This window comes from Onychomys torridus, chromosome 9 (assembly GCF_903995425.1).
Source record: "Onychomys torridus chromosome 9, mOncTor1.1, whole genome shotgun sequence".
In the NCBI taxonomy this organism is placed as follows: Eukaryota; Metazoa; Chordata; class Mammalia; order Rodentia; family Cricetidae; genus Onychomys; species Onychomys torridus.
Genome location: NC_050451.1, coordinates 33,296,840 through 33,367,990, shown reverse-complemented (window position 1 = coordinate 33,367,990; position 71,151 = coordinate 33,296,840). Strand labels below are relative to the sequence as shown.

At 44.0% G+C, this 71,151-nt stretch overlaps 2 protein-coding genes across 3 annotated transcripts in view; both read left to right on the top strand.

The window, feature by feature from the left end:
* Positions 1–16,150: 16,150 nt before the first annotated feature.
* Samd8 (sterile alpha motif domain containing 8) lies at positions 16,151–35,214 on the top strand. The gene is made up of 5 exons (XM_036199351.1): positions 16,151–16,739; positions 19,019–19,114; positions 22,195–22,312; positions 31,543–31,693; positions 32,014–35,214. Exons 1-5 carry the CDS (start codon positions 16,162–16,164, stop codon positions 32,316–32,318), a joined length of 1,248 nt encoding a protein of 415 aa, XP_036055244.1. The 5' UTR covers positions 16,151–16,161; the 3' UTR covers positions 32,319–35,214.
* Positions 35,215–64,130: 28,916 nt separating this feature from the next.
* Vdac2 (voltage dependent anion channel 2) overlaps positions 64,131–71,151 on the top strand; it is a 14,352-nt gene continuing 7,331 nt past the window's right edge. Inside the window, exons 1-5 of one of the 2 annotated variants that reach the window (XM_036199081.1) lie at positions 64,131–64,307; positions 64,443–64,533; positions 64,716–64,774; positions 65,767–65,835; positions 66,602–66,651. In XM_036199081.1, coding sequence (XP_036054974.1) covers positions 64,741–64,774; positions 65,767–65,835; positions 66,602–66,651 — 153 coding nt within the window. In that variant the 5' untranslated portion in view covers positions 64,131–64,307; positions 64,443–64,533; positions 64,716–64,740. Of the gene's footprint in view, positions 64,308–64,363; positions 64,534–64,715; positions 64,775–65,766; positions 65,836–66,601; positions 66,652–71,151 lie in introns of those variants that run through there. The other variant, XM_036199080.1, reaches the window with a different exon arrangement.

Genomic DNA, 71,151 nt, shown 5'->3' with positions numbered 1-71,151 from the left:
CTTTGCTGACCTCAAACTCACAGAAATCCACCTGCCTCTGCTTCCTGAGTGTTGGGATTAAAGATGTGCACCACCAGGGCCTTGTGTGTTTCTCTGTTTAATCCCAGTACTCCTTCCTGCTTTTTGGTTGTCACTGGTTCACACTGGTTCCTGCCTTCCTGTCTATGCTTACCAAGTTTCCTTGTTGTTCATTTAGTGCTCCTTTTCCACAGGCTCTGCTCAGATGACACTAGTGACCTCTTTTATCTTACCAGCTGGAAAGAACCTAGGTTTTCCCCAACTCCCTAATGTTTCCAGTTTTTAACAAATTACCTAAGTCACGACTTTCTTGGTATTGCTTTGCAAATTGAGATAATTTTGTAAGAATTCTTTTCACATTTATTTATTTATTTCTCTTCAGTAACCCTTTCTGAACTGTAAAATCAAGGGCAGGGTCATTTTGATTCATAAGACTCACAATATACTTGGTACATACTGTATGCAGAGTAATATTTTATAGATGAATAAATCATTTGGCATGTGAGGGTATTTACATCTCTGGTTCCTTAGTTTCTAGCACGTATGTGAAGCAAGCCCTTGGTAAGTGCAGAATTGTACAAGACCTGTGACTCTACAGTCTTTATTCTACTGATAACTAGAAAATGTTTGGAGCTGTCTTTTACAGTAGGACTGAAGCCCTCAATTCACAAGGCTGAAATGAACAGTATAGTGGGTAACAACATGCATTTTGAACTGATATTGCTGGGCCTGAAACCTTTATATGTATTGTTTACTGGTTTAAAAGGGCCTTGGGTAAGTTGCTGACCCATTTCTATCAGTTCTCTCATCTATAAAATGAGACATTAGTAACATCTGTGCTATATGACTGCTGTGAGGATTATCTGAACACGAGAGTAATGCACTTAGAACCAACCATCTCTGACACAACGTGCCGTGCTCAGATGCTCTGTAATCCACGCTTGGTTCCCTGCCCTCTTCTAATGGCTTTGATAAGAAAGGTCACAGTTCTCAGCCTATCATTGAGTTTTTAAAAGGTTAACAAGGGGTGGGGATTTAGCTCAGTGGTAGAGCACTTGCCTAGCAAGCGCAAGGCCCTGGGTTCGATCCTCAGCTCAAAAAGAAAAAAAAAAAAAAAAGAAAAGAAAAGGTTGAACAAATAAGACTTCAAACTTTTTAACTCAAAAAGGGTTGTGTGGTGGCACCAAGGCTCAGTATGGACTGTTGTCACTTTCATCACATGAAAAGGGAGTCATTTCCTCTTCCTCCATTCGCTGTTGTGTTGACTCTTTGGCTGGACCCAACTGTTACAAGGAGTGATTAATAATAGTAAGCATGAGTTCTTGACAAAGAAGGGAAGCCTGAAAACAGCATGTTTTATACATTTTAGGCAAATAGTGATAGGAATGACAGAACAGTGGATACCTGTACTGGGTAGTAGTGATTTTGGTTTCACTAAGAGATGGTGAGTGTGGTATACAAGCTAGTGGGGGATAAGGATGGTTTTGTATGTTTGAATTCTTTACAGTCTTTACCATTTTGGGTCATCAAGGCTGTCTTCCAGCTTTAGTACATGAAGGCTAGTCCTCTCACAAGACTGTTTGTTGCTGGTTGCATGTGGAAAAAGACAAGTCGGAAAGGAAAGTGAAAAGGTCAGGCTGGTGAAATGGCCTTCTGCTGTTGTAATTCAAGGGATTTCCACTGGAATAGTAACCAACATACCAATTGGGCGTGTTTTGGGACAGCACCTCCTGAACTCTTCAGTTCCATTGGTATAAAATGGGCAAGCTAAGCTGTATTGCTTATGGGCGTGTATTTATGTGCTTATAAAGTGGTAAAAGAAAGGCTATGACAAAGGATGGGTTTGTGGTTACTCTAGGAGACATGGAGGAAAGTTCGGCTTCTGTATTATGAAAGTTTCAGCTTTCATTGTGACTTTTGCAAATAAGCAATAATATATTCTCCATCTCTCTGTGAAATCTTTGCTATTAGGCTTCGAAACCAGGTTATGCATGCATTGATAACGTGGCCTTGAGGCATGCAACTGTTTCTTTTCACTAACACTTTGTAATCCCCATCAGGTCTGTTCTTCCCGTTACTGTTTTTCCCCTGTAACAGACTCATCTTTGTAATGTTTCCTTTTCTTTATCAATTTACTAGCCAAGCTCGTCCACAACATTTCCTTTCTGTATTACAAATTACCTAAAAATCTACCTGCATCTTATTTTGAGTACACTTCTCTTACAGTTCTGAAGATACTAATTTTACCTTTTGGGCTTCTTTAAAGTTAAAATGATTGGTCTGATTGAATCTTCTGATTTGAATTTGTTATCCCTCTATGTAGAGAGTGTTTTATGATCTTACAGATAGTAGAAAATGGTTCATTTATACACCGGTTGTAAGTAAGTAAATGTTAAAATAGAGCCATTAATGTCTGTAACCTTACCTCTCAGGAGATAAATGCAGGAGGATCAGGAGTTAAGTGTTATCCTGAGCTATGTGAAACCCTGCCTCAAAAAGAAAGAAAGAAAAAAAACCATGTTTTTAAAGAAGTATTTTATTATTTTTAATTGTATGTGTGCACATGCATGCATACACATGTGTACAGTGACTCTGGAGCCAGAGGCTTTAGATCACCTGGAGGTGGAGTTACAGGACTTATGAGCTGCCCAGTATGGGTACTGGGAACTGAACTTGGGTCCTTTGGAAGAATAGCAAGTGCTCTTAACTACTGAGCTGTCTCTCCAATCCCAAAGCCAAATGTTATCAACACTCCATCTGAGTAGTTACATGAATCTTTACCTTATCATCCAAGGGTGTGTGTGTGTGTGTGTGTGTGTGTGTGTGTGTGTGTGTGTCCTACCACTGACCACCACAGCACAGTTGACAACTAGGCAGATCCAGAATGTAGGCCATTCTATAGAATTGTGCCAAACTGAATGCTGTCTGTCCCCTGCCCCTCAAAAAAAAAAAAAAAAAAAAAAAAAAGTGAGTTATTCTGTATTAAAGATACATATAACCCAGTATAATTCATAGCTTTAACCTCTACCCTGAGAGGAGAATAGATAGGAAAGACAATTGGACATAAAATAATTTTTTAGGTGCAATGATGGATACTATACAGCTATAAGAGTTGTCTTCTTTTAACCCATTTGGAGTCTTGCTATGTAGTACAGGCTTGTCTCAAACTCATTCTCCGGCTTCTACCTCCCAAGTATTGGCTTACAGCCATATGCCAGCCACCATGCCCAGAGGAAGTTGTCATTATTGTAATATGCATGCTGAAATATTTATATTTAACATCATAATATCTTCATATTAAATGGTTTGCCCCCATCCCACCTTACTCACTGTGTAAAACTCATGTGGAAAAACTGTTTGATTCTTGGATTTGAATTCTTGCCCTGCCAATTTCAAGTAGGGACCTCAGTTACTTGACTTACATACTTTCTGACATTGTTGCCTCATCTATAAATTGAAGTTAATCTGTCTTGTAAAACTGTTGAGTATTAGAAAAACTCAGATAGCCTCAGAATACTGTCTGCAAATTAATAAATGTAGCTGCAGCTGCTGTTATCACTGTTTTTATATTTATTTGTAATCTGTTACTTGGGAAATGAAAGAGTACAAATTGTAAAACAGAGGTCCCTGCAGAGAGCCCTCTGAGCAAGTAGGCAAAGATGAAGTGGGATCAGTGTTATTGTGAAATGAGGCCCCTGTGCACACTGTCTAATCTGCAGTGGTGTTTGTGGAGGTTACTCCTGTTCCTTCCCTTCGCTCCCCGTTTAACACATGAGGGTGTTGAGGTCCCCAGAGTTTGTCGCAGGTACACTGAAGTCAAACTCCCAAGAACCACTGCAGTGAATCTGGTCTCCTTGTTCTACATCAGGCTACTTCCCCTGGTGTAAAAGACAGACTGAAAAGAAAGCCACTAAATGTTAGCAAGAATTTACAGATTCTTTAGAGAGCTGTTATATCAGTGGTTCTCAACCTGTGGGTGATGACCCTATAGGGTTGCATATTTATATTACAATTCATAGCAGTAGCAAATTTTCAGTTGTGAAGTAGCAATGAGATCATTTTTATGGTTGGGGTTACCACAAAATGAACAACTGTATTAGAGGGTTGCAGCGTTAGGAAGGCTGAGAGCCACTGTTTTACACTGATGCTAAGTGCTGGGTTGGAAAAGTTGCTTTAGCAGATTGTTGAAACAAAACATGCCATGCATGAGTGCAGAAGTACATACATTTGATGAGGAGGGAAGCAGACATCCCTTAGTTTCTCCCAACTACTGAAGGGAAACAACATAAACTTTGCTTTACTTAGTTTTTGACCAGCATCATACATGGACCTGGTCTAAGAATTCAGAGGTCCAAAGGGCTTGTGTGGAATTGATGAGATGGCAAGTGTGGGTAAAGGTGCTTGCCTCTGAGCCTGATGATCTGCCTTCCCCCCCCGGGGTTCTGCAGCTTGTCCTCTGGCCTCTGCATGAATGCACTTGTGTGCAGGGGAAGGGAGGGTGCTTGCTGTCTTCTCACTCTCCTGCTTTCTCTCTCATACACATGAGTACATTAATAAAAACATCAGAGGCTGTTTATGGTCGGTCCCAGCACTGTTGCATGGGATGGAAATGACTTTAAATTTTGAGCTAGGCTGCTAGGAATGTCTTCTAGAACGTGATTTGGGCTGGCCTGAAGAGGAGCGCTATCTTTGTCATAGAAAGTTGGTATTAGAACAGCATGGAATTGTTTTGTTTAAAAACAACAACACAAACAAACACCATCCCAACAGTGGAAAACGGTTCAATTAGAGAACAGGAAAAGGCTCAGTTACTTTTCTATTGTTGTGATAAGACCCATGACCGAGGCAACTTGTAGAAGGAAGAGTTTATTAGGAGTTACAGTTGGAGAGGGTGAGTCCATGATCATTGCTAGGAGCATGGTGGCAGGCGAGTTTGCATCCCATCCTCAAGTAGGAAGGAGAGAGAGAGAGCTAACTAGGAGTGGTGAGGACTTTTAGAACTTCACAGCCCACCCCAGGTGACACTCCTCCTCCAACAAGGCTACACCTAATCCTTCCCAATTGGGGAGCCAAGTATTTGAGTATATGAGCCTGTGGGGGCCATCCTCATTCAATCAAAGGTTTTGGGGGGGGTGTTTTCTTTCTCTCTCTCTTTCTCTCTCTTTCCAAAATGGGGACCAGGCTGGCCTCAGACTCAGAGAGAGATCTGCCTGCCTCTCCCTACTGTGCTGGGATTAAAGGTGTGAGCTACCACTTCCCAGCACACACCACACTCTTAAATTTCCTGATTGATCAGAAGCAGGTTGATTGATCTCTGTGAGTTTGAGGCCAGCCTGGTCTACAGAGTGAGTTCCAAGACAACCAGGGTTGTTATACAGAGAAACCTTATCTCTAAACAAACAAAAAACAAAACAAAACAAAACAAAGTGTATCTGTTTAGTTGTATAAAATAGTGGATACCTATGATTCTAGCATTTGGGTGGCAGGAAGATCAGGTATTCAAGGCCATCCTTGGCTACATATTGGGTTAAAAGAGATCCTATCTCTAAAACAGATTATATCAGTTTTGAGTTCTGTGGATAATTTAGATAACAGTGATGTTTATAGATGTTCATAAAACCCTACCCTCAGTTTAGAATTAAATGAAATTACCTTTAAAAAAATAAACAAGACTTCAAGTTAGGTTTATTCTAACCCTTTTTCTTCTTTTTCTTCATTTCACAAATAAAGATGTCATCCTAGAGAGGGTGGGGAAATGGCTCTGCAGGTCAGGGTGCTCATTGCACAAGTGTGGAGGACCTGAGTTCAGATCCTCATCACCTATGTAAAAAGCCACACGTGGCAGAGGGCACCTGGAACCCTGGCATCACACTGTTGGCACTGGAGATCCGATGGCTTACTGGGGCTTGCTGGCCACCAGCTTAGTTCTTTGAGAGGTCCAGCAGCAGGTTCCATGAGAAACCCTGTCTCAGAGGAGTAAGATGGGAAATGATAGAGCAGGACACCCAGTGTCATTTTCTGGCCTCTATACACACAGGCGCACTCACCCCCCCATACAATAAATAAATATGTTGAACTCAAGCTGAAGTTCATGGTGGTACTCACTCATGGTCCTTAAGTTAGAGATCATCCCGGGCTCTACCTAGTGAGGCTTTGTCTAACAACTCAGGGTGGTGGGGATTGAACTGTTGTTAGGCCACTGAAATCTCTATTGGCAGGAACTAAACTAATCTGGTTAAAAAAAAAAAAACAAAAAAACAAAAAAACCTTAAAAGAGCTGCTGTGCTCAGAATGTTTTAAATTGCATAACCAGTGTGCATAGGCAAGATAAAGTGTTGTTTCATGCTATGCAGAAGAGTCAGCTGCTTTCATTTATCTTTTATCTATAATTGGGAATGAAGTTGAACTCAGACCTACTGCTAGTCAAAGGCGGAGTGCAGAAGTGGACTGTGTGTGGTCTTGATAAGACAGTATTAACCTTTGATGCTCCAGAGCTTTCTTAATTGTGTGTGACTTCAGCATGTACTTTGAGTTTTCATCTCAAAATGAAGTGCTTCATGTACACGGACCAATTAACATTCCAGAGCTAGGGACCGATCTTGGGGTAGTCCTTGGCTAGCACACACTTTGGGGAAAGGAACAAGCACCAAGCTTTACGTGCAGTGCTTTTAAGTGTGGATCAAGGTGGGCAAGGTGTTCTGCCTGTGATGCCAGCACCGTGGGATCACAGTGAGTTTGCATAGCAGAAGTCAGGCCACCCAGGGTCACATAGTGAGGCCCAGTAGCAAAAACCAAAAAAGTGAATCAAGATTTAATGAGGTAACTGAGTTAGTGTTTAGATAACATCTTGAATTCTTTGTTATGTTTACTTTATTAATAGAAATCTGACCTGTGATGATGTGGTAATAGTAATAACATTGTGAACAGCTGTTAACAATGAGGAATTGGACATAACAGTGTCTACTGAGAAAGGCAATGTGGTATCACCATGTCTCAACACTGAACAGCACTCTTACGTTATGCAAAGATTTTCTTTAAAGAAAAGAAATTGTTTTGTTTTTCGAGACAGGGTTTCTCTGTTTAGTTTTGGTGCCTGTTCTGGATCTCACTCTGTAGCCCAGGCTGGCCTCAAACTCACAGAGATCCTCCTGGCTCTGCCTCCCGAGTGCTGGGATTAAAAGCGTTCGCCGCCGCCACTGCCACCACCACCCAGCCTTAAGAAAATTTATATGTGAGAAATATAACTAATAGTTTCATAGGTTATGATGTTTATAGTTTTAAAATGTTCTTTGTGGGCTGAAGAGATGGCTCAGAGGTTAAGAGCACTGACTGCTCTTCCAGAGATCCTGAGTTCAATTCCCAGCAACCACATGTTGGCTCACAACCATCTGTAATGAGATCTGGTGCCCTCTTCTGGCCTGCAGTCATACATGCTGTATATATAGAAAATAAGTAAATCTTTTTTAAAAATGCTCTTTGAGTATGTATCACTTAGGTATACATATATGCATGCATATATATATACATCTGTTTTTGAAATGAGATCTTTCACTGGACATGGGAACTTGGAGCTTACTAATTTGGGTAGGCTGGCCGGCCAATGAGTTCTAGGGATCCACTGGGATTACAGACAAATTACTATACTCCTTTTCCCACCCTCCTACCCTAACCTTTTCAAGTGGTTCTTACATGGATGCTGGGGATCCAATTCAAGAGCTCATGGTTGCCTAGCAAGCACTTTACCAGCTGAGCCAGCCCTATAGTTGATTGTGTATGTTGAACTTATATGTAACAGTCTTGCTAACCTGACATTAATACTAGAAACTGGGCAGGGGGTATTTGTTTTGGTTTTTTTGTTGTTTGTTTGTTTGTTTTTTGCCAGAGCTGAGGACTTTTGTTTTGTTTTTTTGAGACAAGGTCCTACTGTGTAGCCTTGGCTAGCCCAAAATTTGCTATGTAGATCAGGCTAGCCTGGAACTCAATTCCGGTGCTGGGATTACAACACATACACTCTACCATGCCTAGCCAATTCTAGAAACCCTCTGATTGATGGTTTACATTGTTTTTAATTTTTTTATATGTATGTATGTATGTGTATATACATGTGTATGTGCTGGGGGTGAGTTTTCAGGGCCTCCTCTATACTAAGCATGCACAATTAGAGGAAGGCTTTACTCATGGAATCAAATACTAGTAGGTTCTTCAAAGATGCCTTTTATCAAGTTGTGAGGTTTCTTTCTATTTTAGTTTGAGTTTTTATAATCAGCAATGAATGATGAGGGGTTTTTGTTTTGCTTTGTTTGTTTGCTTTTGGTTTTTGGTTTTCAAGACAGGGTTTCTCTATGTAACAGTCCTGGCTGTCTGGAACTCACTTTGTAGATGAAATTGGCCTCAAACTCACAGAGATCCACCTGCCTCTGCCTCCCGATTTCTGGGGCTGAAGGCATGCACCACCAGGCTTGGCTCCTCTTGATTATTTTGTCTTTAAATTTGTTTGGAATCTTCGTATCTTTGCCCATCACAGATAGCAGTTCATGGTTTTCTTTTTTTGTCATCTCCTCGATTTTGTTGTCAGGAATGAATTCAGAAATATCCTTTCCTTGAAGGATGTGTAGAGTATCGGTATTGGTTTGTTGTTGTTGTTTGTTTTTAAAGCAGGGTTTCTCTGGATAGCCCTGGCCATCCTGGAGCTTGCTCTGTAAATCTGTAAAGGCCTTGACTTGCCTGCCTCTGCCTCTTGAGTCCACTAGTGCCTGGCTGGTTCTATTTCTTAATGCTGCAATTGACCAGTGAAGCCTCGGGGCCTGAAGTCTCTGTAGGAATGTATTACATACTCAATTTCTTTTAAGGTTTTGGGTTGTTTTTGGCAGGGAGTGGGGATCGTCATGGCACTCAGGTGGATGGAGGTCAGCAGACAGCAGTCTGTTCTCTGTTCCAGGCATCAAACTCAGGTTTGTCTGGTTGGCAGCAGGTGTCCTCCCAGAGCCATCTTGCTGTCTTTTGGTTAATGATGACTGTTCTCATCTCTATTATTTCCTTTTACTTTGGGCTTTCTAATCCTTCCCCACCTCCTTGGAGCAGAGTTGGGTTTGTTAGATATCTGAATGAGGTTTCTAGATGTTAATTAAGCAGGAAGACTGGGAGGAGGAGGAGGAGGAGCTCAAGAAGAAAAGAGGATGTAGGCTAGCTTCTCGGAGAAGCTGCATTGTCCTTACAGCACTCAGGACGTGATGGGATTTTAGTGACTGTGAAGCAGTTAGTTAGCGAAGAGGGTTGCAAAAACTAAAGGAGTCACAGTATGGTTCCTGAAGGACAGCAGACAGGATGCTAATTGATGAGGAAAAGTCTAGATCATAGGATGGATGCCTTTACTGTAAACAGAGTTAACAGTCTTGTTTGAGATTCTCACAAATGTCTAGGGGAAAGGAACGAGGCTCTCCCAGAGGTCAGACACATTCAGGTTTTATACCTGGTCATTTGTGACTTTAAGATGAACTATCTGTATGGGAAAGGAATATTATGTCTATGTTGGTAGTTTTACAGCCAATGGTAATTTTATTAGATTCTTGCTTCTCAGTGAGTAGGAGGCTTCAATCAGACTTCAAAGTGAGGGACTTTTTTCTTCCCCATATAATTTCCCCTGTCTTTCTAGTCTGCCTCACATTCCCCTTCCCCCTTTTTTAGACAGGCTCTCACTGTGTAGCTATGGCTGGCTTGGAACTCAATATGTATGGCTGGCCTGATGTTACAGATCCACCTGCGCCTGTCTGCTAATCATTGGGGTTAAAGCCATGCCCTGCTGATCCTTTTGATGTTTTGTTTTCTGTAGTTTCTTCCATGCTTATAGATTGAAAGCAGTTGTCATTTGAAGGGAATCATCAGTGCTTCAGGGAAATTATGGATGAGAAAATAATGTCAAGAGGGTCAGAGAAGATCAGGCAGTGGTGGCACACACATTCAATCTCAGCGCTTGGGAGGCAGAGGCTGGTGGATCTCTGTGAGTTCCAGGCCAGTCTGGTCTACAGATTGAGTTTTAGGACAGCCAAGACTATTAACACAGAGAGAGCCTGTCTTGAAACACCCCCACCTCAAAAAAAAAAAAAAAAGTCAGAGAAAAAGGAGGCTCAGTTTCAGTCTGTCACTTACAGCAGGCCAAGGAGTTCCCCAAATCTTTGAGGGCTTCAACTCAGGCCAAACTTGGATTAGTGGTGTCTGTGCAGAAAAGGACCTCAGGGTGAGCCCCTTCAAAGCAGAGCTGGGGCCTTAAAGGTTTGTTTTACTACATTTTATGTGTGTACACATATGCATCTGTCTGGGGTGTGTACACATGAGTTCAGGTGCTGGTGGAGAGCATCAGATCCCCTGCAGCTGGAGCTGGAGCAGTTGTGAGCCCCTGACATGGAATCTCGGTCCTTTAGAGCATATGTACCCTTAGCCTCTGAGCCCTCTCTCTGGCCTCCACATTTGGGAATTAAAGTTTTAAAACTTGTATTTTATGTATATGGGTGTTATACTTACAAACTTGTCTGTGTAGCATGTGTGTGCCTGGTGCCCTTGGAAGCCAGAAAAGGATGTCAGAGTCTTCTGGGACTGGATTTACAGATGCTCATGAGCTGCTATCTGAGTGCTGAGTCCTCTGGAGGAGCTGCAAGTGTTGTCCAGCCTCAGAGCTGGGGGTTTATTAAAAGGTTTTCCACATAGATTTTAAACAAGGTGGTTTAGAGAAAGGGGGAGGGTGGCTTGGGAAGAAAGTAGGACACACCTGAGACCTGGGTTCCGGCTTCTCTCAGGGAGTTGCCTAATTTTCTCTTTATCTAGGTCCTGAGACACAGCCTCATGATACAGCGGAGGTTCTCCCTGAACTCCCCATGAGTCCCAGACTGGCCCCAAATTCTAAATATTCCTGACTCCTCGTCCTCAGTGCCGAGTGATAGGCATGTTCCAGCACGCCTGTTTCTGTTTAACATGTTGAGATGTATACAGCTGTCACAGTTATGTAAATTTCCTTCTTACCTTCTATTCTGTTATCTCTGTCAGTCTGGTCAATTTCTATTGATTTTTCCCCCGTGGATTATAATGTCTTGCTTTTGGATTCTAGATACCTTTATATTCTTACATATCCGATAAAGATTCCTGAACTTGCAAGGTGCATTTTAAGATTTGTGAGGCTAGACCAGAGAAAGGTGTAGCCTAGGGTAATTTTTCTCATTAGCAGCAAAATGACATTTGGGAGACAGACAATTCTTTTGTTTGTAGACCATGATTTTCTGCTGATTTTTGTTTTGAGACAAGATCTCTCTGTGTAACTTTGACTGTTCTGGAATTTGTTGGGATATTCTATGTTGTGTGGGTCGGTTGAAGAAAGAGGTCACTCCAACATAAAATTTTAAGGCCTGTGTGGCAGCAGGAAGATCCAGCCTCTGATGAACTACACACCCAACAGCCATACAAAGGCCTATTTATTCATTGTTACACAGTTGTTTTTTGGGTAAAGTATTTCCTCATATCAAGGTGCTATCGAATCTGTATGTCTCTCTAAAGGAAAGCATCACATGCCACATGACTTTAGTCCTTTACTGTGTGTCATTTGCGTGTGCCAAAGGTGTCTTGTGACCAAAGTCATTCAAAGACTGCAACGCCCCTTCAGAAAAACAATTCTACAAATCATGGAAATCTTTCCACAAAGATTTTTCAAGGTCAGAGTACTTTTAGAAAACAACTATTCACTCTAATGTTTACCCTGGATACAGTGAAAACTGTTCATTCTAATATCTACCCCAGATACAGGACTGCTAAATTCCTACAACAGGAACTTGCTGTAATAGACCAAATTGGCCTTGAACTCACAGAGATCCACTTGCCTTTGTCTTCTGAGTGCTAGGATTAAAGATCTGCCACCACCATTCCTGGCAGATTTTTTTTTTTTTTTTTTTTTTTTTTTTTTTTTGAGGGAGGGTGTCTTACAGTTATCATTGCAGTGATGAAACATCATGACCAAAGCAACTTGGTGGTTGGGAGAGGGAGACTGGCTTACGTTTCCATATTACTGTTCATCACTGAAGGAAGTCAGGACAGGACTCAAACAGGGCAGGAACCTGGAGGCAGGAGCTGATGCAGAGGCCATGGAGGAGTGCTGCTGCTTTCTGGCTTGCTCCTCATGTCTAGATCAGTCTGCTTTTTTATAGAACCCAGGACCATCAATCAGCCCAAGGATGACCCCCACTCACAGTGGGCTGGGCCCTCCCTCATTAATCACTAATTAAGAAAATGCTGTACAGTCTTGCCTACAGCTCAGTCTTATAGAGGCATTTTCTCGGTTGGGGTTCTTTCCTCTCAGATGACTCTAAGGGTGCTGAGTTATAGGTATGTACCACCACTGCTGGCAGCATTCTAGCATTTTTACCAGCACCCTGGTGTCTATTTTCTACATGCTGGTAACCCCTCACCTAGTGGAGACAATGAAGAATAATATACATCCTCATACTGCTGACTGCCCTGGAAAGTGGGGGAATTAACCTTGGCTGAGAACTGTGGGTTTTGATTTGATTTTGCCCTACTGCTATTGTGTGTTATAAAGTCCCGTGAATTGTGAACTGTTGGTCAGTCTGATTGGAATTGGCTTTTTGTCCATGTGTGAGGTTGAGGATCCTGAATGGTCTCTTATCCGTCTTGACACGGACATGTTCTGATGAGTATTCAAGGGAGAACCTCTGGATCTCTCAGTTCTCCATCGGAGTGCCCACAAATACATGGTGAGCTCAGCTCACCTGGGGTTCTTGTCTTAGGCCTTTCCTGACTACTATGAGCCCACCTTATTTGTTTACTGTCTCTCGGGGATTTGGCTGAGATGTCCATCATTTTGAATCTTTTTCATGTATTTTATTTATCATTTGATTACTTCAAATCAGAGAGTAAAATTTGTTCTGTTTTTATATCTTGGCCAGAAGCAGCAGTCCTACAGATAATTGATGTGAATCAATTATTAATTAAAATGGAAAGCATCCTTGAACATTTACTGACCAAAATTAATTTTATTGATTTGTATAAAACCAGTGTCTGACGTATTCTTTGTTCAAAGTTTTCTGTTCCCTGGAATTCCTGTAGTACAACATGACTATTAAATGGACCCTGAAGCTTACTGTCATTCTTAATATTCCTCTTTAGTACAAGTTCTCACAGTTGGAGCTAAGTACTGGTTTCTGTGGCCCTGTAACTATTATGTAGTAGCACACAATTAAAGGACATGCACTAACCTGATGAGGCCGAGTGGTGAAATGTGTCATGCTTTTAAGGCATTCCCACAGCAAGCTCAAAGGCTTCTAGGAGGCTTCTATGTTGGTATTATCTACTGGTTAAAGCATGGGCATCAAAGCTTGATTGAAGTTGAAAGAACTGGTGAGTTAATATGGGGAGAAATGTGAAAGAAGAGAAGAATCATTTTGTTCAGAGTGTGAGATGAAACTGTCTAAAGAATAATGCTCCAAGGATGGGAGTGACTTGGAACCCGCTGGTGGTAAGCCACTGGAGAAGGGAAAGTAGAAGAGTGGAGAAAAGGAGAATTTTACTTGTGGATGAGGTTTGCTACTTGGTAGCTGCTGCTGCTGCTGCATTTATAGTGTTGTTGTGTATCCAGGTTTGATGATTTAGTCGGTACTGGGAAAGGAAGATGCAGATGTAGCAGAAGGGGTGAAACCATTTGGCAACGAGTGGAAACTCAAGCATTACAAAACCATAGTGTACTGGAGTTTTACATGTGCTATATGCAACTTTGCAGCAGACTTAAAATACAAACTCCTTGTTGATGGCTAAGATGTTAATTTTCTAAGATTGAGAGTGGAAACTCAAGCATTACAAAACCATAGTGTACTGGAGTTTTACATGTGCTATATGCAACTTTGCAGCAGACTTAAAATACAAACTCCTTGTTGATGGCTAAGATGTTAATTTTCTAAGATTGGGGGAAAAAAGTGGGTTGATAATGAAATATACTTTAATCTTTCCAAAAACGAGGATTGCTTTTTTAGTATCAAGACAAAATACTTAATGATGGACATTTTCATCTTTTGGTGAATTTCATCAAGTGTATCTTATTTCCTGAATACTTTTGCTGAAATGAGTGAGCTTATTAGTTCGTATATCTGCTTTTGTTCAGTGATATTAAGTATTTGTGACAAGTGTTTTGTGTGGGAAAGGAAGACTGTAACATCACCTGCCTTTTCCTTTCCTCAGCCTAAGGAAGCTGAGATGTTTTTCCTGACTCCAGAATGTGTGCTGTAAAGCCATGAAAGATGCTTCAGTCAGGAGATCAGGGCATCGTCTGGGTGGGAGGAGAGAGATGATACTGTCTGATTGTGGAGAGCCTTTGTCCTGGAGGATATTCAGTTGTATTAACGTTTTTTTCTTTTCTTTTGGGGGGTGGTTAAAGACAGGGTTTCTCTGTGTAACAGCCCTGGATGTCTTGGAACTCACTCTGTAGACCAGGCTGGCCCTGAACACACAGAAATCCACCTGCCTCTGCCTTCTGAGTGCTGAGACTAAAGGCGTGCGCCACCACTGCCTGGCTTGTTTTAACTTTTTTTTGTTTTGTTTTGTTTTGTTTCCCGAGACAGGGTTTCTCTGTGTGGTTTTGGTGCCTGTCCTGGATCTCACTCTGTAAACCAGGCTGGCCTTGAATTCACAGATATCTGCCTGGCTTTGCCTACAGATTAAAGGTGTGCTGGGATTAAAGGTTTGGGCCACCACTGCCGACTTTTGTTTTACTTTTTAAAGCAAGTTCTTTTTCAAACTGTATAGTATAGCTTAGAACTTTCACAAAAGAAGCATATCTACCCAGAACATTTTACTGCAGCTGGCTTTTTGTTTTTATTTTTGTTTTTGTTTTTGTTTTTGTTTTTCTTTAAAAACTGGATATTGCCAGGTGGTGGTGGTGCACGCCTTTAATCCCAGCACTTGAGAGGCAGAGCCAGGTGGATGTCTGTGAGTTCGAGGCCAGCCTGGGCTACCAAGTGAGTTCCAGGAAAAAAGCGCAGAACTACACAGAGAAACCTTGTCTCAAAAAAAACCCCAAAAAACCCTGGATATTTATTGTATCATTGTGGATTAAAAGAATACCTGTCCAGTTTTTAAACATTATTCAGAAGGATATATAGTGAATTATTAGAAATCCAGAAAACTTTTAATAGTCAAAGAAGTAGACACATGAGAAGTAGTTTTTGTTATCCTTTTTTCTTTACCAGCCTTTGTTTTCTATGTATCTGATACACTTTAAAAACTTGAAATAGACCTGGGTTTTACAAGAGAAAAAGAACAAATATAGCTGAGTAGGATCAAAGTAGCAAAAATTATCAGTACTTTTAAAAATAGTGCACTTAAATAGCCTTTTATAAATATAATCTGAATTTTGCTTCATATTTATGAGTATATTGAAGTAGCAGTTTTCTTTTAAAACTTTGACCACTAACTCCCAGCAGTGCCTTTTCACTTCTGCAGTGGGACTCTTAATGGCTAGTTGGAACTTAGCTGAAGTTCATAGCTATTTTGAAATCTTTTTATCTGTTGGCTAAATCATCTCATATATAATAAATAGAGATGTACAAATCTAAAGTCTCCTGGAATTTTTCTATCTGTAATTTTGTTCTTTTCCACCTCAAGGGGGAACTTTTTCCCCCATGAACATGACAGATTCAGAGATTTAACTTTTCTCATATGTCTTTTATAGATTTCATTTTATAAAAAGCATTAAAATGGGATTTTCCCCCCTCCAGTGTTCTCAATAGTAATCTTTTGATGTAATCGTTGTTAACATGCTGTGAAAACACCATTTGTAAAACGCCTTTTTCTAAAGTGTTAAAACTGGGGTATAGCTCAGGATAGATCACTTATCCTGCGTGAGTCGTGGGTTCAACAACTGTCCTCCATAAAACTGAAACACCTGCTGTTAGCCTCTTAAAATTATTAGAATGTTAATCTATTGAAAATACTCATTACTGAATAACTTTTGTTTCTTTGACTATGGAAGCCAGTGGGGGCAATATAGGTACTTTATTGTTTCTGGTATGAATATTTGCATTTGGTCTTTAATGAAGATGTTGGACTACATTCTAGTTTTGTTTTGTTTTCCTTTAACAGTCAGTGGAGGAAGAAATGGCAGGCCCTAGTCAACTCTGTATTCGCCGCTGGACTACTAAGCATGTAGCAGTGTGGCTGAAGGATGAAGGTTTCTTTGAATATGTGGACATTTTGTGCAACAAGCACCGACTGGATGGAATCACATTACTCACACTGACTGAATATGATCTTCGATCTCCTCCTCTGGAAATCAAAGTCCTAGGAGACATTAAAAGGTTAATGCTCTCGGTCAGGAAATTGCAGAAAATCCATATTGATGTTTTGGAGGAGATGGGCTACAACAGCGACAGCCCCATGAGTCCCATGACTCCATTCATCAGTGCTCTTCAGAATGCAGACTGGCTCTGTAACGGAGAGCCCACACACAACTGTGATGGACCCATCACTGACTTGAGTTCTGAGCAGTACCAGTACATGAATGGCAAGAACAAACATTCTGTTCGAAGATTGGACCCAGAGTACTGGAAGACCATACTGAGTTGTGTATATGTTTTTATAGTATTCGGGTTTACATCTTTCATTATGGTTATTGTTCACGAGCGAGTGCCTGACATGCAGACCTATCCACCACTCCCAGATATATTCTTAGACAGGTAGGTTTTTGTTTCTAGATGCCAGGTTTGTAGAAGGTTTCTCGAGTCACAGCAGTGGTAATGTGGATGGTAGCGTTGTGATTATAGCTGACATGTATACTCCATTTGCCTTGTCTGGTGCCATCAAATGACTGCTGGTACATACCTTACTCTGGAAATTGAGGTAGGTGGACCACAGGTTCCAAATTCTGGGAAATTTATAAGTGGTACTACGTTAGGAGGATGTTTGTAGTAGACTTAGCTGCCTTTCTTTAAAAAAAAAAAAAAAAAAAAAAAAAAAAAATGTATTTTAAGTGATGAAAAGGGTTCTGCTTTCCTAAAATAATACCATTAGATGAATCAAATTTATTTCCAGTAGTACAAATTAATTCAGGGATTGATTTTGTTTTTATTATATACTGAGTAAAGCTATTATATATTAAATAAAAAAAGAATATCAGGGGATAGAGAGATGGCTCAGCAGTTAAGAATACTGGCTGTTCTTTCAGATGACCTGGGTTTGATTCCCAGCTCCCACATGGCATCTCATAGCTGTCAGTAAGCCCAGTTCTAGGGGATCCAACATCTTCACACAGACATACATGCAGGTAAAACATCAATTTAAACTTTTTTAAAGATTTGAAAAATAAACATTAAAAAAAAAAGAGCCAGGCAGTGTTGTATGTTTTTAAGAGTATTGTGGCACATGCCTTTGGCCCTAGTAAGTCCTACATTCCCTGGTAATATATCATAGATTTATCTTTAGATAATTATTTTGACATGTATATAATTTTACTGTTACTAAAGTTGAAAAGGCAAATGTACATAATAATAATAAAATATTCTTGTTTATTTTTACATAAAAAATTAAATCTTGCCTAAATATTTGATACTTGAGAATACAGCATCTTCTGTATTTTTCAGAGTTAATCAATATTTTTTTATTTTTTTTAATAGTCCTCAATTCTGAGAATACCACTTCACATAAATTCATAATACAAAATGGCAGCTGTTCAGGGCCATTTAGAAGTTGTTGGAAATGTTATTCTAATCCTCAGCCAAAATTCATGTAACAATTTTTTTTGTTTGTTTCTTTTGAGACAGGACTTCTCTGTGTAGCTCTAGCTGTCCTGGAACTCACTCTGTAGCCCAGGCTGGCCTTGAATTCAGAGATCCACCTGCCTCTGCTTCCTGAGTGCTGGGATTAAAGGCTTGTGCCACGGCCCAGCCACAGCAATTTTTTAAGTCAGCCATCATCACAGAAGACAACCCAAGGGTATGATAACTTGTTGCTCATATGCTGAGGAGAGTAGCACATAGGAAAATTGATGATTACATCTGTTTTTATAATTAAAGCATTTTCCCCTCAGAGCAAGCTTTGTGTAGTAAAGACACTGTGCTTCATAACATAGAGCAGTCCTTGAATCTGAGCTGAGGTATTACAGGGAGCATTCCTTGGCATTGTAAGGAGTGATGGCATTCGGTGTGAAGTGTGTGTTTTGTGTTGTGAACCAAGAGAACCAAGACTGCAGTAAAGCTGTGCAGTAGAGTGTGGGTGAGGTGGGCACTGCAGAAAACACCTCAGACTCAGTCATTACATGTTGGGTGATGAATTGGGTTTTGTTTGTTCCAAGTTCACAAACTTTTTACTGTAGTCATTTTTTTCTTAGTTATTTACTTAATTTTGTGCAGACTCCCTTCTTTATTCAAGTCCTATAACTCACAGTTTAAGAGATTGGATGGATGTTGGGCTGGAGAGGTAGCTCAGAGTGTGTACTACTCTTGAAGAAGACCTATACCCATGCCAGGCACCGAACAGTTGCTGTAAACTCCAAGGGCACACACACAAAATAAAATCTAATTTAAGAAAAAAACACTGAGAGCTGGGCGGTGGTGCTGCACGCCTTTAATCCCAGCACTCGGGAGGCTATGGCAGGAGGATCTCTGTGAGTTCAAGGTCAGCCTGGTCTATAAAGCAAGATCCAGGACAGACACCAAAACTAGACAGAAACCTTGTCTCGAAAAATCAAAAAAAGAAAAAAAGAAAAAGACATTGAATGCTATAGTCTGTGAGAGACAGATTGTCATTTCTTTACAGAGAATCATTACTGGAATTCAGGACAGCTAGTAGATTCTGATGAGAGGGGTTGTTTATCAAGCTGATTTTTAACCCCCAGGCTTTCTAGATATCCTCTCCTTAGGGAGATAAAGTTTTAGAGTATTTCTGAGTCAAGCATTGTATTGAAAAGGGATGTATCTGCTCGTCTCCAGTTCCAAAAAGAACAGTTTTTCTGTTGCAGTGTTCCCAGGATCCCGTGGGCCTTCTCCATGACTGAAGTGTGTGGCATGATCCTGTGCTACATTTGGATCCTCGTTCTTCTTCTTCACAAGCACAGGTAGTCCTGATTCCTAAAGACTGAAAATATCTGACTCTCATGTCGGGTTGTCAAGCCTGGTCTTTCCCTCTGTGTTGCCCTGGAAGATTTCCTTCTGCTCAATGTGATATAGCTTTCTACAAAGGAAAATTGGGGGCTTAGTTAAGGAAGGCCGTAAGACCAATAGATTTAGTAATATTGTGACTGTATTTTATAGGGGAAAGGTAGTCAGTCAGCCTTGGTCCAGTCCTTGCTAGTTTAGCCCTCTCCTCCCCCTTCTTCTCTTGCCACCTCCTTCCCTTCTCCCTCCCCCTCTTTTTACCTCCTCTTCCTTCTCTTTCTTTTCTTCCTCTCCCTCTCATATTTCTCCTTTCTCCTTCTGCAGAAACAAACTAGAAATGTCATTTCTATAGAAACAGAAATGCTTCCAAGGATCGTGTTGGTTAAGTGTTTGATTGGAGGAAAAAAGCCCATTAAACAGGGTTGTCCTACATGCTCTGAACATCTGAGATAGTGAAGCTGCTAAATAGGAGAGTGCTTCTTTACACTTTCATAGAGAAATACCAAGGGAAAACCTTTTTAAAAAATTATAAATGAAAAAAAAAAGAGAGGAAAAAAAATGGAAGAAAAAAATTATAGATGTGGTGGCAGCAGTGGCGCACACCTTTAGTCCCAGCACTCAGGAGGCAGAGGAGGTGGATCTCTGTGAGGTCCGTCTGGTCTACAGAGCGGGTTCCAGGACAGCCAGAGCTGTTTGTTACACAAAGAAATCCTGTCTTGAAAAACCAAAATAGACAAACAAATAGAATAAATAAATACAGCAAGGAAGGCATAAGTATGGGAAGACCCCTTTTCTACATTAGTGAGTCTTGCTAGAAGTAAAAAACAAAAAAAGTAGGAAAGAAAATAAGGCTTAGTGATGAAGAAAACATTAAAAACTGTCTGTGGTTAGCTACTGCCCATTGTTTTTAGAACCCTGAAGAGCAATGACTGGGTGTCTTACAGTTGGGGACTTCTTTCCTCACAAGGAAGTCTGTGGTCACCGCATGCATCCTGAGCTGCAGTTATTTTAGTGCTCTGAAGGTGAGAAGAAAGGTTGATGGTGCTATCTTTGCCACGTTTCTCAGTGTGTCCTGTGTAGACTCCTATTTTAAGAGGAAATGGTTTAAAAGTGTGTGTGTCACTGCTCTCTGGTTAACTTTGGCTCACAAGACCCTGTGGACTTAAATCTATCCACTCTTGAAAATAAGAACAAACTTAACCTTAGAGGAAACCTTGGTAGACTCCGTGAAGTGTAGTTGTGACCAGGTGACTCCAAGTAGTGGGGTTTACTTACAGTAGATAAACCCAGGAGGCGGTGTTTACTTAGTCCAAGAAACTATTTCTCAAATGTCATCTTTGTGTCCCTGATTGAAATCCTCTGAAAGGCTGTTGAAATGCAGGTTCCTAAGCTCCATCCAGATGTGCACACTAAAGATGAAAACATACCTTGCCTTGTGTTCAGTGCTGCTCTTGAGAGAAAGTCCCCAACTCTTAGTCTGTTTAGATTTAGGGCATTTAAAGGAATAAAGTATAAATGATATCGCAGTTTATAATTACTCAAGCTCTGCTTATTCAGAGTTTCTGTTTAGATATACTTGAATATTATTTTCATAGCTTAAGTTTAAGCTAGGGACAGCGTAGACTAACTTCAGAGAGCCACTCTTAGGAGCTGTCTTCATGCTGTTGGTGAGCAACCTCAAGTGATGGAGTAACTCCTATAACAACTTCTGGGCTGGCAAGGTGACTCGTGACAGAAGCACTTGCTGCTCGCTCTCTCTCCAGAGCCCTGGAGTTCAGTTCTCAGTGCTGAATGGTGGGCTCTCCACTCCTGTAACTCCAGTCCAGGCCATCCTACACCCCCGGCCTCCAAAGATACCTGCACTTCCGTGCACACATCCACAGGCAAACACGCATACCTACATGTAATTGAAACACTCAAAATAAATAAAGTTGTTTTATTTTTAAAGATTTATTTATTTATTTACAGTAGTCTGTCTGCATGTATCCCTGCGGACCAGAAGAGGGCACCAGATCTCATTTCAAGTGGTTATCAGCCACCATGTGGTTGCTGGGAATTGAACTCAGGACCTTTGGAAGAGCAGCCAGTGCTCTTAACCACTGAGCCATCTCTACAGCCCAGTTTTTTTTTTTTTTTAAATAAATTATAAGTAGTAGTACTAATATTAAGCTTCCCAGTATTACTTCCTTCTTGAAAACTCCACTTTTAGATGGGTGGTAGTAGCACAAACCTTTAATCTCAGCACTTAGGAGGCAGGGGCAGGTGGATCTCAGGCCAGCCTGGTCTACAGAGCTAGTTCCAGGACAGCCAAGGCTACACAGAGAAACCCGTCTTGAAAAACAAACAAAAAGATATCCCTCCACTTTTGTAGGGTCATATTTTATCACCAAAAGAATGCCTTTTCAGATCCACACTGGTTGCATGCGGCTATTGTAATTTCAATTAATTAACATTAGAGTCAGATCTTACTTACATGAGCCTCATTGTAGGTGCTCAAGAGCCAATTGTATTTAGCTGGCTACTGGCAGACAGAACATCCCCATCACTGCAGAACTCTAGTGGGTTATGTTAGTCATGTTAGATGGTCTCCTAAGATTCCTCTCCTCCAAATTAAAATGTAATGACACATATATAGTGAAACCCACTATTTTGTATGCAGGTGTAATAAAACCACAGACACACATTCCAAGTGCTTTATAGAAGTAATTTAAATATAGTAAGTTTTTCTACCTTTAAGTTTACAGGTCTACAATTAGTAAACAACTCATGAGCAAACACTGCCACAGTCTATTTTATAACACCAAATGAGCGTTCCCTCTTGTCTTTTCATGATTAATTCCAGTCCCAGCCCGGCCCCAGGCAAACACTGCCCCATTTGTCTCTGTGGTTTTCCTTTTAGTACAGAACTTGTAAGCGGGGGTGGGGGAGTGGGGTGGGGGGGGGGTGTTCTGTCCTCTGTAAAGACCAGTGGTTTTTCCCTTGCTCTCTCTCCAGGAGAGTTGGCGCAGTCTCTGATTTCTGCTCTGATCACTGTCCACAGGTCGATCCTTCTGCGCAGGCTCTGCAGTCTGATGGGCACCGTCTTCCTGCTTCGCTGCTTCACCATGTTTGTGACCTCCCTCTCGGTGCCGGGACAGCACCTGCAGTGTACTGGAAAGGTAGCCGCTGCCACCGCCCACGTGTTCTTGATAGTGCCTCTGCACTAATACACAGTATGTGCAGGAAGGCAGAGATTGGGCCTCTGGATTAAAATGTGCTTTTTTGTATTGGCAGTATCAGCAGTCAACTGAACAGAAATAACTGGGTTAAGTAACCTTAAGCTAGACTTATCTCCCTGTGATTCCATCATGGATGTTAGTTCCGTGTTATGAGACCATGGGAAAAAATTATTTTGACTTTTTTTATCTTTTTTCTGCTACATTTCCCTTTCTCACTACACTCAGCATCCTTTTTTATAGTGTTTTTATTAGTATATATTAATCAAGTACTATAAAGGGTTTCATATCACCCCTCATACCCATTCACACTGCATTTGATCACGTCCACCCTTGATACACTTAGAGCTTCCTGTGGTGTGCTCTGGTCCCTTACTGCTTTCATCAGTCCTTTTCTTGAAACAGTTTAAGCACTTTCCATTTAAAACTAACTCAGTACTTTGTCAACCTTCTAGGATATATGAAATATTGATGGATTTTTTCCTTTGGTTGTGGTGTGTGCTTTATAACCTCTGCTTTGTTGTATTGTAGATATATCCTTTTCTGGTTAAATGGAGAGGACAAATTATGCTGATAAGGAACAAAAGAGTGGGTTATAATTGTTGCCATTTTACTCTAAGGTCTAGGGTAACATCTTCTAAATTTAAGCTCAGTGATAGAGTGTCTGCCTAGTGTATGGGTCCTGGGGTTCAGTCCACAGTACTCACTAAATAATAATAAAATAATTTTAAAAGTCGAGGATCTCAACTGGGTGTGGTTACACAGGCCTTTAATCCCAGCACTTGGGAGGCAGAGGCAGGTGGATCTCTGAGTTTGAAGCCAGCCTGGTCTACAAACTGAGTTCCAGGACAGCCAAGGCTGTGTAGAAAGACCTTGTCTAAAAAATCAAAAACAAAAGTTGTAGGTGCAATATGTCCTTGATACACAAAATGGTGAATGGTTAAATTTGGGCAAAAAAAATTATTAACCTACTTTTCAGACAGGAGACTTGGTGGCTACATTAACACCTTTGTTGGTTTTTTTGATTGTTTGTTTGTTTGATTTTTGGTTTTTTGAGACAGGGTTTCTCTGTGTGGTTTTGGTGCCTGTCCTGGATCTCACTCTGTAGCCCAGGCTGGCCTCGAACTCACAGAGATCCGCCTGTCTCTGCCTCCCGAGTGCTGGGATTAAAGGCATGCGCCACCCTTTGTTGTCCCTTTGTTGTTATTTTAATGTTGTTTGTTTGTAAAACAAAATTAGATGTCCTTGCCTCTGTAGTGGAAATAGCTGACAGCCAGTTAGAGAAGGAAGATTAAGCAGATGAGGAGCTAAAAATACTGCCCTTGAGGTGAAGGGCAGCAAAGTTCTCCACATATTAGGCATGTGAGACTGAGCACTGAGAAGGGCCCAGTGCAATTTCAGACTTCTCAAAAGCAAAAATTTTTTTAAGGTTAAAAACTGTTGGGGAGTTTTGTGTTTTTCAATATAGAAAAACGTTTCTTTTTCCTTTTTTTTTTTTAAATTTTTTTTCATTTTCCTTGTTTTGAGACTGGGTTTCTCTGTGTAACCCTGGCTGTCCTGGAACTCACTCTGTAGCCCAGGCTGGCCTCAAACTCAGAGAGAGATCTGCCTGCCTCTGCCTCCCGAGTGCTGGGATTAAAAGCATGTGCCACCATCACCTGGCAGAAAAACATCTTGTTATTACAAAATTGTACGTGTTTCTTGTAAGAACTCAAATGATATATAACTGTATGTAAAAAGCAGCAGCTCACGTAGAACCCTTTTTATCCCCACCTGGAAGTAAAACTGTTAACAGTTGTGTCTGCTTGAACAGCTCTGGTTTGGAGTTTCTTCTTTCTCTCCCCCAGTCCTCCCTCCCTTGGAGGCAGAGTCTCCCTAAGCAGCTCTGGATGGCCAAGAACTCACTATATAAATCAGACTGGCCTGGAACTCACAGACATCCTCCTGGCTGTGCCTCACAGCTGCTAGGATTAAAGTTGTTAGGTACCTCCAGCAGCAGAAATCATTTTTAAGTAGAGTTTTGATTTACTCTGATAAATTGATGGACGTTCTTCACCTGAAGGACATACTGCAGAGGCGGGTCTGTAACTAGGTTTAAGGTACTGGTACATTATTTACTTCTTTCTCTTGTATATCTGTGTGAGGCCTGAGATTGGTGTCAGATTCTCTTCTTGAACCTGGAACCACCAGTTCAGCTAGCATGCCAGCTGCTCTGGGGATTTCCTCTCTCCAGCTTTCATGCTGGGATTACAAGTGGGCTGTTATATCCAACTAGCCTTTGGCATTTTTTCTTGGCATGGGTTCTAGGGACCTGAACTCAAGGCACGTTTGCATAGAAGCACTTGATCCATCTCCCTAGTCTCACTAATTAATTTTTCTAAAAGAGTACATAGCCAGGTGGTGGTGGCTCACACCTTTAATCCTAGCACTTGGGAGGCAGAAGCAGGTGGATCTCTGAGTTGGAGGCCAGCCTGGGCTACAGAGTGAGTTTCAGGACAGGCAGAGCGGTTACACAGAGAAACCCTGTCTCAGAAAACAAAAAACCAAAACAAACAAACAAAAATCATGGTTATAGTCACTTGTTTAAAAAGTTCATCCTTTTAATTGCTGTGTGATATTCCATTGCAAGATTCCCATCCCCCAGATCATAAAGGATGTAAATTTTCTTGTTTCCAAGGTATTTTGAACAGTAAATATTTTATTCATTTATTTTGGTTTTTTGAGACAGGGTATCTCTGTATGGCCCTGGCCATTCTGGAGCACTGTCTGTAGACCAGGCTAGCCTTGAACTCAGAACTCAGAGATTAACCCTCCTTTGCCTCCTGGGTGCAAGGAATAAAGGTATGTGCCACCACCACCCAGCTCATAGTAAATATTCCTAAACATTAGAGCTTTTCTTCTTGTTTTGTGGAGGAACCTTGAACCCAAGGCCTTGCACATGCTAGGCAAACACTGTTTACTTCTGAGCTGTCATCACTTGTACTTACCTCTGGATTTTTGGAAATAGAATTATATTATTAAGGACAAGTGCATTAAATTGTGATATATATTTCTAAAATGCTCACTTGAAAAAATCCAGGATGATATTTTAGAGGTACACTTTGTAACTTTGTTCTTTTTAAGTAACCTTTCTTTCTGAAGAGTAGCAATGAACATTATCCACATTTGCTTTTTGTCTCCAGACATCACTCAAAAATATCTATCAAAAACATTTTAAATTTAGGGAGTGTGTGTGTGTGCTCGCGTGCGCGCGCGCGCGCAGGCATACATATGCCACAGCATGAATGTGCAGTTCAGAAGACAGCTCTTAGGAGAACCAGTTCTCTCTTGCCACTTTTGTAAGACCTAGAGATTGAACTTCAGTTATTGGGCCTGCACAGGAGTGCCTCTACCCACTGAACCATCTTGCCAGACTCACTCAGGCCTTTAGTTAACAAAGCAGAAAAACAATGAAAAAATCATCAGGAGCCAGGCGTGGCAATTCATGCCTATAATCCCAGCACTCAGAAGGCTGTGGCAACAGATTGGCAAATCTGAGGACAGCTGGACCACATCATGCAGCAATTTTCAACCTATAGGTCATGACCCCTTTGGGGTCATATATCAGATATCCTGCATATCAGTTATTTCCATTACAATTCATAAAAGTAGCAAAACTACAGTTATGAAGTAGCAGTGAAAATAACTTCATGGTTGGGGGTCAGCACAACATGAGGAACTTTATTAAAGGATGGCAGCATTAGGAGAGTTGAGAACCACTACCGTAGTGAGTCCCAAGCCAGCCTGAGATACAAGACCCTATCTGAACAAAAGATGACCAGAGTGGTGTTCCTCTCCCATTTTACTTTGCTTCCTAGAGCGACAGATCTCTAAGCTTCTCTAAAACGTTCCTGGTTACTGCTCTCTGTGATTTCCTTCTAAGCAATTGGTAAAATTGACTTTGCTTTAGAAATTAGATTAGCAAAAAAAAAAAAAAAGAGAAAGAAAGAAAAGAAAAGAAAAATGACTAGAATCTAATTTAGTTGGCTTAATAACTTATATAAAACAAGTAAACATTCCTTTAAAGTAGACTGTAGGGTACCACCATGAAGTCAATGTTGCCATAATATTGACCACCCATTCTTTGGCTGTGTGTCTTCAAACACTTAATTATTTTATTGATTTATAGCTAAAATTGTTACGAGAGGTTGGTTGATTTGTCTTCTTGTTTTTCAAGATGAGGTTTCTCTGTGTACACCTGGGTGTTCTCACAGTTGCTTTGTAGATCAGACTGGCCTTGAGAAAGCTACCTGCCTCAACCTCCTGAGTGCTGGGACTAGAGCTATGCACTTACACTGCTATGTCTGGTTGAAGTTTTAAAGATTTATTTTTTAATTATGTGTATGTATATGTGTCTGGATATATACACATGTGTGTGGGTGCCCACAAAGGCCAGAAGGTGTTGGATTTCTTGGAGCTGCTGTTGGGAGCCTTCCTTCATGGGTGCTGGGAACTGATGGGGTCCTTTGAAAGAATAGTACATATTGTTTGGTTTGGTTTTTTTGTTTGTTTGTTTGTTTTGTTTTTTGGTTTTTTGTTTTGTTTTGTTTTGTTTTTTGGTTTTTTGTTTTGTTTTGTTTTTCAAGACAGGGTTTCTCTATGTAGTTTTGGGGCCTGTCCTGGATCTTGTTCTGCAGACCAGGCTGGCCTCGAACTCACAGAGATCCATCTGGCTCTGCCTCCCAAGTGCTGCAATTAAAGGCGTTTGGTGGTGGCAAAAGAACAGTACATATTCTTAACTGCGGAGCCCACTCCCCAAGTCTCAGCAGACTAAACTGAGTCACCCATCCCAGTGTCCCAGTTAAAGGGATTAGTAGTGGTGGAAGACAGGATCCAGTCATTGTGGCCACTTTGGAAAGAGGAACGGAGGAGTCCAGTGATGCCCTAAATCAGTCTTTGGGTACTGATTTGAACTTTAGGTTTAAATAAGGGAAAAACTGGGATAAGAGTAAGAAGTATACATAATAAGACCTCCTTGGTCTAAGTGTGGTCTAGTTGGTCTCAGTTCTTGTTATTACTTGAGGAAATAAGCCAGTTCCATGAGGTGACTGCTCTTGCTTGAGGGTGATCTCATGATGGGGTGACCTGTCAGTGAGGCTCCAGTGTGCCTGCCGGTTTGGGGGCAGTAGGTCTGGAAGGGATACTGGGACAGCTGACAATAAGGCGTCTCAGTTTTCATCCTTACCTTTCTTTGTACCTGCATTTTAGCCTTGAAGGGAGATAAAATAAGTTGAGTAGAAGCCATAGTTAACATGTCCGTGAGCAGAGTTAAGCATGTGATTCTTCCACAGTAAGTAAGATGGATGCTCAGTGAAGACAGAGGTGCCAACTTTTACCCTGCTCTAGGCCAGAGTTGTGTGATGTAACTGTCACAGCAGTTGTGAGCATCCTTTGGCAGTAATGGCAGTTTTGCATTTGATTGAAGGGTGAAATGACTATGAAGATAGATGGGGCTGGGCTCTCTCATTCCTGCAGCACGCCACTTCGTTCACGTCTCACCCACACTGCCTGTTATCAGTCATGACTTAGCGAAAGACATCTAGTTAGCGAAAGACAATAACTAATGTTTTATGGTCTTCTTTACATATGAATCTAGTCTCCTGAAATTATTTCCATACGTGGTTTGACGTGAGGACAAAAACATTTTTCCCAAAAAGTATGCAAATTGACTAGGAACAAACTGTCATGAAGTTGTGTTTTCCCTCTGAAAGTTTGACAAGTTTAGTCTCAATGGATTAACAGAAGAAAAGGTATACACATTCAGTAATACCTCCAGAGCCGTGTACAAAATAGGAGACTGCCAGAGTGTTGAAGTTTATGTCTTTTGTTGTACAAAGGAATAAGGACGTGTGGCTTCCGGAGGTATGGGAGTGGTGATACAAACCATAGCAAGTTCAGGAGAGGAGCCATTTGGTCATTAAGAGAGGTAGTCATTTTATCCAGACAAGGTTCCAGGGGGCAGCACGTGGATACCTGTGTCATTTCTGTCTGGGCTGGAGGTGTCAGACCCCTAGTCTCTGCTTCCTGCCAAAGGTCTTTCCTATGGAGATCTGGAGATCTCAAAGAACACTTTTGTATTTGTATCTTTTGCTTAATTGATTCATGTAGATAGATACTTCTTTTATACAAGGGGTTTTTTTTTTTTTTAAGCTGCTACTACTGAGCGCAGTTCCAGATCCAAAGATATCAAAGGAATGAAGTGGTCGAGGAAACGGGTTGCTTTCCTGTGAAGTTTGTAAGGTAGATAAGAGAATGTCCGGCCCTTGAAGGGGTTTATCAGGGGATGGCCACTGAAGGGAAGCCTGGATCTTTGTGTGCTCAGCTGCATCTTGTACTACAAGGACAAATTAGAAGTCACTCTCCAGTGTGGACAGACCTCTGTAAGTCTCAGATGACTCTTCCTTAGTAATTAGTTACATATGGATATTTCCATCCAAGTCTGCCCTAAATGCTGCCAATTGCTTTGAAGTATAATGTAGCCTGCCTGTTGGCCTACATTATTTATAGCAGTCTTAAAAGTAGAGCGTCGTGGGGATACCAGCCAGCAGCCAGACCCCCTACAGTGAGGTCCATGGGCATTTCATTGTGATGAATTAATGGCTTAAAATCGTGGAACCAACACAGAACTGAGAACATGCGACTTTTGAAATTTAGCAACACAAAGCAAATTTGCATGTCTTGTCTAGACAGCTTCCTGTTCATTCTTACCTGTGTCAGTTTGTTTCTAGAAGGATGTGTGAGAGATGTAGGATGGGAAAAGATGAAAAGACTGTAGCTACTTGATAATTAATTGAGACTAGCATTACTTGTTCCCTGCCCTTAATTAAGATAATACCCAGCTGGGCAATGGTAACATACACCTTTGATCCCAGCACTCAGGAGGATCTCTGAGTTCGAGGCCAGCCTGGTCTACAGAGTGAGTTCCAGGACAGCCAGGGCTACACAGAGAAACCCTGTCTCAAAAAAACAAAAGAAAAAAAAAAAGATTCTAGTATGATTGACTCATCAAGCACCTATGATCCATCTTTCTTCTTCTATGTGAGACTTGCATCTCAGGGATAGATTGTGGCTACTGACGGCTCAATTACCTACCATGTCTGAATTGTAGAGAGAAGGCAAGTGGGATGGTAGAATAGACCTCCCCTTGTGTCTCTGTAGCTTCCTAGAAATCTTCCACACTTTTGCTTAAAACTTTGTGTACAGAACATGGCTCTGCTTAGCCTCAGGAAAGGCCAGGAGGGTGAGATTTGGCTGAGTTCATGGCCTCATCAATGTATGTGTTCCTGTAACCAGTGAAGATGGGGAGAGTAGATGTTAAATGGTAGTCTGGAGGTTACGGCATAGCTTATTTCCTTACTAAGTTTTTCTTTTTGAAGAAAGTTGGGGCTTGTTTGTTTGTTTGTTTTTGGATTTTGGAGACAGGGTTTCTCTATGTAATGGCCCTGGCTATCCTGAACTCACTTCGTAGACCAGGCTGCCTTCTAACTCACAGCGATCCTCCATCCTCTGCCTCCCAAGGACTGGGACTAAAAACATGTGCCCCCCACAGCCCAGCCTGAAAAGTTGGAGCTTATTAAAAGATTTTAGCTGGGTTGTGGTGGTGGTGGCAGCGGCGGTGGCACACGCCTGTAATCCCGCACAGGCCTGTAATCCCAGCACTTGGGAGGCAGAGGCAGGTGGATCTCTGTGAGATGGAGGCCAGTCTGGACTACAGAGCTAATCCAGGACAGGCTCCAAAGCTACAGAGAAACCCTGTCTTGAAAAACCAAAAAAGAAAAAAGATTTTAATATGAGGCTGAGCAGTGGTGGCGCACCTACCAAGCACATGGGAGGCAGAGGCAGGTGGATCTCTCTGTGTGTTAGAGGCCAGTCTGGTCTACAAATCGAATTCTAGAACAGCCAAAGCTGTTATATAGAGAAACCCTGTCTTGAAGAAGGAAAAAAAAAGATTTTAATACAGATTTAAACTTGGGCATTATGAATAAAAACAAAACTTAGGGATGTTCTTGTTTTACAGTGGCTGTTTTAAGACAAAAATCTCATGTAACCTTGGCTGGCCTATGTCACTGAGAATACAGCCTTGGACTCTTGAGCCTCCTGCCTCTGACTATGGCATGTTGGGATGGTGGACATGTTACATCATTCTTGGCTTGACTTCATTCATTCATTCATTCATTCATTTAAAATGTTGAATGCCGGCCGGGCAGTGGTGGCCCACGCCTTTAATCACAGCACTCGGGAGGCAGAGGCAGGTGGATCTCTGTGAGTTCAAGGCCAGCCTGTGAGTTCAAGGCCAGCCTGGTCTACAGAGCTAGTCCAGGAAAGGCGCAAAGCTACACAGAGAAACCCTGTCTCGAAAAACGAAAAAAAAAAAAAAAAAAAGTCGAATGCCGTTTATTGAAGGAGGGAGGAGGGCTTAAATACAGGCTTACAGCACACTGGGAGAACCCCGGAGGGCAGAAGTTCGCTACCGATGTTTTACAGTCTTGCATCTAAGCTGTTACCGCCCAGTATGCAGGATACACAGACAAGGAGCCTCCCTTATTGGCTTGACCTTTTTTATGTTTTGCTCTTGTTGTTGTCTTGACATGAGGTTTCTCTATGTATCCGAGGCTGTCCTGGAACTCAATCTGTAGACCAGACTAACCTCAAGCTCACAGAGATACATCTGCCTCTGCCTCTTCAGCATATGTTACATGCCCAGCTTGACAATTTTTCTTTGTTTTTGGAGATATGGCTTCTCTGTGTAGCTTGGGAGCCTGCCCTGGGATCTCACTCTGTAGACCAGGCTGGCCTCGAACTCACAGAGATCCGCCTGGCTCTGCTCCCGAGTGCTGGGGTTAAAGGTGTGCACCACCACCACCCAGGCCCAGTTTGACGTTTGCACTTAAAGTAACTCCACTATAAAGGAGTTTGAATTACGATGATTTTATTTAATTAGCATTTTCTGAGTACAGTCAAGCTTTGGTCACTGTCTGGGCCCACTTAGAAATAATTGGGTTAGACTTGGTTTACCTTTGCCTGGATGCTCTTATTTCTGAATCATTATTCTTCATGAGTTCCCCGAAATGGATTTGGGGAAGCTCTGCAGCCCTTTAAGCATTTGATGAACTAATTCACAGCTTTCTTTATAGATATATGGAAGTGTGTGGGAGAAACTACGCCGGGCGTTTGCCATTTGGAGCGGCTTTGGTATGACCCTGACTGGCGTCCACACTTGTGGAGATTACATGTTCAGTGGCCACACAGTTGTTCTAACCATGCTGAATTTCTTTGTCACAGAGTGTAAGTATGTCTTTAATGCTTCTGTGCATATCAGACAGCAGGTTGCAGAGGAGGAAGTGGGGAGGATGTAAAGTCCTGTGAAGAACAGGCTGGGGTTGTAACTCACTTGGTGGAGTGCCTGCCTTCCATGCATGCAGCCCCGGGTTCATCCTCTGCTACATATCCAGTTCAAGGCAGCCTGAACTACATGAGATAGAGCTGCACAAAAAGGTAGGGAGGTAGGTTGGTTAGCAGTAGCTTACAATCTGCCCTGAGAAGCATGTGACTAAGAAGCATCGGAAGAAATGTGTTTTTAAATGCCCTTTCTGTCCTTTTCCTAGATACGCCAAGAAGCTGGAATTTCTTGCATACTCTATCCTGGGTTCTCAACCTCTTTGGAATTTTCTTCATCTTGGCTGCCCATGAACATTATTCCATTGATGTGTTTATTGCCTTTTATATCACAACAAGACTCTTTTTGTACTACCATACTCTAGCCAATACCAGAGCGTATCATCAGAGTAGGAGAGCGAGAATTTGGTTTCCTCTGTTTTCTTTCTTTGAATGCAATGTTAATGGCACAGTACCTAATGAATATTGTTGGCCATTTTCTAAACCAGCAATAATGAAAAGACTGATTGGATGAAGACTATCTCTGTAATGAGTTTGTTGTTAAATATACAGTAGTTATGGAATGAAAATGAATAACTTTGCTTTGTCCCCAGGTTGTTCCTGGATATGTTGCATTTTGGCTTATATGTTGACAGGTTTCCTGTTCTGAGCAAGACTGTGACTATAAAACTCAAGAGCAACCAAGACTCCTCAGCTAGCTGTTTGAACAGAGTTCGAGGACAGATTTGCTGCCCCTCCTTCACTGTAGGAAGACCCAGTCTGAGGGTGATATCAGGCCATAACCCGTGCATGCTGAGCGTTTAGCAGCCTCCTGAACTCAAGCACATCAGTGTGGACTGGTGGGTGGATTTGTATTGATTTCCAGTAGGACTCAAGTCAAGAAAGGTTTCTTGAAGCTGTCCCCACCGACTGAGCGTTCTCAGTTGTCCATTGAACTGATCTGTGTCTGTCTGGAAAGTGATTGTCTTACCAGTAAGTCTTTTACCCTTTGATCCCTGTGTAAGAAAAGCACACTGAACACAGCAGCTTGTATGGAACAAGAAGAGAATGGAAGGGGCCATGTGTCAGGTGTCACTGGCCTTCCCACGGATGCAAACATGGGGGGCAGCATTTTCAGCACAGGTGTAATTCCTGTTTTGTTTGGAAGCTTCAGTGTGAACAAGAGTGAGGATTCGGGGGGAACAGCTGCGCAGTTCATGCTAGTAAAGTGGTGTCCCTTCAGTGCTCTGAGGATGTGGAGCACGTTTGTGTCCTAACAGTGAGGCAGGCGACAGCCCATTCTACTGCTTTTCTAATGACAAGTCAGAGTGTTATCAGATGTTAAAGTTCTCATGTCAGTAAATAAGTAAATGTGCATGCAAAGAATTCTTTTCTTCTAGTGAAAAAAATCTACAGGTTGGAGGCATAGTGTTAAGTCTTTGAGGTTTATTTTGTTTTCCTGAAATTTCTCATTCTTGACCTTTGAAAGTAAACAGTCTGAGGCATACTTGGACACAAAAAACTTGTTGCTTTTTATTTTAAAAAATAATTGTGTACATACATTCTTTCTATAGTCTTAATTAGGCAGTCAAGAACTAAAATAAATGAGCTGCTGTTTACACTAGAAAATTACCTTCAGTAATTAATTTCTCCTCTCTACCATTTGTCACTTTATTTTTGACTTTAGCCTGCTTATAGAGTTGGAAATTGACCTTCAGTTTAAACAAGTGGAATACCAATTGTGTAGTTTTTACATTCCATTTTAATACAAGGACTTTGAGGAGCTACGGGCATCCTGAGGTGACAATTAGACCACAGCAGATGCTTGTGTTCCTTCTCTGTCTGAGTGAAATCTCCGGTATTGCAGTTGGAGTCAATAGCCCCACCCTCCCCGAAGCTACCTGGGTGAATTAGGCAGGGGATACTAGGCAGGTGGGTTTCAGCCCGTGCTGAACAAAACACTTTGAGTCTGCTAGAAACATCACTCATTTCTCACTTGAGAAATGATGTGAAGCAACTCAAGCTTGATTATGTTTTTAAATCTTATACTTCAGATTCTTACAGTATTTTAAATTGTTGATTCTGTTATAAGCCAGGATCAAAAACACCAATATCTCTTGTAAAGAAATTGCATAATCATGGAGTGAAGGTTTTCCATGCTTGTTTGAGTGGTTTGACTTGAGGTCAAAGGCTACTCCTGTCACCCCTTTTCACATCCCCACCCCAACATAGCAGGACCCAACTTAGCTAGGAGGAAGCTAGTGTTGGCTTTTGGGAGACTGTTCCAAAACCATCTGTGTCCACGTTAATTTTAAAATGTTAACTGTATTAACGATGAATGTCTTAACATCAGGCTTCTCTCCTCCATATGGATTCTATTGTAGAACAAAATAGGAAAGTAAATACAGCTAGCTTTGCAGCGCTATCCGTGGTGAGAGTGCCTGGCAGCAGCCTGCAGTGAGGATTGTGAGTGGTCTTGCAGTTACTCTTTTTTTTTTTTTTTTGAGGAAAAGGTAAGCTAGACTGTAACCTATTAGCTATTATAAGACAGTGTTTACATGAGTTAATCATCTTCAAGTCTCACAACTGAGACAAAATTGTATTTGTCTTCACACCTTTTTTCTCTTGCTGAAATCTTAACTGTAGTAAAGATAGAATTTCTGTTTACATTTTTGGCATGGTGTGGCTGGGTGGAGAAGCTCCATGCTTTTGGATCTTGTATTTGATTCTGCTGTTGTAGAAGGCTTTCATCCTTGACAGCTTTGTACAGAAGGAGGCAAAGGCTTTGAGTTGGGATGCAAAGTAGAGGTTTCCTAGAAGTCCTTGATGGATCGATCGCCTCTGGTCCAGAAACAGCAGTATTGCCCTCCTCGTGGTGCTAACCCTGTGGCTGTGTGTGCTGGGCACGTCCTCTACTACTGAACTACAGCATTAGCTCTGTGTATTTTACAGGGCAAGGCGGAGTATCTTGAAAGGTGGTTGAAGCCAGAGGAAAGGATCGAGGTCTTAAGGAAGCTTGCTCTCATCTCCACATCTTTGGCAGAAACCTTTTTGTCTGTGTCGCAGTTCCCACTGAGGCTATCCTCCAGTTCTCTCTGACTGGAATTGCTGTAGCAAAAGTGCTACTTTATATGCTGGTTCTACATGTTGATAGTCTTAGAATCAGTCAATCTAATAAGGGTGGGCTGTGACCAAGAAACCGCACTGCCGGGAGCATGATACTGACAACACTGTGGGTGGTGATAGCCCTATTCTGCCTGCCTGCCTGCCTGTGTTCTGACTGGGAAGTCATACAAATCCCTCATTTATAAGCAGAGAACAGAGGAGCAGAATCCTTTTATAGCAGAGAAGCAGCAGTCTGTTTTAGGAACATTTGTGCAAAACTTTTCCTTCCTTCCTTTTTTCCTTTCTTTTTTCTTTTCTTTTCTTTCTTTTTCTCTTCTTTTCTCTTCTCTTTTCTTTTTTCTTAAAGGCAGGGTTTCTCTGTGTGGCCTGGGCTGTCCTGGAATTCAGTCTGTAGATCAGGGTAGCCTCAAACTCAGGGATCCACCTGTCTTTGCCTCCCATGCTGGGATTAAATTCAAATTCATGACAAATACCTGTTTTGATAATATTTAGCAAAAGGCGATTTTATTACTTAAAGATTCTAGATCCAAAATGCTTAAGAATGTTTACGGTATTCTTGACTTGAACTCCCTGACTTAATACACTTAATTATTTGATAGTCTTTTGTAGGCAGATCCCATAGTGAAAGCAGTGACAGTATGCTCACCTGTCTGTCAGCCCTTGGGTTCTCAGACCCTGGAGAAAAGAGTGTTCCCTAGAGTAGTCTACTTGCTTACCTTCACAGTGAAAGCCACCAGAGCACTTGAGGTTTAACGACAACCCGTCAGGACAGTTTAGACAGCCGCTGTCCATTGGGGGTGAGCTTGGCCTCTGTCGCCCCTCTACCTCTGCAGCTGGGGACTGCTAGATCCTAGGAAATGAGCTCAGAGAGCTTCAGCTGACCCAGCAGTGGGAAGAGAAAGGGGCTGTTTGTTTCTTCTCTTTGTGAATAGCTGCTTCCAACGACTAAAATTATTGTAGGAGGAGCTGTGGGTTTGCCTGTCAATTCAGTGGCACTAATTCCACCTAACTAATGTGATCAATTATTGTCTGGAGTTCAGTACAGATGTCTGTGAACTAAGCTGTTTCTCCAGCCACACTAAGTTATTTTGAGGAGACATTCTACTGTATGGTAAACAAGGACCCTCCATCTGTGTACTTCTTGTCTTGGCATAAGGAAGCTTTGTGCTTTGATGAGAGAAGGGATGTTAGGAAGGTGTTTTTGTTTTTCAGTGTTATTTCACATTTCTTTAAGCCGAGCTACTGGATTTTCTGAAGAACTAAACAGCCTGATGTTATTAGCATCTTTAAAATGTTTAATTTGAATGATTTTTCATTTGAAGGATCAGGATTGTTGGGATAATGAACTGTTTCTGATGTGGGACAGAGGGGTGAAACTGTACTCGGTGGAGAAGCAGTGTGTGTGGACTAGCCAGGCGTGTTGAGTTGGGGGATTCTACCTGCAGGTCTCCTGTCCACAGAGAAACTAGTCATACTTGAAGATACGAAAGGCCCTGTGGTAGCCATACCTTGAAGCACAGTATTGTATATAAGTAAATACCTGATTCTAAATTAAATCCAGATTTAACTAATATATATTATTTTATATCTTTGTTGTATTAAAATGTTTTAAAACACTAAAAATAAAACATTTGAAAGTTGACTCGTGGCTTCTTCTTATTTAAACATCCTTGCACTATTAATCTAGTGTGACTCTACTGTTTCCGACAGAATCTTGCTGTGTAGTGTGGTCAGGTCCACGTCTGTGTGCACCTGGCTTTGACGAGCTGCTCTCCCGCAGCAGCCTCCTAAGGGGTCAGTCGAATTTAGTCGTTATCCTCTCCCACTCCCGTTTGGTTGTTTTGTTGTTGATGTTGTTCTTTGTTTTTTGTGTGGGGGGTTTTTTGGGTTTGGTTTTTTTTTTTTTTTAGTTTTTGGAGACAGGGTTTCTCTGTGTATCTTTGGCTGTCCTGGTCTTGCTCTGTAGACCAGGCTGGCCTCAAACTCACAGAGATCCTCCTGCCTCTGCCTCCCGAGTGCTGGGATTAAAGGTGTGCGCCACCACTGCCCGGCATACCGCCCCCGTTTTTAAGCACTGCAGCTTACAAAGAAGAGAATTGAAGTTAGATTTCACAGAACACATGTGGAGGACAGGAGACAACTTGGGGGAGTCGGTCACTGTTGTGTCTCAGGGATTGAACTCATTGAACTCGGGCTGTCGGGTTAGGTGCATTTACCTACTGAGCCTTCTTACTGGCCGCATAGCAACTTCCAAGCTGTAGGGCGCCATGTGTAGTGCTTACTAAGTCTCAGTAACGGGTACCTGTTACAAGAGAGGGAGGGAGCTGAGGGTTGGAGACGTAGCCCACTGGCAGAACCTAGGTGGGCAAAACAGGGCCTGTGTTCCAGATAATTAATAATCCAGCTGAAAGGTGACAGAAAAGCAGCAAACATCTTGTTTTTAGTAGACAGGGAAAGCGAGAAGGAACTCTCCAGGGGAGAAAGGGCTCCCAGGGAAAAGCACCTATTTATTATTATTAGTGTGAAAGTGTTCATTCCCCATTGCCATATGGTGTGTGGAGGCTGGAGGATGACTTGTGGAGTCAGTTCTCTCCTGCTTTTTCTTTTTCTTTTTTTTCTTTCTTTCTTTTTTTTTTTTTAAGAGCTGAGGACCAAACCCAGGGCCTTGCTCTACCACTGGGCTAAATCCCCAACCCTCCTCCTGCTTTTACATGGGTTCAGGGATGAAATTCAGGTCCTCAGGCTTTGTAACTAGTGCCTTTACCCACTGAACCATCATGTGGGTTCCTGGATAACATTCTTCAGAGGAATACATCAGTAGTTTTAATCCTGCCTTAGATATCCTGGGGCTGTCTTTCCTAAGACTTCTCATTGGAAAAGCTTGATAGAGCAGAATAAAGTGTCTGGGAATCACTGAGGCAACAGACAAAAACTGTCCCTGTTTATTGGTAGTTTGGGGGAGAGAGGGGGTTCAGGAAATGCTCAGTAAGTAAGCAGAACTTAAACCCTCCTTGAAAGACAAGTCAAAGACTTCATCAGATTTAGAACAAGGGCTCTAAACCTGGGGGTTCAGACCCCTTTGGGGGTCGAAGGACCCTTTCACAGGGTCACATGTCCGATATCCTGCATATTAGACATTTGTATTATGACTCATAACAGCAAAATTACAGTTAAGAAGTAGCAATGAAAATAACTCTATGGCTGGGGCTGAACTGAATTAAAGGGTTGCAGCACTAGGAAGGTGGAGAACGGCTGTTCCAGAGGGCAAGAGAAGAAAGCTAACAAGGGGGCTGATGGGTAAAGGCGCTCGCCACAAAGCGCCTGAGTTCTCCCTGGAGGAGCCAAGACTGCAAGTTGTTCTCTGCCCTCTCCAAGTGTGCCTTAGTGTGTGTGCTCCTCCCCTGACACAAATGTGATCTTAAGAAGCTTCTCAAAATCAGATTTACTTGTATGTAGCAGGAATTGTTACCAGAGTTTGTTTTTGAGTGCCAGTGGAAGCACCGGGAGGACCCACTGCTAATACAAAACTGTAGGTCCAGCTCTAGGTTGTTCCGTAAACAGCCTTAGGGAAGGCCTGGGGTGGACCTCAGTGGTAAGAGTGCTTGCCTGATGTCTGTGAGGCCCTGAGTTTAGCCCCTGGGACCACCAAAAGAGGAATAAGATGCTAAAAATATACAGGAGATTAAATGAGAGGAGAGGAAGGATCTAGAAGCCCTACTATTTGGTAGTTCAAGCAGCTGGGACTGCACATCTCATAGGAAGCCTTTGACCCAGTAAGGAGGAGCAAGGCACCAGAAATTAGCTGCCAACTGCTACTGGCTCATGTAACATGAATCTAGGATATCCTGGCTCCCAGTCACTCCAGGAGTGCTAGGCTCCCAAGCATGAAGTGGAATGGTAGCTGGCCCTCAGAGACAAGGAAGTGACTTAGAGGATGCCCAGTTAGGTCTCTCAGCTGTAACTTTGGACAGAACTGAATGCAGCTTTAAAACCTCTGCTACAGCAGGGCGGTGGTGGCGCACGCCTTTAATCCCAGTACTCGGGAGGCAGAGGCAGGCAGATCTCTGTGAGTTTGAGCCCAGCCTGGTCTCCAAAGCGAGTTCCAGGAAGGTGCTACACAGAGAAACCCTGTCTTGAAAAACCAAAAAAAAAAAAAAAAAACCTCTGCTACAATATCATGATACTTAAATGCCCTGTTTCCAGCACAGGTGCTCCCTATGTGACTTAGAATATGGAACCACTTTAATCTTTCATATTCTAGCCTTAGGAGTCCTGGATCACACTTTGCAAACAATATCTAAACTTAATGGTCGTGAGATGCAGATTGAGCAGGTTTCATTAAGGAGAGGACAAAAGTGCATGAACTTTGAACCTGTTCTTCATGGAGCTTGACTGACAGAGACCCAGCTAGAGAGTATTTTGGTAGTAGTAATGCAATTTGGAGCATTTCAGCACAAATGTCTGTCTGGTGTAGAACTTTGGTAAGCACAGCTGTCTAGGCAAGAGTTATTTACTGTTGATTCCACAATGGTACCTGTGATTCTTACTATCTTTTTTTGGAAGTGGTTCATTTTAAATAAATCATGATTGTGAATGCCAGCTGAGCCCAGTGCTTATTGCTGCTGCTTGACTGGGCACAGTATGGCCCACAGCCTTATACTACTGCCTGGCCATGCCTGTCATGATGGACAGTATCCGTGGGGACTGTAACCATAAATAAGTTCTCCCTGTACATACCTGCGTGAGCAACTTGTAGCAACAAGACCAGAAATTAATACAGATGCTTTTAGGAAGAGTTTTAAGGATACATGGATTTAGATGCCTTCAGGATATGCAGGCTTTTCTGATTATCTTTATAACTCTGTGTTTTGGTTTTTCAAGATAAGGTTTCTCTGTGTTGCCCTGGCTGTCCTAGAACTCGCTCTGTAGACCAGGCTGGCCTTGAACTAGGAGATCCCCCTGCTTATGCCTCCTGAGTGGCCTGGTTCTATCTTTATAATTCTTAGAGGAATGAGTTTAAAACAAAGCTATAATTAATATTCAGTTAGTGTTAGTATTAAAAACAAATTTAAAAACTACCAGGAGCCGGGCGGTGGTGGCGCATGCCTTTAATCCCAGCACTCGGGCGGCAGAGCCAGGCGGATCTCTGTGAGTTCGAGGCCAGCCTGGGCTATGGAGTGAGTTCCAGGACAGGTGCAAAGCTATACAGGGAAACCCTGTCTTGGGGGGAAAAAAATTTACCAGGAACTCATTTAGTATAAAGTAGTGTGTTCCTCTCTGCATATGTAAGCAGTATCTATAGCCTAGGCTGCTAAAAGGGAAGTTGTTGGGCCAATGGCTTTCTGTGTTTTATTTTGTTTTGCCTTTGAGACAGGGTCTCACTGTGTAATGTTGGCTGTCCTGGAACTATGTAGACTGGCCTTGGACTCAGAGATTTGCTTGTTTCTACCTACTAAGTGCTGGGATTAAGAGGTGTGGCTAGCTTGGTGGTAGTGGGTGGTGAAGCACGCCTTTAATCCCAGCACCTGGGAGGCAGAGCCAGGCGGATCTCTGTGAGTTTGAGGCCAGCCTGGGCTACCAAGTAAGTTCCAGGAAAGGCGCAAAGCTACACAGAGAATCCCTGTCTCATAAAAACAAAAAACAACAAAACAAAAAAATCCAAAAAACAAGAGGTGTGGCTAGCATACCCTGTTTTTGCTCTTTTGGAGGCCCATCACCAAGCTCCCAAATAAGTCACACATGGAGGCTTATTCTTTCTTATAAATGCCTAGCCTTAGCTTGGCTTGTTGCTAGCCAGCTTTTCTTAACTTCATATTATCCCGTATACCTTTTGCCTCTGGGCTTTTACCTTTCTCTTACTTCTGTATATCTTACTTTCACTTTACTCTGTGGCTGGCTGGGTGGCTGCCCCTAGCATCCTCCTCTCCTTCTCTTGCTCCTTCTTCTCCCAGATTTCTATTTATTCTCTCTACTTGCCAGCCCTGCCTATCCTTCCTCCTGCTTCAATATTGGCCATTCAATTCTTTATTAGACCATCCGGTGTTTTAGACAGGCACATCTTCATAGAGTTAAACAAATGCAACACATCTTTGCAACATTAAGGAAATGTTCCACAGCATAAACAAATATAACACATCTTAAAATAATATTCTATAACAATACCCAGCTTGGCTTTGTGAATTTTAAATTTCAAGCCATCTTTAAAAGTGGTTGTACTACTGGGTGGTGGTGACGCACGCCTGTAATACCAGCACTTGGGAGGCAGAGACAGGCAGATCTCTGTGAGTTCGAGGCCAGCCTGGACTACAGAGCTAGTCCAGGACAGGCTCCAAAGCCACAGAGACATCCTGTCTCAAAAAACCAAAAAAAAAAATTAAAAAAATGGTGGTACTATGCTGCCTCAAACCTATAACCCCAGTATTTGGGAGGTGGAGACAAGATCAGTATCCTGTGCAGGGTTATCCTTGGGTACATAAGGAGTTTCATGACAGCCTGGACTACATGAAATCCTGTCTCAAAAAAAAGAAAAAAATGAAACTTAGAATAAAATAAAACAGGTTATAACAATGTATTCTTTCGATAAGGCAGTGGTGGCGCATGCCTTTAATCCCAGCACTCAGGATGCAGAGGCAGATGGATCTCTGAGTTCTAGGACAGCCAAAGCTGTTACATAGAGAAACCCTGACTCTAGAAAACAAACAGCCCCCCCAAACAAAAAGAAAAAAACAACAAAACAAAACAGGGCGGTGGTGGCGGCACACGCCTTTAATCCCAGCACTCCGGAGGCAGAGCCAGGTGGATCTCTGTGAGTTTGAGGCCAGCCTGGGCTACAGAGTGAGTTCCAGGAGAGACATGAAGCTACACAAAGAAACCCTGTCTCGAAACAAACAAGCAAACAAACAAAAATAAAAAAACAAAACCCCACAACCTGTTCATTTCACTAGCAATTTATGAGTTTGCCTATTAATCCACACTATTACCAAAGTAATGTCAGCAAACTTTCTCAGTTTTGCCCATCTGATGGGCCACAGGATGTTTGTTTGATTTGAAGTTTGTTTTTCTTTGTCTTGAAGTCCTGGGGATAGATACATCATGTGTTCTTGGATGTTCTTAACCAATAAATCATACTCCCAGCCCAGGAATAACTGACTTCAATTCCCAGCACCCATATGGCAATTCACAACTGTCTGTAACTCCAGTTCTAGGGGATCAATGTGATGCCCTCTTCTGGTTCCCATGGGCACCAGGCATGTACATTATGCACAGACATGCATGTAGAGAAAACGCCCATAAGCAATAGAAGAAGATAAAAGAAAAGCCTCTTCTTGCACTGGCTGGCTCTCTCTACTTTATGACAGCCCAGAGCTATTCCTCTTTCTGGAAAGGCCTATAATTCCTCTGGAGGACCACCTCAGATTTCACCCTGGGTAGAATAGCATTAAGATGTTGTAAATGAGAAAATTTTATATATATATATATATATATATATATATATATATATATATTTTTTTTTTTTTTTTTTTTTTTTTTTTTTTTTTTTTTCCTCCCTGAGACAGGATTTCTCTGTGTAAGGCTATCCAGGAACTCACTTTGTAGACCAGGTTGGCCTCAACTCACAGAGAAGATAGACCTGCCTTTGCCTTTGATTTTTTTTTTGTGTGTGTGTGGAGCTGAGGATCGAACCCAGGGCCTTGCACTTGCTAGGCAAGCACTCTACCACTGAGCTAAATCCCTAATCTGAAAATATTTTTTCTGATTGTTTTCCTTGACCACCTGGGGAAGGATAAGCCTTATCTAGTCCTAGGGAGGGTTGAAAAGATACATTTGCTTCGTCTGTTTTCAAGTTCTGTGAGGATAATATTGGTACCCATCTATGTGGCAGCATTGTTTATTGGCCTTACCATCTTCTGTTAGATATTCCAAGGACTCGAGTTTATCTGTCCTGGATGGAGGACTGACTCCATTGTAGCTGTGTAGATCAGAGATGGAAGACATTTCAGTGTCAGGCCCCTTAAAGCTGGTGCATCAGTCAGAAAAATTACATCCTGGTCCTTAGAAATCTTCCTTCTAGAGATAACTGTGGGAAAGCCAAAAGTGTCACTGATGCTGCCGACCAGTAACTGCCCTCGGTCCCATGGGTCTGTCCTAGACACAAGTGAGTTAATAGGGTAGCAGCATCGGCCAAGGACTGGGTGTGCGGCTGCCGCCTCATCTTTGCTTGCCATCATGCCTCAGAGCCAAGAAAGGCATTAAGTAATGGCAACCATGGCCGCACATGCCTCGCTTTGCCATTACATAACATCAGTCACCTTTCTGGAGGCGTCCAATCTAGAATAGTATACTGCTTCCTTGCTTCCAAGACTTCTGAAGACCACATCATACACCCCTAAGTCCTGTCCAATGGACGCTCTCTGTTTGGGGCCTTTGCTCCTCAGTATTTAGTTTCTCACTGCAGGAAGTTTATAAAGACCTAACCTGTTTGGCCAAGGTGTGCCCTGGCGATCTTGGCTTAGCAAGTATTGACATTTTAGGTGGCCAGAGTGCTAGAATCTAAAATAAGTAGAAGCCAGGCGTGGTGGCGCACACCTGTCATCCCAACTCCTGGGAGGCAGAGGCAGAGAGGTCACAAGTTTGAGGTCAGCCTGGGCTACATAATAAGCCCTGTTTCAAAAATTCGGGAGAGCAGAGTCCAATAGAGACTGCCCAGTGGGCTCCACAGCAGCACTTCTGTATCCCCAGCCCCAGGGAGACAGAGACAGGCAGGTCCCTGCAGCCTGTTGACCTGCCCGCCTAGTTGATTCAATGATCTCCACATTCAGGGAGAGACCCCATCTTAAAATAGGCACAGCCCAGTGTAGTGGCGCAGGCCTGTAGATGGGAATTTCTCCAGTCCTGCCTTGCCCAGTAGTCCAGAGGAATCTCTCCCACCCGAGGTCCCGCCGCCACTTATAAAATAATCACTCAGAGGCTTAATATCAATTACAAACTATGGCCTATGGCTCAAGCTTCTTGCTAGCTAGCTCTTTCATCTTACCTCATTTCTATAAATCTGTATGTTGCCACACTGCCGTGGTGTTACCCGTCTGCTGACATCGTGTTGCTCCTTGAGTGGTGAGCTCTCATCTCTCCTGACTCCGCCCTTCTTTGTCTCCTCTTCAGTTTGAATGTATCGCCTAACCTTATCCCGCCCTGCCATAGGCCAATGCAGCTTTATTTATTATCCAATGGGAACCACACGTAGTAACAGCATACAGAAATACATTCCACAGCACAGGCCTTTAATCCCAGCACTCAGGAGACAGAGTCAGGCGGATCTCTGTGAGTTTGAGGTCAGCCTGGTGTATGGAGTGAGTTCCAGGACAGCTAGGGCTGTTAAAGAAATCCTGTCCTGAAAAAAAAAAAAAAAAATAAAAAAAATAAATAAAAGCAAAGAACAGTTGAAGAAGACACCCAGTGGCCTCTGGCTTACACACACACACTTGTACCAGCATGGATACGAGCTCATCCACATGAATATGTACACACCACACACAATTTTTTTTAAAGGAATTATTATGTATACAGTGTTCTGCCTGCATGTACTTCTGTAGGCCAGAAGAGGGCACCAGATCTCATTGCAGATGGCTGTGAGCCACCATAGGGTTGCTGGGAATTGAACTCAGGACCTCTGGAAGAAGACAGTGCTCTTAACCGCTGAGCCATCTCTCCAGCCCCCACCACACACAATTTTAAATAGAAAACAGGCAAAAGGGGTAGAAAGTTGGAAGAAGCTCCTGTTACTTGATGTAGCAGAAAAGAAAGTGGCATTTAAAAGGCTTGAAACGGCACCAGGTGCCCTGCTCTCTGCTGGAGCTAGACCAGCTATGCTGGAAGGTTTCCTGTCAGTGTGACCCAAACTAAAGTCATTTGAAAGAAGGGAATCTCAATTGAGAAAATGCCTCCATAAGATGAGGCTGTAGGCAAGCCTGTAGGCCATTTTCTTAATTGGTGATTGATGGGGGAGAGCCCAGTCCAGTGTGGGTGGTGCCATCCCTGGGCTGGTGGGCCTGAGTTCTGTAAGAAAGCAGGCTGCTGAGCAAGTCATGTAGAGCAAGCTGGTAAGCAGCACTCCTCCATGGCCTCAGCATCATGTCGTGGCTCCAGATTCCTGCCCTGCTTGACTTTCTATCCTGACTTCCTTTGATGGTGAACTGTGACAGACTTGGAAGCATAAGCTGAATAAGCTTTTTTCTCCCCAATTTGCTTTTTGTTTGTTTGTTTGTTTGTTTGTTTGTTTTGGGTTTTGTTGTTGTTGTTGTTGTTTTTCCAGACAGGGTTTCTCTGTGTAGCTTTGCACCTTTCCTGGAACTCACTTGGTAGCCCAGGCTGGCCTCGAACTCACAGAGATCCGCCTGCCTCTGCCTCCCGAGTGCTGGGATTACAGGCGTGCGCCACCACCGCCCGGCCTCCCAATTTGCTTTTTTGGTCATGGTGTTTCATCACAGCACTGGTAACTCTTGTAGCACAAATCTTAAAAGTTCTTATTAATAAAAACAAACCTGGAGCCAGGTATTGGGGTGAATACTGGAAGACCAGAGAAGCAGAACAAGCTACAGCCACCTCACCTTGCCAATTCCTCAGCTGATCCTGTTTCCTCAGACTGGAAGCTTCTGAGTCCTCATCCAAATGAATCTCAGCTGAACTGTTGCTCAGAAGCCTAAAAGCTTAACCAGCTCTAGTTCCTGGTCCTCACACCTTATATACCTTTTTGTTTTCTGCCATCACTTCCTGGGATTAAAGGCGTGAGTCACCATGCCTGGCTGTTTTCAGTGTGGTTTTAAACTCACAGAGATCTGAATGTATCTTTGCTTCCCAAGTGATAGGATTAAAGGTGTGAGTGCCACCATTTTCTGGCCTCTATGTCTGGTGGCTGTTCTGTTCTCTGACCCCAGATAAATTTATTAGGGTACATAATATTTTGGGGAACACAGTATCACCACAAACCCTGACTAAGAAAAATTAGTAGCAGTGTAGTGGGGTACTGCTGTGCCAGATCTGACCATGTTTTTAGGAGGATTGTGGAAGGACTTTGGACCTTTAGGCTAGAAAAACCATGGGTGTTGAGAGCTCAGTGGGATATTCTGTGGAAGCCTGGGAGATAATGTTGAGAGCAGTGCAGAAGGTGGAGACCTGGCTTATAATGCTTCAAAGGGAAGTAAAGGCTCTACTGGGATTTTTCTGTGAAGAATCTGTGGTTCTGGTCAGCTGGGCCTGAAGAGTCAGATGTAATTAACAAGAGACCAGCACCACTGAAGTGAAATCTTGTGTACTGCCACAATGGATGCTGATGGGAAGGAGCTTAAGAAATCAGCAGTGATTCAGAAGAGACGGCATCACTGAGGTAAAATCTTCTGGGAAGTGTTTCCTGAGAGTCAGCATACAGAAGCTATGTTCCAGAGGCAGCTGGTTGTACCCCATTCTGGCAGCTGAACTTGGTGCTGTCAGAGTCACCCAGGTGGTACTGGTTTTGAAGGTATGAAGGGGTCATGGAGAGCAGCTGAGGCTCAGCACGGTGAGAGGCCAGGAAAGGCCATTGGTGAAGGTGCAGCCTCAGTGGCAGTTGAAGGCCCAGGACTGAAGAAGTCATGCAGAGAAGTTGAGGCTTGGCACCATGAGGAGAGTCTAGGAGAGGCTATTAGTGAGAGCACAGCCCAGCTGCCGCAGACCCCCGAATTTCAGAGATGCCAGAACCATGGGAAGACCACCAAGAACGGCAGCAGTGGGGGAACTGGCCTGAGCTTAGAAGACAGGCTATGTGTGCGGTAGAGGGCAGAGATGGAGAAGTTACCCGAGCCCCTTGGAGGAGCCCAGAAGATTGTAAGTGAGTCCCAGATACTGGACATTGAATTATTTACATTGCTGGAGTGTGGTTTTGTGAGTGTGCCCTGGTTTTTCCCTCTTGAAGTAAGGAAGTATTTAATTTCCATTTTTTATCTTATAAGATCCCACAGTGGAGAGACTGAATTCTTAGAGATTTTAGGTTTTAAAAAAAGTAGGCTGAATTAAAAAAAAAAAAAACAAAAAAAAAAACTGAATTTTAAAGTGTTTTGAGTTTGCAAAGACTGGTACTCTTTTTTTTTTCTTCGAGACAGAGTTTCTCTGTATAGCTTTGCGCCTTTCTTGGAACTCACTCTGTAGCCCAGGCTGGCCTCAAATTCAGAGTGCTGGGATTAAAGGCATGCACCGCCGCCGCTGCCACCACCACCACTCAGCAAGACTGGGACTTTTAAGTTTGTAAAATGTTTTATATTGACAGGAGTGCACGCTCTTGTGAGTTTGAGGTCAGCCTGGTCTACAAAGCAAGTTCCAGGACAATCAGAGCTGTTACACAGAGAAACTCTGTCTCAGAAAAAAACAAAAAACCAAACAAAACCCCAAAAAACAGTATGATTCTGATACTGACATTAGGGTGTCATCTTGAGGATGAACAAGGAAGGAAGAGTTGAGGGTCTACAGCGCTTGTGTGCCACGTTGACAAGGGATCAGTTATGATAGTTTTCTGTCAACTTGACAGACTGAGCTTTGGCAGATGACAACCAGCAGAGGGGGCCCCAGACTTCCAGCCATGTGTGTCGCTCGGCCTGGCCACCATTTGCAGCAGCACGGTTTGCACACTGGCGTCACCCAGCCCCTTTACTCAGCAGGTGGCAGGAATTTCCTTTTCTACCAGGTCCCCGGGTGATACGGAGCCTCCAGGAAATTGTTCCTCCATTGGGAGGCATTAGTCAGTAGATGCACATTCCAGCACAGGCAGAGATTTAAAAAAAATTTATAATTTCATTTTATTTTGTGTGTGTGCCATGATGTTCATGTGGAGGGCAGAGGACAACTTGTGGAAATTGGTTCTCTCCACCTGAAGTGTCCTGGAGATTGAACTAATGTCAGCAGTCTTGATGCCTCGTGCGTTTATCAGCTAAGCACCTCACTGGCCCCTCTACATACTTCTACCTTGAGGTACCTAAGGACAATTCAGCAAGGCTTGGGTGTTGCCAAGGCCTCTTATTTCCTGCTTCCTGGTACCTGCTGGTGAAGACACTTTGTAAATTGCAAAGCTCTGCACAGACAATTGCTGCAGGTTCTCCCTTCGAATTTCCAGTCCCATATTTAAGTTTTACCTGTGTGATCTTAGTATATAAATTCACTTCATTTGGGATGCTGCTGAGAGTTTTTTGTATGTTTGGTTGGTTGGTTGGGTTTGTTTGTTTGTTTTTGTTTTTGTAGACAGGGTTTCTCTGTGTAGCTTTTGGAGCCTGTTCTGGAACTCACTCTGTAGCCCAGGCTGGCCTCGAACTCACAGAGATCCGATTGCCTCTGCCTCGGGTTATTTTTTGTTTTGTTTTGTTTTGTTTTTTAGTTTTTTTAGAGACAGGGTTTCTCTGTGTAGCCCTGGCTGTCTTGGAATTTGCTCTATAGTCTAGGCTTGCCTCGAACTCAACTCACAGAGATCCACCTGCCTCTGTGTACACCACCATTACCTGGCTTACCTTCCTTTTTAAAAACAAAAACATAGTCAAGCTTCTAAAAGGATTTACTTACTATTTTAAATTGTAGTGTGTATATATGTGCATGTATGTGGGTTTGTGCATATTCTTGCTAAGACCAGAGACTTTCTTTCTCCTTGGAACTGATATGACCAGCAGTTATGAGTGTCAGGTCCAAAGGAAACTCCAACTCCCCAAATCCCAAAAGTCCATATATCCAGAAATGGGCTCAACCTGGACTATAGGAGGATTTCTAGTGATTAGGTAGAAAACAGCATTCTTCAGGAACTTGTCAAACCAGCTCCCATCTGCTAAAGGAGTCATTTCCTTTACCTCTGGCAGACAGGCTATGTGGCTACCTGTGGCACCTATCAGCATATCAAAGTGCAGGCTGGGCTCCAGGCTCCCTCAGTACTACAGGCGACTGCTATTGATCTAAAGCCCCTACCCTAGCATGCTGGCTTCTCCCCAGGCCTCTCTCCTCCAGATACCCATTTGTTCTCTTTATAATGCAAGGTGTGTCTGTCTCCCCCACCTACCCCCACTGCTAGTTACTCTCCCTTCTCTCACAGATATCCCTGGCCATGTCCAGTCTGGGGCCATATTCAGTTTACTTTTCCTCTCTCTGCTCTGGAGTCTTTGCAATGCCTCTGGCTGTTTTCTCTCTCATATCCACAAATAAGAACTTTCCCCTTAACCATACCATGGAGCAGTCACGTCCGTAGTTTCTTGACCACACACCCCCCCCCCCCCTGCATACATCTGACATGCTGGGACTTGAACTCAGGTCCTCTGCAAGAGCAGATGCTGAGCCATCTCTCATAATTAGCCTAGGATGGCTATTATGAGTATTAATGAGCTAAAATATATAATGGATTAATAGCAACTCTTTTCTAAAATACTTGGGAGCAGAAAGAGAGGTTTCAGATTTCAGAGATTTTCATATTTTAGAGTATTTGCTTAGACTTTGCCAGCAAAGTCCTACATCTCAGATACTCCAAAATCCCAAGCTCTCAGACAAGAACTGAGGTGTTCACTCTTAGGGATGTTAAAACTGAACTTGGGGCTGGGCAGTGGTTGCACACACCCTTAATCCCAGTACTTGGAAGGCAGAGCCAGGCAGATCTCTGTGAGTTCGAGGCCAGCAAGATCCAGGCACCAAAACAACACAACACAGAGAAAGAACGCTGTCTCGAGGGAAAAAGAAACATCAACAACAAAAAAGAATGAGGACCTGGAGCTGGGTGGTAGTGGTGGCACACACCTTTAGTCCCAGCAGAGGCAGGCTGATCTCTGTGAGTTGTTTGTTTGCAGACTTTCTGAGTGAATTGGCCTTGGAGAGAGAGACAGGAATGGTGCTTTCCAGATCATGCAGGGGTGAGCTGCAGGTTTCAACTGAACATCTGGCTCCTCACTCCCAAAGGTGTTTAAAGATGTAGCTTGTTACCCTGAGCCACTGGTTAGGGTGCATTTCTGTTGTTATTTGATGTCACCTTCCCGAATCCTTGCCTGGGCTTTGTCTCCAAAGTGCTCCTCACATGTTTACCCAGAGCTGGCGAGGCTGCTGACTAAAGAGTTGCAGATGCTACCTTGTCAGAAAGTGATGTGGCCACCCACCTCTCTGCCAAAAGGAACTGAGAGGAAAGTCTCAATAGGCTGAGATGAGGACAGTTCCTGGCATGGGGCAGAGACCTAGGAGGGCATTTTGAAAAGCCCGGCTCTTGCGTCAGGCTTCCAAGCAAATGGGGAAAGGTTCTGTAGGCTCCTATTTCCTTATCTCTAGAGAAAGAGCTACAGTCCTTGTTCTGTTGGGAGCCCAGACAGCAGAAGGGGTCAGTGGGGTGTGGGGCTTTGCCAGCGCTTGGTGTGTCTGAATTCCTCAGAGTGGCTTCTCCCGGAGAATTGCTTCCTCTTATGTAGGGCTCTCTTATTGGCCCTTCTCTTTGCCTAGCTTGCTTTCTCTAGTAGATTACCTTTAAAAAAAAAAAATCTTTTTAAAAGCTGGGCGGTGATGGTGTGGGCAGCACTCGGGAGGCAGAGGCATGTAGATTTCTGAGTTCAAGGCCAGCCTGGTCTAGAGTTTCAGGGCAGCCAGGGCTACACAGAGAAACCTTGTCTTGAAAAACCAAACAAACAAATAAAATTTCTTAAAACAGGGTTTCTAGCCTAGGCTGGCCTCAAACTCATTACATAGTTGAGGATGACCTTGGTTTTTGTTTGTTTGTTTTTCAAAACAGGGTTTCCAACTCACAGAGATCCTCCTGGCTCTGCCTCCTAAATGCTGGGATTAAAGGTGTGCACCACCATGCCCAGCCAACCTTGAATTTTTATCCTTCTGCCTCCACATCCCGGCTGCTGGAATTAAAGGCTTGTGCTACCACACCCAGTTTGCATTGCTGAGCATTGAAGCCAGGGCTCACAAATTCTTGACAATCACTCTACCAACTGAGCCACATCCCCAGCCTCAGTAGATTGCCTTCTGATAAGGACTTAGGTTTGGCCCACAGACGTGTCCATGGTTACCCGCCCTTAACTCAGCCCAGTGTTCTGTGCTGAGCATGGTCAGGAGCCTGGGAAAGACATTTTTCTGTTCAGGCTTATGTGTGCACCTCACATCACACAGGTATTTTTTTGCAGAGGGTGCCACGTTGTATGTGGTGGGTCTCATGGTCTCCGACTTTTGAGTGGATAAAGACCATCTCTACTACCCATGATGGTCCTGTCCTCAAGGTTTGCTCTGGAGATAGTTGTTTAAAATGAACCCACATAGTTTCTAGCATCAAGAGGCCCTGCAGGCTTTCACTTTCAGGGAGCCCACATGAACCAACTGATCAGGAGGGAAGGGCCTAGGGAACCTGGGCCTTACAGCCATAGGAATGAACGCAGTGGGGCCCAGCAGCCATCCCATTCATGTTGGGCATCACAAGCAGTGTTCAGTGTTGTTTACAGCTCTCTGTCTGATGTGGTCTGTTAGTTGCAATGGATCTACCTTTTCACTCTTGGCTTCTTGGATCTTCAAGTGCTAGCCTCAGCTCCATTAAAAAGTCAGCAGGCACCAGGCAGTGATGGCCCAGCCTTTAATCTCAGCACTGGGGAGGCAGAGGCAGGTGGATTTCTGTGAGTTGGAGGACAGCCTGGGCTACAAAGTGAATTCCAGGACAGCCAGGGCTATACAGAGAAACCCTGTCTAGAAACACACACACACACACACACACACACACACACACACACACACACACACACACTGCCTCTAGAGATGGTTCAGTAGGTTGAGGTGCATGCTTTGCAAGTGTGAAGATCTGAGTCTGGCTTCCAAAGGTGCAGTGGTATGCTTTTGTACTTGCCTAGTATTAAGAGGGGGAGACTAGATCCCAGGGGCTTGCTGGCCCCCAGCCTAGCTGAAACAGTGACCTTGAGGTTCGGTGAGAGATTCAGGGCCAATGCCATCGCTCAGTAAGGTACTTGCTGCCAACCGGACAACTTGAGTTCAATCCCCTGGACTAATTCTCATTCTCACACCCTCAAATAAATAAATGTAATTTTAAAGGTGATGGAGAGTGATAGAGGAAGCCACTTAACTTCAACTTCTGACCTCCATATCATATGCACGGATACTTATGAACACACACACACACACACACACACACACACACACACACACACACGAACACAACACACACAAAGGTGGGAAGGCTAGCCTGGTTTGTGATGTCATGTGCCTTTAACTTCACTACTTCGGAGGCAGAGGCAGATAGATTCCTGAGTTTAAGGCCAGCCAGGGCTACACAGCGAGACCCTTTCTCAACAAAAAGGCCAGGGGAGTCTTTGGATTTGCTTATTACATCACAGTGGCTGTATAGTCCAGCAACAGCAATATCCATGCTGGAGAGGCTGAGGACATGGAAGCTGCATGCCTCAGCAGTCCTGACCTGCTTCCAGAAGATTCCTGGAGAGCTGCTGGTCTTCAGTCCCTGTTGGGACCCAAAGAAGCTGGAATCTGGTGTCAGCAAGGGCTAGCAGCAGCAGCAGCAGCAACAGCAAGGGATAGATGTGTTCACCAGCACAGAGCAGAGGGAGGGCCTGGCACCGCTTTCGTGTGTGTGCCCAACAAATACAGCCTCCATTTGTAAGAGTCCATTTAACCCTGAGGCTTTCATCATGCTCCCAGGATGAGCTGACTCCCTTGTAGTCCCATTCTCTTAAAAAAAAAAAAAAAAAAAAAAAATTCTTCCTTCTCTCCCTTCTTCTAAGAAAAAGTTTCTCTGTGTAGCCCTGGCTGTCCTGGGACTAGCTCCATAGACCAGGCTGGCCTCAAACTCACAGAGATCCTCCTGCCTCTGCCTCCTGAGTGCTGGAATTAAAGGTGTGTGCCACCCCCGGCCCCCCCCCCCCCCCCCCCCCGAGACAGGGTTTCTCTGTGTAGCTTTGTGCCTTTCCTGGAACTCACTTTGTAGCCCAGGCTGGCCTCGAACTCACAGAGATCCGCCTGGCTCTGCCTCCTGAGCGCTGGGCGATCAGGCGTGCGCCACCCCCGGCTGCCACTCTTCTTTCTTAAGGGTTTTGACAATACTTACTCATATTTCAAGGTCGTTAACAGTTAGTCTTGGTGTCTGATATATACTAGTTGCTTGACAGGTGCTGGTGGAGAGAATATGTACCACAGGATCTGAAAGACTAGTGGCAGCCCTTATGATCAAAGGGCCTGTGTAAAGCCTTTCAGAGAGAATAGAACTGTTTTTGGCCTGTGGAGGAGTGAGTGCTGGGGAAGCACTCTACCTTTGTGCCAAGCCCCCAGACCCACATGATCCTTGATGTCATGCCAAGAGACCACTGAAGTATTGTTGAGGAGGGAGAGTCCACTAATTTACACATAATGACAGCTGGATTCTTTATACCACTTACAAACAGAAGGTTGGCTAAAATACTGTAATATAGACAAGCACGGCCATCTCAATCTTAACGAGTAAAATTCTCATCTATTAAAACAGATTCTCAAGACCTACACAAAGGAGCAGCTTATTAGCATAGCTCCACGACATTCTGGAAGGTAATAAAGTGAATGTCTTTTTTGTTTTTGTTTTTCGAGACAGGGTTTCTCTGTGTAGCCTTGGCTGTCCTGGATCTCGATCTGTAGACCAGGCTGGCCTCGAACTCACAGAGATCCACCTGCTTCTGCCTCCCGCTTGCATGCTGGGATTAAAGGCGTGCACCACCACCGCCTGGCATGAATGTCTTTTTAATGTGCCCTATGATTCAGACAAATGAGCCTCTTTAGCTGGCCCCCGTTATTCTGAATTAACTGAACGTGCAGTTCTGCTTACCATAGAACAGCACTGGTTCCTTTTGAAGGTGTGTCTCTGCTGCTTTGCTCGTCCACCAACTGGAACTCGGAGAAAATGGATGCCACCTGGAAGGGTGTCAGGGGAAGGCGTCTCCAGTATACTTTGACGGAGCTGGGACCTCAAGAGTGTCTCCCCTGACTCCACAGGTACTCTTCCCAGCCTTCTCTACAACAAACAAAACACCCTGCCACCAAAACAAAAGCCCCTAATAGTACAAGCACACAGACTCCTGAAATGGAGAATGGACAGAATGGAAGGAGGCTCTGGGGTGAGAGACCTCGCTACAAACAACATACTTGTCTACTAAGCAAAGGGGACTAGGTTCCCAATCAGGAGGTTTTTTTTTTTTTTTTTTGTTTTGTTTTGTTTTTTGTTTGTTTGGTTTTTTTTTGTTGTTTTTTTTTGTTTTTGTTTTTTTGAGCTGAGGATCGAACCCAGGGCCTTAGGCTTGCTAGGCGATCGCTCTACCACTGAGCTAAATCCCCAACCCTCATGATTTGGTTTTTGGTTTTGGTTTTTTTGGTTTTTCGAGACAGGGTTTCTCTGTGTAGCTTTGCGCCTGTCCTGGAACTCACTCGGTAGCCCAAGCTGGCCTCGAACTCACAGAAATCCACCTCTGCCAGGTGCTGGGATTAAAGGCATAGGCCACCACAGCCCGGCCTAGGAGGGGTTTTTTTCCTCTCTGCTTTTTTAGGGGGTAGGTGGAAGGTGTGGTGATGATACCTTGTTTCTACTCTAACAAACTTGCCTGAAGATAAGAGGACAGAGCCAGACACTAGATGAAGCATAGAGGCCAGACAGTGGTGGCACACACCTTTAATCCCAGCACTGGAAGGTTGAGATGGGAAGTGATATGACTGGGTGGAGAAAGGAATATAAGGCGGGAGGAGACAGGCTTGGCGCCCCTTTTGCCTGAGGACTCAGTTTGAGGATTCGTGGAGACAGGATCTTCCCCTTTTGGCTGAGGAGTTGGTGAGGTGAGAAGTGGCTGTGCTTTGTTTCCTCTGATCTTTCAGCATTTACCCGATATCTGGCTCTGGGTTTTTATTATAAGACCAATTAGGATTCATGCAATGGTGGCGGCGGGGGTGGGGTGTAATTGGAGATAAGCCAGGAGCCAGGAACTGAACCCAGACCTCTGAGATGATCTACCCCGGCCTCCCTTTCCTGCACTTTGATAACATTTCCTTGGAGATGCCGCTTCAGGAATAACCTTGGAATACGTTGAGCCTCTCTAGAGGCTGAGGCACAGCTGGTAACTCGGGAACTCTGGTACCTGGTACCGTCCTCCTACCAAGACCCACAGGGGGTCACTTTGGAAGCCATCGTGGTTTGGCCTACCAAGATGGAAGAAAACACCTAAACCAAGGTGTCCTGGTGTCCTGAATGAAATAGGAAGGCAGACTCTGACCTGGGCAAGAAAGCCCATATTCTCAATGTCTTACTTGTGGCTTTTTTTTTTTTTTTTCTTGCCTAGTTGCTCTGAGCTAAGGCTTTTTCACTGCTAAAATAGTCCTGGCAGGCTGTATAGGGTTTAAAGAGCGTATCTGTGGAGGCCAGAGACTGTCTTGTAGGAGTTGATTCTCTCCTTACACCATGTCGGCCTTGACAAGTGCCTTTTCCTGCTGGGCCGTCTTCACTTGTTGGCCTCCAGTTTTTACAATATTTTAAATATTTTAATTTTCAGTATATGGTTTGAACCCATGGATGTGGAACTGATGGCCACAAAGGGCCAATCATGCTTAGATTTCCCTGAACTTCTGGAAGACTCAGCATGGATCTGATTGGATCCTCTGTCTCTCTTCTCTGAGACAGCCCCACCCCATAACTCATCTATTTGTTGACCCACTATGAGTGAAGCCTTTACCTCAGGCCCTTCAGGGGAGCTAAAGATGAAGTTTACTCACCACTCTGAGGAGTCTGATAAGTGGAAATAACCCACCTGAAACTGTAAACAAGCCTGGCGATTCTGTTCTTTGAGAATCTGCAGTATACCCAGCACTCTTAGATTACATTTAATCCTTGTGGGCGTCACAAGAGTATTGTAATAACCCTTCAATACACAACTAATCAAGGAGCTTTGTTAAGTGTTAGGATTCAAACCTGCACTACTGTCCCCCAGGGTCTGTGGGCTTCTCCACTGCATTGGAGGCCTCAGAGTTTGGATCATAAGAAACAAGCATCCTTAAAAGTGACTGGAGTCTCCAGGAGGAGCTGGAGCTGGAGAGACTTTATAAGTACCTCTGAGACAGGTGGACTAGGGCAGGTCCTTTGAGCAGCAAGTGCCAACCGTGGGATGAGACAGATGTGTGATAAGTTGGAGGTCAGTGAAATGGCTCAGTGGGTATAGGGCCTGGCTTGCTATGCAAGCCCAGCCACCTGAGTTTGATCTCTGGAGCCCACATGAAGGGAGAGGGAGAGAAGAGACTCCACAGAGTGGTCCTCTGAGCTCCACACATGCTCCATGGCACATTCCTCCACCAAGTTCTAATAAGATAAAATTAAAAAGAGATCTGTTGAAGGAATGTGCTTGAGGACAAAGGAGAAAGGGGATGGGACTTGAGATTGTGGTCCAAGAAGATGCAATCCTAAGAGGAGCCAGCTAGGAGAAGGCATCGTCAAGCTAAGAAGCCTTGTTTGACAAGTCTTGTAAAGGATGGACCGTTATAAGAGCCCGTCCTCAGCTCGGAGCAGTTGTGTGGCTTTCATGGGTCCTGATGGGCAATAGCTAGAGCTCTGGTCCTGGACCTTACCACAATAGATCTAAACAACGTATCTTCATGGTTACCGCGGTAGACCCAGAGCTGGTTAAATTTTAGGGTGGCTATGGTGGGGGTGCTCTTTGAGATTGGCATACTTTCTGTGACATTATGGCTCTCCAGCTCCTCGAGAATCTGGGGTTGTGTTGCATTCTCTTTGATTTATCATACACAGAGAGTAGCAGGGCTCTGAGAAGTTCTACTTAAAGAGAGAAGTGGATTAATGTTGGTTTAGCGCATTGATTTCCAAATCCGTCCCATCTCAGTCCTTTTCTGTGTGTAAATTCTACTAAGTCCTTGTGGGGTTAGCATTCAACAAGGCTGTGGTGGTTTAGGATGTCAGGTGTAGGCCATATCGTGGAGGTCCATAGCCTGTATGTATTATTGAGGTGTGGGGATTGCTTCCTGGTGAGGTTCTGAGGCAGCGTCCTGTGCCCAGAGTGTGTGTGTGTGTGTCCAAAAGCAGTGTCTTGCAGACTGGAGAGAAGGGAGGTCCTCTGAGTTGCTCTCCTGTGGATCCTTCCAGCCCTTTGCTCCAGACACAGGGGTGAATCACTGGAAATCTAGTTGCTCTCAAGCAAAGCTCAGTGCAGGCTAGTGGGAGGGATGGCAGGTCACCCTGTACCAACTGACCAGCCTCCCACAGCTAGAAATAATGGCCCATTGTCCCTCGGCTTCCTTCTCTGTTTTACTCTGTATGGAGTGTCCAGGCAGCCTGCCAAACTGCCCTTGTGACTTCCCGGGGCCCAGAATTTTCCCTCATCTTCCTCCCACTGCCTCCCACACGAACTCCAGAGACACAGGGAAGCCACACAGTAGATAATGACGTGGGGTGCAAGTCATAAGACATTCTCAGCTCCGCTGCTCCCCTGTTCAGTGTCTGTGGAGACTCAGGCCCTCATTCAAAACTTCTAAGTTGGGACTGCACTATCACTGGAAAAAAGCCACCAGCAGGGTGAAAGCAGCTGACTTCATGTTTGTTTTGTATCAGTCTCCCTCAGTGGGGAAGGCTTGGAGGGTGTGGCAGTGTGCCTGGTGGTTAAGAGGTCTGCCTGCTACTGGAACAGAGCTGAGCTCAAACTCTGCCCCACTCCCCCTTAAAGAACCAGCTGTGTGCACTCAGAGCCTGGGACTGACTTCTGTCCTCTTAGGGTTGCTTAAGACTAAAGGAAACATATGAACCTTCCAGGACATAGGAGGTGCCTGGTATGTGTTATCATGATGATTTTGATTATGTTCATGAAAGATGTCTATGTCGGCACTATTTCATGTTGGCTCTGTGTGTGTGTGTGTGTGTGTGTGTGTGTGTGTGTGTGTGTGTGTGTGTGAGAGAGAGAGAGAGAGAGAGAGAGAGAGAGAGAGAGAGAGAGAGAGAGAAACAGTTCTCACAGTCAAAGAGCAGAATCTTTTAAAAGTGAGAAAGGTAGCCAGGTGGTGGTGGCCCACGCCTTTAATCCTAGCCCTTAGGATGCAGAGGCAGGCGGATCTCTGAGTTCAAGGCCAGCCTGGTCTATAGAGTGAGTGCCAGAACAGCCAGGGCTACACAGAGAAACCCTATCTCAGAAAAAAAGAGAGAAAGTGATATAGGTAAATTTTAATTGAAAAAAACGTACTAAAGTGTTAAAATGTACACTGGGGGTGTAATGTACTAAAGGTTGAGCTTAGGGTGCCAGAGAGATTCCTCAGTGAGTTTTTGTTTGTTTGTTTTTTGTTTCATTTTGTTTTGGAGACAGGGTCCCACTATGTATCTGTCCTGGAACTCACTCTGTAGACCAGGCTGCAGGCTGGCCTTGAACTCAGAGATCCACCTGGCTCTGCCTCCCGTGTCCTGGGGTTAAAGGTGTGTGCCACCCACTATTAATCTGGGTCACACCTCCTGCTGGAAGGACAGTGGAAGAAGGAAGGTGGTGTATTAGTTCTTTGTCTGATGTCCTTCACCCTGTCAGCACAAATGACTCCTTCACTGGCATCGAAGCCTACTTTTTGGGGATTCCAGCATATACAAAGAAAACAGCTGAGACATGCAGACTTGTGAGACTGAGCAGCTACTAGATTCTTGGACTTTCCATTCATAGCTAGCCATTGTTGGGCTGTAAGCCATTCCAAATGAATTCATATATATATATATATAAAATAAAAAGAAGGTATGTGTTACCAGTACCCGGCTGAGATTGCTCCGTGAGAACACTTGCTGTTTTTGAAGAAGTCTCGGGTTCTGTTTCCAGCACCACATGGTGACTCACATGTGTAACTCCAGTTCCAGGGGGTCTGATGACCTCTTCTGGCCTCTGTGAGCATCAGACAATCACATGGTACATTCAGGCAAAACACTCACATGTATCAAAAATACAAGTTAAGATTTGTTAAAAATAGCAAATTAAGCCGGGCATTGGTGGTGCACGCCTTTAATCCTAGCACTCCGGAGGCAGAGCCAGGTGGATCTCTGAGTTCGAGGCCAGCCTGGGCTACCAAGTGAGTTCCAGGACAGGAGCAAAGCTACAAAGAGAAACCCTGTCTCGAAAACAAAACAAAAAAAGGAAATTAAGCTGGGCAATGTGGCATACCCCTTTAATCTCAGCACTCTGCAGAGGCAGGTGGATCTCTGAGTTCCAGGCCAGTCTGGTCTACAGAGTTTCAGGATAGTCAGGGCTATACAGAGAAACTCTGTCTCAAAAAAACAAAACAAAACAACAAATATCAAATTAAAGCAATAATGTTTTGCCAGTGTTCCAGGTTGCTGCCTACATGTGAATAACAGTCTTTTCACATCAGTCTCCGTACCAACCCTGGGTATGGGTTGGGAGCAGCTATGTGAAGCTTGTACCATGTGTCCTGTTAATCTGAAAATCCACTGTCTGCCCTAATTATCACAAAGTAGATTAAGCTAGAGAGGGCCCAATGCTGTTGTGATCTGGAAAGCTGAAGAGCACTTGTCTTTCCCTAATTTGCTTCTGGGACATGGACTGTCTAGATCAGTGTTTTTCATGCTGTAGTGTGCCTAAAAATGACACCCTGAGGCTGTGGACCCCATGGTCCACAGCATGGGCACACTGTTCTTCATGCACAATGGGAGAGGTATCACATGTACTGGCTTAACTTTGGACGAGGATATCCTTCACAGCTGGCTGTGGGCGCTAACCTCCCCAAGTATACCCAAATACAACCCCCCTGTGTGCATTTCTACCTCCTAGCTTCCCCCCTGTCTGTGCTCTCTCCTTCCTGGTTTGAACTGTTTTGGCCTCCCTGAAACATCATCCCTCTATGGTCTGTCTCTAAAACCTCAGCGTGGCTGTAAAGAAACTACCTGAGTCTTCTGTGGCTCCACTGAATACTTTCCTCTCCCGTTTCCCGGAAAGGCTACCCAGTATCTCCCGCCTACACCGTGCCTGGCCTGTGGATAAAGGCTGTTACTTTCCTCACATACAAATTATACAAGATTGTGGTTCATGCCATCTGGCTAGACTGTCTTAGCTAGTCAGTCCATTTTGTTTTTGTCTTTGGTGCTGGGGGCGGAACCCCAGGTCTTGCACACACCAGGCAGTACCTTTCCACTGTGCCATATATAACCCACAAGTCCCGTAATCCTTTATGACCCTTTTGCCAACTACTCCTTTTTAGTCACAGAGGACTTTGGCACCTGACTCAGAGTGTCCTCTCCACTGTCTATCCTCTAGCACCCAGGTGAGTCCAGCATCTGGGCCAACAACATGTGCCAGGCCCACTATTGTGTGGGATGTGGTAGTGCAGCCCACACCAACATCCCAGCCTCACTCGACCAGTGGATGCCACGGTGAACTCACAGTGAACCTCACGGCCCTCTGCTTTTCCCTGTCCCTCTCCTTTCCCTTTCTTCCTCTAAGTCCTCAACTCCTATATTTTTCCCCAGGCCTAAGCAAAAGGGGTTCCCATCCCATTTATTCTTTCTCTCTCTCTCTCTCTCTCTCTCTCTCTCTCTCTCTCCCTTCCCTTCCCTTCCCTTCCCTTCCCTTCCCTTCCCTTCCCTTTCTTTTCTTTTTTTTTTGCCAGAGCTGAGGACCAAACCCAGGGCCTTGTGCTTGCTAGGCAAGGTTCTACCACTGAACGAAATCCCCAACCCCCTGATTTGCTTTTTAAAGACAGTCTAAATAACAGAAGTCATTCTAAACTTCTACTCTGGCCTCCTAGATGCTGGGGTTCTGGGTGTGTGCTGCCTTGCCCGGTTTAGCAGTCCACGTCTAGCAAACAGTAAGGCAACCGCAGCATAATTTCTAAGATTGAATCTCTAAGACAATGCAGCTTCGGTCTGTCTTGCTGGATTTTTGTTTTGTTTTGATTTTCAGTATCATGGGTTTTTTTTTTTTTTTTTTTTTTTTGTTTGTTTGTTTTGCTTGTTGAAAAGGTTTCTTAGCTTGGTGGTGGTGGCACATGCCTTTAATCCTTTAATAAGTTTCTTATGTAGCCCAAACTGGCATCAAGCTCACGGTTTTTGTGGAGAGTGACCCGGAACTCCTGATCCTCCTGCCTCTGCCTCCCAGGTGCTGGGATTCCAGGCATGTGTGGCCACACCTGGCTTGGTCTTCTAAAGGAGTTTGGATGTGAATACTCCAATAATACAGGATTATTTACTGAGTCCTGCTCAAAATGAAGGCCTTGAAACAGTTTCTTTTGAAACTTATCCTGTCCCGTCTCTGTCCTCCACCTACCTAAGACAAGCCAAGAAATTAGAATTTTTTTTTATCTGGAGCAAGTCATAGAAAAGTAGAATGCAGCCGGGCGGCGGTGGTGGCACTCGCCTTTAATCCCAGCACTCAGGAGGTAGAGGCAGGCGGATCTCCGTGAGTTCGAGGCCAGCCTGGGCTAGAGAGTGAGTTCCAGGACAGGCTCCAAAGCTACACAGAGAAACCCTGTCTCGAAAAACAAAACAAAACAAAACAAACAAACAAAAGGAGTGGTAGGGATATAGCTCAGTGGAAGAGAGCTGGTTTAAACATTAATTCCCAGCAATACACCCACAAAACCAAACCCTTCCTTTTGAGAAAGAGTCCTTCTCCATAGTTGGGGGGAGAGGCACCTGGACAGGCCTTTTGGGATACCTACTCATTTTGTTATATTAGATTATACTCCTTTTTTTTTGGTTCATATATAATATATTATATATTCGAGATAGGGTTTCTCTGTGTAGCTTTGGTACCTTTCCGGGAACTTGCTCTCTGTAGCCCAGGCTGACCTCAAACTCAGAGAGATCCGCCTGCCTCTGCCTCCTGAATGCTGGGATTAAAGGCATGTGCCACAATCGCCCAGCTCATGTATATTTCTGTATGCCCGTCCATGCTTCATTCAACCTAAGCATAAAAGTCAATAGTTAAAAAAATCAATTATTCATCTTGGGTGTTTGGGCTCTTAAGTTTGGATTGTGTATCATGATCAAGTAAGTGAGTTATGTTATTTCTCTTGCTAACCTGCCTTTTACATAGGAGTGTCAGCTGTGTTCTTTAATATTGGGAAGGAATTACCATCTTTCCACCCATGCAAAGTTGTGCTTAAGCACATGTATGTCTCCAGTGGCCATTAAGCACTGCCCATATACTTTACTGTTTACAGAGTAAAGCCTCCGACTTGTGTCAGTAAAAATTATGTCTTTAGGGGGCTGGAGAGAAGGCTCAGAGGTTAAGAGCACTGGTTTCTCTTCCTGAGGACCTGAGTTCAATTCCCAGCAACCACATGGTGGCTCACAACCCTCTTCTGGTGAGTGTATACATAGTAAATAAATTAAAAAATATATTAAAAGAAATTATATCTTTGGAGATCAAAAATGGCTACAGGTTGATTCATAATATGAATAAGTCCTGCTTTAGGTAATTGGGGCAACTAATTTAGCAGACTGAGTTTTTTTGGCAGGTGCTGTTGTGAGACATGTGGGATGGAGAGGTCAAACTCTACCATGAGCCTTGCAAAGGTATCATAGCTAGGGCAGATTCTCTCCCATGGGCCAGGTCCATTGCAGACCAACCTGCTTAAGCTTGAAGGAAGGAATGAACCAGGGGCTGGAGCCCAGATTACAACACAAACTCAGCTGTGATAGGGCAAGATTGCTGGCTAGGCTTGCTCGGGGGAAGAAACATAACCAGTGTGTATCTTTAAACTTGGTTTTAGATTGGGGAATTCTATCTAGCCATCTTCTCAGTCTAGGAGGAGAGTGAGAACTTGACAATACTTGAGTAGAAAGAGTTCACAGATAATCCGTTTGTGAACGTGTTTATAGTCTGTTCTCAGTCCAACTGTATGGCAGATTAGTAAACATCACCTTAGAGATGAGGAAACAGAGGTTCACAGGCTGAATGACGTGAGTTTTATTGAGTTGAAGTAAACTGTCCTCATTTCTAATTTTCTGTATGGGTGGTGTGTATATGTACAGGAATGCACACTTAATGCCTGAGGAGGCGAGTGGACTTCGGGTAGTCTTTATTGCTCTTCACTCCCTTCTCTCTCTCAATTTTTTTTTAAAAAAATTTTTATTTTCCGGAGCTGAGGCTCGAACCCAGGGCCTTGTGCTTGCTAGGCAAGCGCTCTACCATTGAGCTAAGTCCCCAACCCCTCTTCCCTTCTCTATTGCTCTTCACTTTACTCCCTGGAGCCAGAGTCTGTTCCTGAAATTAGAGCATGCTGTTTGCTGGCCAGGTTGGCAGAGAGCCCCAGTGACCCTCTTGCTGTTTCTGGGGCTACTACTGGCTTTTAATGTGGGGGGCTAGGGATCCGAGTGCAGGTCCTCTTGCTTGCACAGCAAGAGTTCTTACCCACTGAGCCCGCTCCCAAGGCTATTAGCTTGTAGATTTCTTTCTTTACTTTTCTCTCTTTCTCCCTCCCTCCCTCCTTTCTTTTCTTTTTTGGTTTTTCGAGACAGGGTTTCTCTGTAGCTTTGGAGCCTGTCCTGGACTAGCTCTGTAGACCAGGCTGGCCTTGAACTCACAGAGATCCACCTGCCTCTGCCTCCCGAGTGCTGGGATTACAGGCGCGCGCCATCACTGCCCGGCATTTCTTTTTTCCCCTATTTGCCTCGCACTGTAGCTTAGCCTCAAACTGGCGGCAATCTCCCTGCTTCCCAAGAACCAGGACTGGCCGCTCCCTCACCCTTCTTGCACACGTAGAGAATCTGAGAGCAGCATTCTAGCGACTGGTCAACACGGACCCTGCGGTTCCTCCCCTATCATCTCTGCTGCCCTCGCAACCAGGGGAAGCTTATCTCCCTATCAGAGCACGGCTTCTCCGCACGCACGTGCGTGAAGCCATCTCAAGCGTGAGTGGCAGGGAGGCCGCAGGGCAGAGCCCACCGAGGCGGGCTCAAGGCTGTCCCTCTGGAGCCCAGCCTCACCGGGAGGATGACACTGCAGTGGGCGGTGAGCCGATGCAAGAAGGGCACGCAGGCTGCGGATGGCGCAGCGGGCCCCACTTCCTCCTCCCGGGGCCTGAAGTCCCTGTAAGGGCAGGGACTGCCCGCACTCTTCCTGGCGGGGACACTGCCGGGAGGCGGAGGCGGAGCACGTGACCCTGCGGGCGGCGTCGCCCCGCCCCGCCCCGCCCCGCCCCGCCGTGACGCGCGGCCTTCTCTCCCACCCTGCCCGCGAGGGTGCCGTTGCGCCGCCTCCGCCGTTCCCCGGCCCTCGCCTCTCGGGCTGCCCCGTACATTGCCTGACCCGTGGCCCGCCAGCTCCTTCTCGCCCCTTCCCCGTCGGACGGTCCGAGACAGCTCACCCCGGGGGAGTCACCGTGCCCTCGGACCCGCGTGGCCACTCCGGAGCAGGTGGGAGTGGGCGGGGGGGCGGCGCGGCAAGGACAGGCGCAGCGGACAGCCCGGGCGGCCAGCGGCGGGGTCCTGGCTGGGGGAGGCCAGGCTTGCGGCGGGGCGCAACGGTGTCTCCTTCACTTCGCCCTCCAGCCGCGGTGGCTGCAGCGCAATCGCGAGGTAGCGGAGCGGCCTGAGCTTAGCGGAGCGGCGCCGGCGGCAACGCCCCTCGGGACACCCGCAGGTACTACGTTGTCCGCCTCCTGCTGAACGCGGGGTCTCGGCCGGGCCGGCAGCCTGAGCGGACTCGGGGCAGCCCTGCTCCCCTAAGATGGCCGCACGGGCCCCGGCTCTCTGCTCTTCCGTCCGAGATCCCCTGTGGGCTCTTTGACCGTCCCCTGACCGCACTTCTTGTCCCTTCTACAGATCACCCTTCCCCGGCGGCTTCGCTATGGCGGACTGTTGTGTACCGACATGCCCAAGGCGTAAGTAGACCCATAGACATGTCTGCGGCGGGGCTGCTGTGTCCGTCCCTCTTTGGAAAACCATAGCTCGTCCCGTCGCGATCTACATGCCTGCAAGGACTTGGAAAGTCTTGCTCCCCCTTTGCGTGGCCACTAAAGCTTACTGCCGACTCTGCCGACCGACTTGGTGCTGGGCTGTTGGGTTGCAGATAGGGGGCTCGCGCCCGGGGCGTTGGTCCTTGGCCTGACCCACCCTCTGCTTTTGAATGTGTCATTCACACATCCGGAAAGCAAAATAAAAACTACTAGTTGTTGAATTCCGCCCTGGAGAATTGGATCAGTCACTTTGCAAAGAGGAAGTAGGTCTCCCTCAGTCTGCAGAGGTGGGAGTGCACTGCAAGGTCATTTACACGTGTTCCTAAGGGTGTGGATGTGCTCTTTAGAATGAATGAGCTGTAGCGGGAACCCAGACTCCTTGCCCTTCCGCCTCACTGCCTTGGCGGAGTGCTTGGGAGCCCTATTAATGTGTTTAAAGTGCCACTTGATATTTAGTTGCTGTAGACACTTGACTGAAACATAGATGGTTGTATTTTATGTCCCCTGTCTCAAGATGTCAGTTCCCAGAGTTAAGTTTCTGGCTCCTTGCCCGTGTGTTGATTTTGTTCTTGGAAGACATACCAAAGGATTTGCTATGGGAAAATGCCTCATCTTAAATTTTGGTTTTTAATCTCAGTTAAATCGGTCAGTTCCCATGAATTCTGGCTAGTGTTTGTGCAGTTGTAGTAGTGTGTTGTGAGGCTGTAGATACTAAGTTTAGGAAAGATAGGCCCCCCTATTCTATAAAAACAAACTGGTAGAAGTGTCCCAAGTTTATATCACCACATAGCCACTTAGAAGTAAACTGTTCCGGGATGGCTGTTGTTGCCATCAAAAGCATTCCCATTGGTCTTGAATGTAAATGGTAGTAGGCCAGAGGCCAGTCACATTAACTGTAGAATGTTTCTTTTTACTAGCAATGTGTATCCCTCCATGCTATGCTGACCTTGGTAAAGCTGCCAGAGATATTTTCAACAAAGGATTTGGTAAGGACTTTTCTTTTAATTTTAGCTTAAAAGAGAAAATGTGTGCTTGGATCCTTTCAGGAAATTGACTTTGCTTTTCCAGACTGAATATCCTGCTGGATTAACTCTTCTGCCAGATGCATTTTATGTTAGACTGCTATACTGCACCCAGTTTCTCAGCTTTTCTTCAGGTCGCAATTTAGGAATTCTAACCTTTTGCTTGTACTTTTTTGTTCTTTCTTTCTTTTCTTTTTTTCTTTTTTAAAAGACAAGAGTTTCTCTGTGTAGCCCTGGCTGTCCTGGAACTCACTCCAGGCTAGCCTCGAACTCTCAGAGATCTGCTGACTCTGCCTCCTGAGTGCCGGGACTAAAGGCTTGTGCCACCACCACCACCACCACCACCACCACTACCACTGGGCTGGGAGTGATTTTCTGATCTAACATTTAAAAATGGCTTGAAAAGGGTGTGTCACAAGGTGGAGCCAGTTCCCTGCCAGCACTCTGGGCATCTGCCGTCACTAGCCTCAGTAGAACTGACTGCTTTTGAAGTATTCTTCAGGTACTGTAGGACAGTACATTTTTGTTCCCCTGCACAAAACATGTAAACCCCAGTAGGCTGAAAATAAAGGTTAGTAGTAGAGATGCAAGGCCCTGAGTTCAAATGAGGACAAATAGAAGACCTCATAAGTGCAACAGCATAAGTTTTGGAGGTTGGAATTATTTTAAATGTAATGTGAATAATGGGTATACATGGCAGAAGATTCATGTTTTCTCTATTTTTTTGAAGGCTTTGGGTTGGTAAAACTGGATGTGAAAACGAAGTCATGCAGTGGTGTGGTAAGTGACTAAAATTCTCATCAGTCTTTTCTTATCCTATAAATGTCTACAGCTGTTTCGCCTTAAAGAGGCAAAGGTTAGTTTGTTTTGAGTGATTTATGTGTAATCTGATTTATTGGCTTTGGGTCTTATTTCTGATTTTCATGTAGTTTTATTATATTCCTGTGTATATATGTGTAACTATGATTTCAAAAAGAAGTTGGGAAAGACTTTGGTTATTTGGGACTATTCGGGTAGATTATAAGCTTGAAGGCTAGAGGCTTGTAACCCAGACTCTTTGGTTTTTTTCAAGACAGGGATTCTCTGTGTAGCTTTGGAGCCTGTCCTGGAACTTGATCTGTAGACCAGGCTGGCCTTGAACTCACAGAGATCCGTCTGCTTCTGCTGAGACTAAAGATGTGATAACCCAGAATCTTAATACCTGTCAGAGTTCTGGCCTTAATAGTAACTTGTTTAGTTGACCACACTGATCATTTAATATAATGGCTATATTCTAACAGTCATCCATGGAGATGGCTACATATGTCTGTCCTGTCTTGAGTATCACTTATGTGTTGATCCTTCCCAGCTGTTAAAAAAGGGATAAAGTAAAATATTGTATGCTTTTTTCTTTCTCTAAAAGTTTTTGTTTTGAGATTTGGAGATGGGTGTATTGTGTACATTCTAAACTATCATTGGGCACTGTGATAAATGGATGCTGTTCTGTATATAATTGGAATTTATTAAAGTTGTTCTTGGTGGGATTTCTTTTTTTTTTTCTTTTTCGAGACAGGGTTTCTTCTCTATGTAGCTTTGCGCCTTTCCTGGAATTCCCTTGGTAGCCCAGGCTGGCCTCGAACTCACAGAGATCCGCCTGGCTCTGCCTCCCAAGTGCTGGGACTAAAGGCGTGCGCCACCACCGCCCGGCCTGGTGGGATTTCTTAATGCTCAGACCTGTTGCACTTGCACTTAGGAGGTCTTATATTTGCTCTGTCCTGTGGTTTCCTTGGTTTGCAGCGAAGTCTAACGATTTGGTAATGGTTGAGTGACTGACTTGGCTGGGCTAAGAGTTAGTTAGCTGATTGTTAATATTTGCCACTGCTGCTGGATATTGAAGTCTCAGGGCCTTGCATTTCTACTACTAATCTTTATTTTCAGCCTGCCGGGTTTTGCATATGTTTGTGTATGTATGTCACCCTAAAATAAACATACCATCCTTGTCCTTAAAAAGCTTACTTTCAAAATGGGGGTGTAACTTAGTGGTGGGGGTTACTGGCTGTGTATGAGGGCCAGTGCTGCAGAACAAACAAAACTCTTCTACTTGGAAAGGCAAGCTGAGGACAATTGGAGAATTGTATCAAGCACTGGGTTAATAAGCCAAAATTCTTGTTGGAAAGGAAAGGTTTATTGTAACAGGGTTAGGGAAGTTACATGGAAGTAAGTTTAAGATTTTGAAGAATCTATAGGCATTGGATCAAAGAGGGTATGTTTTGTTTATACTTTCTGAGTAAAATTGAATAGTATTGGTGCTGTAGTATACAAACCTACTCACAATTAAATTCTACTAAGGCTCCTTTCTTTCTTGAACTGCAGAGATGCTCAGGCTACCCAAAATGTGGAAGATAAGTTCATGGTGGGGGGATGAACTGCTTTAGTGTTGGTTTAATCTGCCGGATTCGGCCCACAGGCTGATGTTGACCTTGTTCCCTGAGCATCCGTTGGCATACATTAGGCTGGCCCTTGATCTCAGGGACTTATATATGCATGGTGGTGGAGTTTAGGTCATTAATCACTGTCTTGCAGGATTAAAAACTGCTGCCCATATACATTTCCCATCTAAACTATCTGTTGGAAGAACATGTTTCTTCCTGTGTATTTAAACTATGTTGGAAGAACATGCTTCTTCCTGTGTATTTGATGTCACCCCATTGTTTGTACATGCAAAGCTACAGAGCTTTCTCCCGCAGCTCTGAATTACCCCACAGGAAGTTATGCTGTTGCAGTTGAGACTAATCAAGGTCTCCAAGTTAACTGTGTTCCTCAGGGTTACTCATTGAGCAAAAGACACCTCAACCCACATAACCAGGACACAAAACTTTATATCAAATGTTATTTCTTAATATAACCTAACCTAGTGCATTTTAGGAGACTGAATGTTAAGCATTGAGATAATTTCTGTTAATGAAAGTGTCTAGTTTTAGGAGGACATACATAGAGACCTAAGAATTTTGATTTTTTTTATTTTTTTGTTCGTTTGTTTTGTTTTGTTTTGTTTTTCGAGACAGGGTTTCTCTGTGTAGCTTTGTGCCTTTCCTGGAACTCACTTGGTATACTAGGGTGGCCTTGAACTCACAAAGACCCGCCTGCCTCTGCCTCCCCTGTGCTGGGATTAAAGGTGTGCACCACCACCGCCTGGCAGCAGTTTTTGATACTTCTTTTTATTTTTGTTTGAGTGTGTGTGTGTGTGTGTGAGAGAGAGAGAGAGAGAGAGAGAGAGAGAGAGAGAGAGAGAGAAAGGGAGAGAACACGAGAGCGTGAGCGCGTGCGCATGCTTGTGTAGCCCAGGCTGGCCTGGAGCTCAGAGATCTGCCTACCTCTACCTCCCAAGTGCTGGGATTAAAGACATGCCCCACCACCTCCTGGCAGTGTCTATTTCTTAACTCTACTGGTATTGCAATTTCTGATAAACTTAAACTTTAGATCATTCAATTTTAGGCATAGCTTTCCAGTGACTGTAGTGTAGAGACATTAATACAGAAACTGTAAGTCAGAACTCTGACAGGCTGCTTAAAGCTTACATTTTGTCTTGGGCATATTTCACATGCCATCCTTGGTAAAAAACAGACACTTGGGTCATCTAGAAAATTCTAAGATACAGCTTCCTCCCTCAGTGTTCCCCTTTCACTTGGTATGGCACAGGGGTTGTGTTCTATACACACCCATGATTAAAACTTTTTAAAAGATTTACTTTTAATTAAAAATGTTTTTATTTTACATGTATTTTGCCTGTATGTCTTTTGTGCCTGGTGCCTGGTTGTGAGTTGCCGTGTGGATGCTAGGAACCGAATTTCGGTTCTCTTGCCGAGTGTTTGTTTACTCACTGGCTATTTTTCTAGTTCCAAGGCCAAGCTTTTTTTTTTTTTTTTTTTTAAAGATTTATTTATTATGTATACAGAAGATGGTGCCAGATCTCATTACAGATGGTTGTGAGCCACCATGTATGTGGTTGCTGGGAATTGAACTCAGGACCTCAGGAAGAGCAGTTGGTGCTTTTAACCTCTGAGCCATCTCTCCAGCCCGGCCAAGCTTTTTATAGTACTTAAAATTAATAATCTCTGTATTTTTTGCTGCCAACACACAGAGTTTATATGATGTATGATAAAAATCAAGAAGCTCCCCCAATCTACTTTTTGGTTTTTCGAGACAGGGTTTCTTTGTGTAGCTTTGCCTTTCCTGGATTTTGGTAGCCCAGGTTGACCTCGAACTCACAGAGATCTGCCTGGCTCTGCCTCTTGAATGCTGGGATTAAAGGCGTGTGCCACCACTGCCCGGCCCAATCTACTTTTAAAAGGCTTATTTTTATTTTGTGTGTATGGTTTATTTGCCTGAATGTGTATGTGCACCATGTGTGTGCAGTACCCACGGAGGCCAGAAGAGGGTGGTAGATATGCTGGTCTGGAGTTTATAGACTATTAACTACCTTGGGTTCTAGGAATCAAATCTGGGTCCTCTACAAGAGCAGTATGTGCTCTTTACTACGTAGCCATCTTCCCAGCCCCATGAAAATAGCGTGAGTTTGGTGTGGTGGTGTACACCTTTAATCCCAGCACTAGGGAGGCAGAGGCTGGCACATTAGGATAGCCTGGTCTACAAAGCCAGTTCCAGAACAGCCAGATCAACAACAAGAAACAGCAAGAAGATCTGTAAGTTGTTTGGAAAGGCATGAAGCCTAGGGAAGACTCATTTCAGGAAAACAAGGACTGGAGAGATGGCTCAGCATGTAAGAGTGGGGGCTGCTCTTGAAGAGGGCCCTAGTTCATTTCTAAGCATCCTCATGATGGCTCATAACCACCTGTGACTTCAGCTTCAGGGAAATCAGACTCCTGGCCTTCATGGCATCTTCATTTAATATTTACGTACATATAGACAAATTAAAAACAATTCTTTACAAAGGAAAAAAGGAAAATTGAGTATTGGGATTATTGAATTTTACATGTTCACATTTGTGTGTGGATTTATGTGTGTGTGCAGGCACACGTGTTGGAATGGGTATGGAAGTTAGAGGACAACTTCTGGGACTGACTTCTCTCTTCCTTCCTCGTGAGTTTTAGAGAAGAGGTTAGGTCATCAGGTTTGGCAGTAAGACTTTATACCCAGGGAGCCATCTCTCTTGATTAGTTGAAATGTAAGGTGACATTCTAGTGGCATCAGTTGGCCAGAGGCTAATTTGTCACTGTTGTGTTTTCTTAGGAAGTAGTCTGGTATAAAGTTAAGTGTGTTGACTAAGTTAGGCAGTGCGTT

Bases quoted from the DNA above. Each gene is read 5' to 3' on its own strand.
- Samd8 (XM_036199351.1), top strand. From the start codon at position 16,162: ATGGCAGGCCCTAGTCAACTCTGTATTCGCCGCTGGACTACTAAGCAT. The intron at 19,115-22,194 runs GTAGTCCTGATT...CACTGTCCACAG, and splicing joins CTTCTTCTTCACAAGCACAG to GTCGATCCTTCTGCGCAGGC. The intron at 22,313-31,542 runs GTAGCCGCTGCC...CTTTCTTTATAG, and splicing joins ACCTGCAGTGTACTGGAAAG to ATATATGGAAGTGTGTGGGA.